We start from the raw sequence: 72089 nt of genomic DNA, 5'->3' as shown, positions 1-72089 counted from the left end.
CACTTTGATTCCTTCGAAATGAAACTAATTTCAATGAATTACGAGTTAAATTGAGTTAGTTATGGTCAATCAATCGGAGGGAGGTCAGTAAATTGCTAAACCAAAGCCCGAGTCTAACTATTTCCATCATAACTCTCAAAATACTTAGAGTTTTTCATCTCCGTTTCTTTCGTTTTAAACTACACTTCGATTCCTTCGAAATGAAACTAATTTAAATGAATTACGAGTTAAATTGAGAGAGTTATGGTCAATCAATCCGAGGGAGGTCAGTAAATTGCTAAACCAAAGCGCGAGTCTAACTATTTCAATCATAACTCTCAAAATAGTTAGAGTTTTTCATCTCCGTTTCTTTCGTTTTAAACTACACTTCGATTCCTTCGAAATTAAACTAATTTTAATGAATTACGAGTTAAATTGAGTGAGTTATGGTCAATCAATCGGAGGGAGGTCTGTAAATTGCTAAACCAAAGCGCGAGTCTAACTATTTCCATCATAACTCTCAAAATACTTAGAGTTTTTCATCTCCGTTTCTTTCGTTTTAAACTACACTTCGATTCCTTCGAAATGAAACTAATTTCAATGAATTAAGAGTTAAATTGAGAGAGTTATGGTCAATCAATCGGAGGTAGGTCAGTAAATTGCTAAACCAAAGCGCGAGTCTAACTATTTCCATCATAACTCTCAAAATACTTGGAGTTTTTCATCTCCGTTTCTTTTGTTTTAAACTACACTTCGATTCCTTCGAAATGAAACTAATTTCAATGAATTAAGAGTTAAATTGAGAGAGTTATGGTCAATCAATCGGAGGTAGGTCAGTAAATTGCTAAACCAAAGCGCGAGTCTAACTATTTCAATCATAACTCTCAAAATACTTGGAATTTTTCATCTCCGTTTCTTTCGTTTTAAACTACACTTCGATTCCTTCGAAATTAAACTAATTTCAATGAATTAAGAGTTAAATTGAGAGAGTTATGGTCAATCAATCCGAGGGAGGTCAGTAAATTGCTAAACCAAAGCGCGAGTCTAACTATTTCAATCATAACTCTCAAAATAGTTAGAGTTTTTCATCTCCGTTTCTTTCGTTTTAAACTACACTTCGATTCCTTCGAAATTAAACTAATTTTAATGAATTACGAGTTAAATTGAGTGAGTTATGGTCAATCAATCGGAGGGAGGTCTGTAAATTGCTAAACCAAAGCGCGAGTCTAACTATTTCAATCATAACTCTCAAAATACTTGGAGTTTTTCATCTCCGTTTCTTTCGTTTTAAACTACACTTCGATTCCTTCGAAATTAAACTAATTTCAATGAATTAAGAGTTAAATTGAGAGAGTTATGGTCAATCAATCCGAGGGAGGTCAGTAAATTGCTAAACCAAAGCGCGAGTCTAACTATTTCAATCATAACTCTCAAAATAGTTAGAGTTTTTCATCTCCGTTTCTTTCGTTTTAAACTACACTTCGATTCCTTCGAAATGAAACTAATTTAAATGAATTATGAGTTAAATTGAGAGAGTTATGGTCAATCAATCGGAGGTAGGTCAGTAAATTGCTAAACCACAGCGCGAGTCTAACTATTTCCATCATAACTCTCAAAATACTTGGAGTTTTTCATCTCCGTTTCTTTCGTTTTAAACTACACTTCGATTGCTTTGAAATGAAACTAATTTCAATGAATTAAGAGTTAAATTGAGAGAGTTATTGTCAATCAATCGGAGGTAGGTCAGTAAATTGCTAAACCAAAGCGCGAGTTTAACTATTTCCATCATAACTCTCAAAATACTTGGAGTTTTTCATCTCCGTTTCTTTTGTTTTAAACTACACTTTGATTCCTTCGAAATGAAACTAATTTCAATGAATTACGAGTTAAATTGAGTTAGTTATGGTCAATCAATCGGAGGGAGGTCAGTAAATTGCTAAACCAAAGCCCGAGTCTAACTATTTCCATCATAACTCTCAAAATACTTGGAGTTTTTCATCTCCGTTTCTTTCGTTTTAAACTACACTTCGATTCCTTCGAAATTAAACTAATTTTAATGAATTACGAGTTAAATTGAGAGAGTTATGGTCAATCAATCGGAGGTAGGTCAGTGAATTGCTAAACCAAAGCGCGAGTCTAACTATTTCCATCATAACTCTCAAAATACTTGGAGTTTTTCATCTCCGTTTCTTTCGTTTTAAACTACACTTCGATTCCTTCGAAATGAAACTAATTTCAAACAATCGGAGGTAGGTCAGTAAATTGCTAAACCAAAGCGAAGTGAAACTAATTTCAAACAATCGGAGTTATGGTCAATCAATTTACTAATTGGAGTTTTTCATCTCCGTTTCTTTCGTTTTAAACTACACTTCGATTCCTTCGAAATTAAACTAATTTTAATGAATTACGAGTTAAATTGAGAGAGTTATGGTCAATCAATCGGAGGTAGGTTAGTAAATTGCTAAACCAAAGCGCGAGTTTAACTATTTCCATCATAACTCTCAAAATACTTGGAGTTTTTCATCTCCGTTTCTTTCGTTTTAAACTACACTTTGATTCCTTCGAAATGAAACTAATTTCAATGAATTACGAGTTAAATTGAGTTAGTTATGGTCAATCAATCGGAGGGAGGTCAGTAAATTGCTAAACCAAAGCCCGAGTCTAACTATTTCCATCATAACTCTCAAAATACTTGGAGTTTTTCATCTCCGTTTCTTTCGTTTTAAACTACACTTCGATTCCTTCGAAATGAAACTAATTTAAATGAATTACGAGTTAAATTGAGAGAGTTATGGTCAATCAATCGGAGGTAGGTCAGTAAATTGCTAAACCACAGCGCGAGTCTAACTATTTCCATCATAACTCTCAAAATACTTGGAGTTTTTCATCTCCGTTTCTTTCGTTTTAAACTACACTTCGATTGCTTTGAAATAAAACTAATTTCAATGAATTAAGAGTTAAATTGAGAGAGTTATGGTCAATCAATCGGAGGTAGGTCAGTGAATTGCTAAACCAAAGCGCGAGTCTAACTATTTCCATCATAACTCTCAAAATACTTGGAGTTTTTCATCTCCGTTTCTTTCGTTTTAAACTACACTTCGATTCCTTCGAAATGAAACTAATTTCAAACAATTACGAGTTAAATTGAGTGAGTTATGGTCAATCAATCGTAGGTAGGTCAGTAAATTGCTAAACCAAAGCGCGAGTCTAACTATTTCCATCATAACTCTCAAAATACTTGGAGTTTATCATCTCTGTTTCTTTCGTGTTAAACTACACTTCGATTCCTTCGAAATTAAACTAATTTCAATGAATTAAGAGTTAAATTGAGAGAGTTATGGTCAATCAATCGGAGGTAGGTCAGTAAATTGCTAAACCAAAGCGCGAGTCTAACTATTTCCATCATAACTCTCAAAATACTTGGAGTTTTTCATCTCCGTTTCTTTCGTTTTAAACTACACTTCGATTCCTTCGAAATGAAACTAATTTCAATGAATTAAGAGTTAAATTGAGAGAGTTATGGTCAATCAATCGGAGGTAGGTCAGTAAATTGCTAAACCAAAGCGCGAGTCTAACTATTTCCTTCATAACTCTCAAAATACTTGGAATTTTTCATCTCCGTTTCTTTCGTTTTAAACTACACTTCGATTCCTTCGAAATGAAATTAATTTCAATGAATTAAGAGTTAAATTGAGAGAGTTATGGTCAATCAATCGGAGGTAGGTCAGTAAATTGCTAAACCAAAGCGCGAGTCTAACTATTTCCATCATAACTCTCAAAATACTTGGAGTTTTTCATCTCCGTTTCTTTCGTTTTAAACTACACTACGATTCCTTCGAAATGAAACTAATTTCAATGAATTAAGAGTTAAATTGAGAGAGTTATGGTCAATCAATCGGAGGTAGATCAGTAAATTGCTAAACCAAAGCGCGAGTCTAACTATTTCCTTCATAACTCTCAAAATACTTGGAATTTTTCATCTCCGTTTCTTTCGTTTTAAACTACACTTCGATTCCTTCGAAATGAAATTAATTTCAATGAATTAAGAGTTAAATTGAGAGAGTTATGGTCAATCAATCGAAGGTAGGTCAGTAAATTGCTAAACCAAAGCGCGAGTCTAACTATTTCCATCATAACTCTCAAAATACTTGGAGTTTATCATCTATGTTTCTTTCGTGTTAAACTACACTTCGATTCCTTTGAAATGAAACTAATTTCAATGAATTAAGAGTTAAATTGAGAGAGTTATGGTCAATCAATCGGAGGTAGATCAGTAAATTGCTAAACCACAGCGCGAGTCTAACTATTTCCATCATAACTCTCAAAATACTTGGAGTTTTTCATCTCCGTTTCTTTCGTTTTAAACTACACTTCGATTGCTTTGAAATGAAACTAATTTCAATGAATTAAGAGTTAAATTGAGAGAGTTATGGTCAATCAATCGGAGGTAGGTCAGTAAATTGCTAAACCAAAGCGCGAGTCTAACTTTTTTATCATAACTCTCAAAATACTTGGAGTTTTTCATCTCCGTTTCTTTCGTTTTAAACTACACTTCGATTCCTTCGAAATTAAACTAATTTTAATGAATTACGAGTTAAATTGAGAGAGTTATGGTCAATCAATCGGAGGTAGGTCAGTAAATTGCTAAACCAAAGCGCGAGTCTAACTATTTCCATCATAACTCTCAAAATACTTGGAGTTTTTCATCTCCGTTTATTTCGTTTTAAACTACACTTCGATTCCTTCGAAATAAAACTAATTTCAATGAATTACGAGTTAAATTTAGTGAGTTATGGTCAATCAATCGGAGGTAGGTTAGTAAATTGCTAAACCAAAGCCCGAGTCTAACTATTTCCATCATAACTCTCAAAATACTTGGAGTTTTTCATCTCCGTTTCTTTCGTTTTAAACTACACTTCTATTCCTTCGAAATGAAACCAATTTCAATGAATTAAGAGTTAAATTGAGAGAGTTATTGTCAATCAATCGGAGGTAGGTCAGTAAATTGCTAAACCAAAGCGCGAGTTTAACTATTTCCATCATAACTCTCAAAATACTTGGAGTTTTTCATATCCGTTTCTTTCGTTTTAAACTACACTTCGATTCCTTCGAAATTAAACTAATTTTAATGAATTACGAGTTAAATTGAGTGAGTTATGGTCAATCAATCGGAGGGAGGTCTGTAAATTGCTAAACCAAAGCGCGAGTCTAACTATTTCAATCGTAACTCTTAAAATACTTGGAGTTTTTCATCTCCGTTTCTTTCGTTTTAAACTACACTTCGATTCCTTCGAAATGAAACTAATTTAAATGAATTACGAGTTAAATTGAGAGAGTTATGGTCAATCAATCGGAGGTAGGTCAGTAAATTGCTAAACCACAGCGCGAGTCTAACTTTTTCCATCATAACTCTCAAAATACTTGGAGTTTTTCATCTCCGTTTCTTTCGTTTTAAACTACACTTCGATTCCTTCGAAATGAAACTAATTTCAATGAGTTAAGAGTTAAATTGAGAGAGTTATGGTCAATCAATCGGAGGTAGGTCAGTAAATTGCTAAACCAAAGCGCGAGTCTAACTATTTCCATCATAACTCTCAAAATACTTGGAGTTTTTCATCTCCGTTTCTTTCGTTTTAAACTACACTTCGATTCCTTCGAAATTAAACTAATTTTAATGAATTACGAGTTAAATTGAGTGAGTTATGGTCAATCAATCCGAGGGAGGTCAGTAAATTGCTAAACCAAAGCGCGAGTCTAACTATTTCAATCATAACTCTCAAAATAGTTAGAGTTTTTCATCTCCGTTTCTTTCGTTTTAAACTACACTTCGATTCCTTCGAAATGAAACTAATTTAAATGAATTATGAGTTAAATTGAGAGAGTTATGGTGAATCAATCGGAGGTAGGTCAGTAAATTGCTAAACCACAGCGCGAGTCTAACTATTTCCATCATAACTCTCAAAATACTTGGAGTTTTTCATCTCCGTTTCTTTCGTTTTAAACTACACTTCGATTGCTTCGAAATGAAACTAATTTCAATGAATTAAGAGTTAAATTTAGAGAGTTATTGTCAATCAATCGGAGGTAGGTCAGTAAATTGCTAAACCAAAGCGCGAGTCTAACTTTTCCATCATAACTCTCAAAATACTTGGAATTTTTCATCTCCGTTTCTTTCATTTTAAACTACACTTCGATTCCTTCGAAATGAAACTAATTTCAATGAATTACGAGTTAAATTGAGTTAGTTATGGTCAATCAATCGGAGGGAGGTCAGTAAATTGCTAAACCAAAGCCCGAGTCTAACTATTTCCATCATAACTCTCAAAATACTTGGAGTTTTTCATCTCCGTTTCTTTCGTTTTAAACTACACTTCGATTCCTTCGAAATGAAACTAATTTAAATGAATTACGAGTTAAATTGAGAGAGTTATGGTCAATCAATCGGAGGTAGGTCAGTAAATTGCTAAACCACAGCGCGAGTCTAACTATTTCCATCATAACTCTCAAAATACTTGGAGTTTTTCATCTCCGTTTCTTTCGTTTTAAACTACACTTCGATTGCTTTGAAATAAAACTAATTTCAATGAATTAAGAGTTAAATTTAGAGAGTTATGGTCAATCAATCGGAGGTAGGTCAGTGAATTGCTAAACCAAAGCGCGAGTCTAACTATTTCCATCATAACTCTCAAAATACTTGGAGTTTTTCATCTCCGTTTCTTTCGTTTTAAACTACACTTCGATTCCTTCGAAATGAAACTAATTTCAAACAATTACGAGTTAAATTGAGTGAGTTATGGTCAATCAATCGTAGGTAGGTCAGTAAATTGCTAAACCAAAGGGCGAGTCTAACTATTTCCATCATAACTCTCAAAATACTTGGAGTTTATCATCTCTGTTTCTTTCGTGTTAAACTACACTTCAATTCCTTCGAAATGAAACTAATTTCAATGAATTAAGAGTTAAATTTGGAGAGTTATGGTCAATCAATCGGAGGTAGGTCAGTGAATTGCTAAACCAAAGCGCGAGTCTAACTATTTCCATCATAACTCTCAAAATACTTGGAGTTTTTCATCTCCGTTTCTTTCGTTTTAAACTACACTTCGATTCCTTTGAAATGAAACTAATTTCAAACAATTACGAGTTAAATTGAGTGAGTTATGGTCAATCAATCGTAGGTAGGTCAGTAAATTGCTAAACCAAAGGGCGAGTCTAACTATTTCCATCATAACTCTCAAAATACTTGGAGTTTATCATCTCTGTTTCTTTCGTGTTAAACTACACTTCGATTCCTTCGAATTGAAACTAATTTCAATGAATTAAGAGTTAAATTGGGAGAGTTATGGTCAATCAATCGGAGGTAGGTCAGTAAATTGCTAAACCAAAGCGCGAGTCTAACTATTTCCATCATAACTATCAAAATACTTGGAGTTTTTCATCTTCGTTTCTTTCGTTTTAAACTACACTTCGATTCCTTCGAAATGAAACTAATTTCAATGAATTAAGAGTTAAATTGAGAGAGTTATGGTCAATCAATCGGAGGTAGGTCAGTAAATTGCTAAACCAAAGCGCGAGTCTAACTATTTCCTTCATAACTCTCAAAATACTTGGAATTTTTCATCTCCGTTTCTTTCGTTTTAAACTACACTTCGATTCCTTCGAAATGAAATTAATTTCAATGAATTAAGAGTTAAATTGAGAGAGTTATGGTCAATCAATCGGAGGTAGGTCAGTAAATTGCTAAACCAAAGCGCGAGTCTAACTATTTCCATCATAACTCTCAAAATACTTGGAGTTTTTCATCTCCGTTTCTTTCGTTTTAAACTACACTTCGATTCCTTCGAAATGAAACTAATTTCAATGAATTAAGAGTTAAATTGAGAGAGTTATGGTCAATCAATCGGAGGTAGGTCAGTAAATTGCTAAACCAAAGCGCGAGTCTAACTATTTCCTTCATAACTCTCAAAATACTTGGAATTTTTCATCTCCGTTTCTTTCGTTTTAAACTACACTTCGATTCCTTCGAAATGAAATTAATTTTAATGAATTAAGAGTTAAATTGAGAGAGTTATGGTGAATCAATCGGAGGTAGGTCAGTAAATTGCTAAACCAAAGCGCGAGTCTAACTATTTCCATCATAACTCTCAAAATACTTGGAGTTTATCATCTCTGTTTCTTTCGTGTTAAACTACACTTCGATTCCTTCGAAATGAAACTAATTTCAATGAATTAAGAGTTAAATTGAGAGAGTTATGGTCAATCAATCGGAGGTAGGTCAGTAAATTGCTAAACCAAAGCGCGAGTCTAACTATTTCCTTCATAACTCTCAAAATACTTGGAATTTTTCATCTCCGTTTCTTTCGTTTTAAACTACACTTCGATTCCTTCGAAATGAAATTAATTTCAATGAATTAAGAGTTAAATTGAGAGAGTTATGGTCAATCAATCGGAGGTAGGTCAGTAAATTGCTAAACCAAAGCGCGAGTCTAACTATTTCCATCATAACTCTCAAAATACTTGGAGTTTTTCATCTCCGTTTCTTTCGTTTTAAACTACACTTCGATTCTTTCGAAATGAAACTAATTTCAAACAATTACGAGTTAAATTGAGTGAGTTATGGTTAATCAATCGGAGGTAGGTCAGTAAATTGCTAAACCAAAGATGAGTCTAACTATTTCCATCATAACTCTCAAAATACTTGGAGTTTTTCAGCTCCGTTTCTTTCGTTTTAAACTACACTTTGATTCCTTCGAAATGAAACCAATTTCAATGAATTAAGAGTTAAATTGAGAGAGTTATGGTGAATCAATCGGAGGTAGGTCAGTAAATTGCTAAACCAAAGCGCGAGTCTAACTATTTCCATCATAACTCTCAAAATACTTGGAGTTTATCATCTCTGTTTCTTTCGTGTTAAACTACACTTCGATTCCTTCGAAATGAAACTAATTTCAATGAATTAAGAGTTAAATTGAGAGAGTTATGGTCAATCAATCGGAGGTAGGTCAGTAAATTGCTAAACCAAAGCGCGAGTCTAACTATTTCCATCATAACTCTCAAAATACTTGGAGTTTTTCATCTCCGTTTCTTTCGTTTTAAACTACACTTCGATTCCTTCGAAATGAAACTAATTTCAATGAATTAAGAGTTAAATTGAGAGAGTTATGGTCAATCAATCGGAGGTAGGTCAGTAAATTGCTAAACCAAAGCGCGAGTCTAACTATTTCCTTCATAACTCTCAAAATACTTGGAATTTTTCATCTCCGTTTCTTTCGTTTTAAACTACACTTCGATTCCTTCGAAATGAAATTAATTTCAATGAATTAAGAGTTAAATTGAGAGAGTTATGGTCAATCAATCGGAGGTAGGTCAGTAAATTGCTAAACCAAAGTGCGAGTCTAACTATTTCCATCATAACTCTCAAAATACTTGGAGTTTTTCATCTCCGTTTCTTTCGTTTTAAACTACACTTCGATTCTTTCGAAATGAAACTAATTTCAAACAATTACGAGTTAAATTGAGTGAGTTATGGTCAATCAATCGGAGGTAGGTCAGTAAATTGCTAAACCAAAGGGCGAGTCTAACTATTTCCATCATAACTCTCAAAATACTTGGAGTTTTTCAGCTCCGTTTCTTTCGTTTTAAACTACACTTTGATTCCTTCGAAATGAAACCAATTTCAATGAATTAAGAGTTAAATTGAGAGAGTTATTGTCAATCAATCGGAGGTAGGTCAGTAAATTGCTAAACCAAAGCGCGAGTTTAACTATTTCCATCATAACTCTCAAAATACTTGGAGTTTTTCATCTCCGTTTCTTTCGTTTTAAACTACACTTCGATTCCTTCGAAATGAAACTAATTTAAATGAATTATGAGTTAAATTGAGAGAGTTATGGTCAATCAATCGGAGGTAGGTCAGTAAATTGCTAAACCACAGCGCGAGTCTAACTATTTCCATCATAACTCTCAAAATACTTGGAGTTTTTCATCTCCGTTTCTTTCGTTTTAAACTACAATTCGATTGCTTTGAAATGAAACTAATTTCAATGAATTAAGAGTTAAATTGAGAGAGTTATTGTCAATCAATCGGAGGTAGGTTAGTAAATTGCTAAACCAAAGCGCGAGTTTAACTATTTCCATCATAACTCTCAAAATACTTGGAGTTTTTCATCTCCGTTTCTTTCGTTTTAAACTACACTTTGATTCCTTCGAAATGAAACTAATTTCAATGAATTACGAGTTAAATTGAGTTAGTTATGGTCAATCAATCGGAGGGAGGTCAGTAAATTGCTAAACCAAAGCCCGAGTCTAACTATTTCCATCATAACTCTCAAAATACTTGGAGTTTTTCATCTCCGTTTCTTTCGTTTTAAACTACACTTCGATTCCTTCGAAATGAAACTAATTTAAATGAATTACGAGTTAAATTGAGAGAGTTATGGTCAATCAATCGGAGGTAGGTCAGTAAATTGCTAAACCACAGCGCGAGTCTAACTATTTCCATCATAACTCTCAAAATACTTGGAGTTTTTCATCTCCGTTTCTTTCGTTTTAAACTACACTTCGATTGCTTTGAAATAAAACTAATTTCAATGAATTAAGAGTTAAATTGAGAGAGTTATGGTCAATCAATCGGAGGTAGGTCAGTGAATTGCTAAACCAAAGCGCGAGTCTAACTATTTCCATCATAACTCTCAAAATACTTGGAGTTTTTCATCTCCGTTTCTTTCGTTTTAAACTACACTTCGATTCCTTCGAAATGAAACTAATTTCAAACAATTACGAGTTAAATTGAGTGAGTTATGGTCAATCAATCGTAGGTAGGTCAGTAAATTGCTAAACCAAAGTGCGAGTCTAACTATTTCCATCATAACTCTCAAAATACTTGGAGTTTATCATCTCTGTTTCTTTCGTGTTAAACTACACTTCGATTCCTTCGAAATTAAACTAATTTCAATGAATTAAGAGTTAAATTGAGAGAGTTATGGTCAATCAATCGGAGGTAGGTCAGTAAATTGCTAAACCAAAGCGCGAGTCTAACTATTTCCATCATAACTCTCAAAATACTTGGAGTTTTTCATCTCCGTTTCTTTCGTTTTAAACTACACTTCGATTCCTTCGAAATGAAACTAATTTCAATGAATTAAGAGTTAAATTGAGAGAGTTATGGTCAATCAATCGGAGGTAGGTCAGTAAATTGCTAAACCAAAGCGCGAGTCTAACTATTTCCTTCATAACTCTCAAAATACTTGGAATTTTTCATCTCCGTTTCTTTCGTTTTAAACTACACTTCGATTCCTTCGAAATGAAATTAATTTCAATGAATTAAGAGTTAAATTGAGAGAGTTATGGTCAATCAATCGGAGGTAGGTCAGTAAATTGCTAAACCAAAGCGCGAGTCTAACTATTTCCATCATAACTCTCAAAATACTTGGAGTTTTTCATCTCCGTTTCTTTCGTTTTAAACTACACTACGATTCCTTCGAAATGAAACTAATTTCAATGAATTAAGAGTTAAATTGAGAGAGTTATGGTCAATCAATCGGAGGTAGATCAGTAAATTGCTAAACCAAAGCGCGAGTCTAACTATTTCCTTCATAACTCTCAAAATACTTGGAATTTTTCATCTCCGTTTCTTTCGTTTTAAACTACACTTCGATTCCTTCGAAATGAAATTAATTTCAATGAATTAAGAGTTAAATTGAGAGAGTTATGGTCAATCAATCGGAGGTAGGTCAGTAAATTGCTAAACCAAAGCGCGAGTCTAACTATTTCCATCATAACTCTCAAAATACTTGGAGTTTATCATCTATGTTTCTTTCGTGTTAAACTACACTTCGATTCTTTCGAAATGAAACTAATTTCAATGAATTAAGAGTTAAATTGAGAGAGTTATGGTCAATCAATCGGAGGTAGATCAGTAAATTGCTAAACCACAGCGCGAGTCTAACTATTTCCATCATAACTCTCAAAATACTTGGAGTTTTTCATCTCCGTTTCTTTCGTTTTAAACTACACTTCGATTGCTTTGAAATGAAACTAATTTCAATGAATTAAGAGTTAAATTGAGAGAGTTATGGTCAATCAATCGGAGGTAGGTCAGTAAATTGATAAACCAAAGCGCGAGTCTAACTTTTTTATCATAACTCTCAAAATACTTGGAGTTTTTCATCTCCGTTTCTTTCGTTTTAAACTACACTTCGATTCCTTCGAAATTAAACTAATTTTAATGAATTACGAGTTAAATTGAGAGAGTTATGGTCAATCAATCGGAGGTAGGTCAGTAAATTGCTAAACCAAAGCGCGAGTCTAACTATTTCCATCATAACTCTCAAAATACTTGGAGTTTTTCATCTCCGTTTATTTCGTTTTAAACTACACTTCGATTCCTTCGAAATAAAACTAATTTCAATGAATTACGAGTTAAATTTAGTGAGTTATGGTCAATCAATCGGAGGTAGGTTAGTAAATTGCTAAACCAAAGCCCGAGTCTAACTATTTCCATCATAACTCTCAAAATACTTGGAGTTTTTCATCTCCGTTTCTTTCGTTTTAAACTACACTTCTATTCCTTCGAAATGAAACCAATTTCAATGAATTAAGAGTTAAATTGAGAGAGTTATTGTCAATCAATCGGAGGTAGGTCAGTAAATTGCTAAACCAAAGCGCGAGTTTAACTATTTCCATCATAACTCTCAAAATACTTGGAGTTTTTCATATCCGTTTCTTTCGTTTTAAACTACACTTCGATTCCTTCGAAATTAAACTAATTTTAATGAATTACGAGTTAAATTGAGTGAGTTATGGTCAATCAATCGGAGGGAGGTCTGTAAATTGCTAAACCAAAGCGCGAGTCTAACTATTTCAATCGTAACTCTTAAAATACTTGGAGTTTTTCATCTCCGTTTCTTTCGTTTTAAACTACACTTCGATTCCTTCGAAATGAAACTAATTTAAATGAATTACGAGTTAAATTGAGAGAGTTATGGTCAATCAATCGGAGGTAGGTCAGTAAATTGCTAAACCACAGCGCGAGTCTAACTTTTTCCATCATAACTCTCAAAATACTTGGAGTTTTTCATCTCCGTTTCTTTCGTTTTAAACTACACTTCGATTCCTTCGAAATGAAACTAATTTCAATGAGTTAAGAGTTAAATTGAGAGAGTTATGGTCAATCAATCGGAGGTAGGTCAGTAAATTGCTAAACCAAAGCGCGAGTCTAACTATTTCCATCATAACTCTCAAAATACTTGGAGTTTTTCATCTCCGTTTCTTTCGTTTTAAACTACACTTCGATTCCTTCGAAATTAAACTAATTTCAATGAGTTAAGAGTTAAATTGAGAGAGTTATGGTCAATCAATCGGAGGTAGGTAAGTAAATTGCTAAACCAAAGCGCGAGTCTAACTATTTCCATCATAACTCTCAAAATACTTGGAGATTTTCATCTCCGTTTATTTCGTTTTAAACTACACTTCGATTCCTTCGAAATAAAACTAATTTCAATGAATTACGAGTTAAATTTAGTGAGTTATGGTCAATCAATCGGAGGTAGGTTAGTAAATTGCTAAACCAAAGCCCGAGTCTAACTATTTCCATCATAACTCTCAAAATACTTGGAGTTTTTCATCTCCGTTTCTTTCGTTTTAAACTACACTTCGATTCCTTCGAAATGAAACCAATTTCAATGAATTAAGAGTTAAATTGAGAGAGTTATTGTCAATCAATCGGAGGTAGGTCAGTAAATTGCTAAACCAAAGCGCGAGTTTAACTATTTCCATCATAACTCTCAAAATACTTGGAGTTTTTCATATCCGTTTCTTTCGTTTTAAACTACACTTCGATTCCTTCGAAATTAAACTAATTTTAATGAATTACGAGTTAAATTGAGTGAGTTATGGTCAATCAATCGGAGGGAGGTCTGTAAATTGCTAAACCAAAGCGCGAGTCTAACTATTTCAATCGTAACTCTTAAAATACTTGGAGTTTTTCATCTCCGTTTCTTTCGTTTTAAACTACACTTCGATTCCTTCGAAATGAAACTAATTTAAATGAATTACGAGTTAAATTGAGAGAGTTATGGTCAATCAATCGGAGGTAGGTCAGTAAATTGCTAAACCACAGCGCGAGTCTAACTTTTTCCATCATAACTCTCAAAATACTTAGAGTTTTTTTATCTACGTTTCTTTCGTTTTAAACTACACTTCGATTCCTTCGAAATGAAACTAATTTCAATGAGTTAAGAGTTAAATTGAGAGAGTTATTGTCAATCAATCGGAGGTAGGTCAGTAAATTGCTAAACCAAAGCGCGAGTTTAACTATTTCCATCATAACTCTCAAAATACTTGGAGTTTTTCATCTCCGTTTCTTTCGTTTTAAACTACACTTCGATTCCTTCGAAATTAAACTAATTTCAATAAATTAAGAGTTAAATTGAGAGAGTTATTGTCAATCAATCGGAGGTAGGTCAGTAAATTGCTAAACCAAAGCGCGAGTTTAACTATTTCCATCATAACTCTCAAAATACTTGGAGTTTTTCATCTCCGTTTCTTTCGTTTTAAACTACACTTCGATTCCTTCGAAATTAAACTAATTTTAATGAATTACGAGTTAAATTGAGTGAGTTATGGTCAATCAATCGGAGGGAGGTCTGTAAATTGCTAAACCAAAGCGCGAGTCTAACTATTTCAATCATAACTCTCAAAATACTTGGAGTTTTTCATCTCCGTTTCTTTCGTTTTAAACTACACTTCGATTCCTTCGAAATTAAACTAATTTTAATGAATTACGAGTTAAATTGAGTGAGTTATGGTCAATCAATCCGAGGAAGGTCAGTAAATTGCTAAACCAAAGCGCGAGTCTAACTATTTCAATCATAACTCTCAAAATACTTGGAGTTTTTCATCTCCGTTTCTTTCGTTTTAAACTACACTTCGATTCCTTCGAAATGAAACTAATTTCAATGAATTATGAGTTAAATTGAGAGAGTTATGGTCAATCAATCGGAGGTAAGTCAGTAAATTGCTAAACCAAAGCGCGAGTCTAACTATTTCCATCATAACTCTCAAAATACTTGGAGTTTATCATATCCGTTTCTTTCGTGTTAAACTACACTTCGATTCCTTCGAAATGAAACTAATTTCAATGAATTAAGAGTTAAATTTAGAGAGTTATGGTCAATCAATCGGAGGTAGGTCAGTAAATTGCTAAACCAAAGGGCGAGTCTAACTATTTCCATCATAACTCTCAAAATACTTGGAGATTATCATCTCCGTTTCTTTCGTGTTAAACTACACTTCGATTCCTTCGAAATGAAACTAATTTCAATGAATTACGAGTTAAATTGAGTGAGTTATGGTAAATCAATCGGAGGTATGTCAGTAAATTGCTAAACCAAAGCGCGAGTCTAACTATTTCCATCATAACTCTCAAAATACTTGGAGTTTTTCATCTCCGTTTCTTTTGTTTTAAAATACACTTCGATTCCTTCGAAATGAAATTAATTTCAATGAATTAAGAGTTAAATTGAGAGAGTTATGGTCAATCAATCGGAGGTAGGTCAGTAAATTGCTAAACCAAAGCGCGAGTCTAACTTTTCCATCATAACTCTCAAAATACTTGGAGTTTTTCATCTCCGTTTCTTTCGTTTTAAACTACACTTCGATTCCTTCGAAATTAAACTAATTTTAATGAATTACGAGTTAAATTGAGTGAGTTATGGTCAATCAATCGGAGGGAGGTCTGTAAATTGCTAAACCAAAGCGCGAGTCTAATTATTTCAATCATAACTCTCAAAATACTTGGAGTTTTTCATCTCCGTTTCTTTCGTTTTAAACTACACTTCGATTCCTTCGAAATTAAACTAATTTTAATGAATTACGAGTTAAATTGAGTGAGTTATGGTCAATCAATCCGAGGGAGGTCAGTAAATTGCTAAACCAAAGCGCGAGTCTAACTATTTCAATCATAACTCTCAAAATACTTGGAGTTTTTCATCTCCGTTTCTTTCGTTTTAAACTACACTTCGATTCCTTCGAAATTAAACTAATTTTAATGAATTACGAGTTAAATTGAGTGAGTTATGGTCAATCAATCGGAGGGAGGTCTGTAAATTGCTAAACCAAAGCGCGAGTCTAACTATTTCAATCATAACTCTCAAAATACTTGGAGTTTTTCATCTCCGTTTCTTTCGTTTTAAACTACACTTCGATTCCTTTGAAATTAAACTAATTTCAATGAATTAAGAGTTAAATTGAGAGTGTTATGGTCAATCAATCGGAGGTAGGTCAGTAAATTGCTAAACCAAAGCGCGAGTCTAACTATTTCCATCATAACTCTCAAAATACTTGGAGTTTTTCATCTCCGTTTATTTCGTTTTAAACTACACTTCGATTCCTTCGAAATAAAACTAATTTCAATGAATTACGAGTTAAATTTAGTGAGTTATGGTCAATCAATCGGAGGTAGGTTAGTAAATTGCTAAACCAAAGCCCGAGTCTAACTATTTCCATCATAACTCTCAAAATACTTGGAGTTTTTCATCTCCGTTTCTTTCGTTTTAAACTACACTTCTATTCCTTCGAAATGAAACCAATTTCAATGAATTAAGAGTTAAATTGAGAGAGTTATTGTCAATCAATCGGAGGTAGGTCAGTAAATTGCTAAACCAAAGCGCGAGTTTAACTATTTCCATCATAACTCTCAAAATACTTGGAGTTTTTCATATCCGTTTCTTTCGTTTTAAACTACACTTCGATTCCTTCGAAATTAAACTAATTTTAATGAATTACGAGTTAAATTGAGTGAGTTATGGTCAATCAATCGGAGGGAGGTCTGTAAATTGCTAAACCAAAGCGCGAGTCTAACTATTTCAATCGTAACTCTTAAAATACTTGGAGTTTTTCATCTCCGTTTCTTTCGTTTTAAACTACACTTCGATTCCTTCGAAATGAAACTAATTTCAATGAATTAAGAGTTAAATTGAGAGAGTTATGGTCAATCAATCGGAGGTAGATCAGTAAATTGCTAAACCAAAGCGCGAGTCTAACTATTTCCTTCATAACTCTCAAAATACTTGGAATTTTTCATCTCCGTTTCTTTCGTTTTAAACTACACTTCGATTCCTTCGAAATGAAATTAATTTCAATGAATTAAGAGTTAAATTGAGAGAGTTATGGTCAATCAATCGAAGGTAGGTCAGTAAATTGCTACACCAAAGCGCGAGTCTAACTATTTCCATCATAACTCTCAAAATACTTGGAGTTTTTCATCTCCGTTTCTTTCGTTTTAAACTACACTTCGATTCCTTCGAAATTAAACTAATTTCAATTAGTTAAGAGTTAAATTGAGAGAGTTATGGTCAATCAATCGGAGGTAGGTAAGTAAATTGCTAAACCAAAGCGCGAGTCTAACTATTTCCATCATAACTCTCAAAATACTTGGAGATTTTCATCTCCGTTTATTTCGTTTTAAACTACACTTCGATTCCTTCGAAATAAAACTAATTTCAATGAATTACGAGTTAAATTTAGTGAGTTATGGTCAATCAATCGGAGGTAGGTTAGTAAATTGCTAAACCAAAGCCCGAGTCTAACTATTTCCATCATAACTCTCAAAATACTTGGAGTTTTTCATCTCCGTTTCTTTCGTTTTAAACTACACTTCGATTCCTTCGAAATGAAACCAATTTCAATGAATTAAGAGTTAAATTGAGAGAGTTATTGTCAATCAATCGGAGGTAGGTCAGTAAATTGCTAAACCAAAGCGCGAGTTTAACTATTTCCATCATAACTCTCAAAATACTTGGAGTTTTTCATATCCGTTTCTTTCGTTTTAAACTACACTTCGATTCCTTCGAAATTAAACTAATTTTAATGAATTACGAGTTAAATTGAGTGAGTTATGGTCAATCAATCGGAGGGAGGTCTGTAAATTGCTAAACCAAAGCGCGAGTCTAACTATTTCAATCGTAACTCTTAAAATACTTGGAGTTTTTCATCTCCGTTTCTTTCGTTTTAAACTACACTTCGATTCCTTCGAAATGAAACTAATTTAAATGAATTACGAGTTAAATTGAGAGAGTTATGGTCAATCAATCGGAGGTAGGTCAGTAAATTGCTAAACCACAGCGCGAGTCTAACTTTTTCCATCATAACTCTCAAAATACTTGGAGTTTTTTATCTCCGTTTCTTTCGTTTTAAACTACACTTCGATTCCTTCGAAATGAAACTAATTTCAATGAGTTAAGAGTTAAATTGAGAGAGTTATTGTCAATCAATCGGAGGTAGGTCAGTAAATTGCTAAACCAAAGCGCGAGTTTAACTATTTCCATCATAACTCTCAAAATACTTGGAGTTTTTCATCTCCGTTTCTTTCGTTTTAAACTACACTTCGATTCCTTCGAAATTAAACTAATTTCAATAAATTAAGAGTTAAATTGAGAGAGTTATTGTCAATCAATCGGAGGTAGGTCAGTAAATTGCTAAACCAAAGCGCGAGTTTAACTATTTCCATCATAACTCTCAAAATACTTGGAGTTTTTCATCTCCGTTTCTTTCGTTTTAAACTACACTTCGATTCCTTCGAAATTAAACTAATTTTAATGAATTACGAGTTAAATTGAGTGAGTTATGGTCAATCAATCGGAGGGAGGTCTGTAAATTGCTAAACCAAAGCGCGAGTCTAACTATTTCAATCATAACTCTCAAAATACTTGGAGTTTTTCATCTCCGTTTCTTTCGTTTTAAACTACACTTCGATTCCTTCGAAATTAAACTAATTTTAATGAATTACGAGTTAAATTGAGTGAGTTATGGTCAATCAATCCGAGGAAGGTCAGTAAATTGCTAAACCAAAGCGCGAGTCTAACTATTTCAATCATAACTCTCAAAATACTTGGAGTTTTTCATCTCCGTTTCTTTCGTTTTAAACTACACTTCGATTCCTTCGAAATGAAACTAATTTCAATGAATTATGAGTTAAATTGAGAGAGTTATGGTCAATCAATCGGAGGTAAGTCAGTAAATTGCTAAACCAAAGCGCGAGTCTAACTATTTCCATCATAACTCTCAAAATACTTGGAGTTTATCATATCCGTTTCTTTCGTGTTAAACTACACTTCGATTCCTTCGAAATGAAACTAATTTCAATGAATTAAGAGTTAAATTTAGAGAGTTATGGTCAATCAATCGGAGGTAGGTCAGTAAATTGCTAAACCAAAGGGCGAGTCTAACTATTTCCATCATAACTCTCAAAATACTTGGAGATTATCATCTCCGTTTCTTTCGTGTTAAACTACACTTCGATTCCTTCGAAATGAAACTAATTTCAATGAATTACGAGTTAAATTGAGTGAGTTATGGTAAATCAATCGGAGGTATGTCAGTAAATTGCTAAACCAAAGCGCGAGTCTAACTATTTCCATCATAACTCTCAAAATACTTGGAGTTTTTCATCTCCGTTTCTTTTGTTTTAAAATACACTTCGATTCCTTCGAAATGAAATTAATTTCAATGAATTAAGAGTTAAATTGAGAGAGTTATGGTCAATCAATCGGAGGTAGGTCAGTAAATTGCTAAACCAAAGCGCGAGTCTAACTATTTCCATCATAACTCTCAAAATACTTGGAGTTTTTCATCTCCGTTTCTTTCGTTTTAAACTACACTTCGATTCCTTCGAAATGAAACTAATTTCAATTAATTAAGAGTTAAATTGAGAGAGTTATGGTCAATCAATCGGAGGTAGGTCAGTAAATTGCTAAACCAAAGCGCGAGTCTAACTTTTCCATCATAACTCTCAAAATACTTGGAGTTTTTCATCTCCGTTTCTTTCGTTTTAAACTACACTTCGATTCCTTCGAAATTAAACTAATTTTAATGAATTACGAGTTAAATTGAGTGAGTTATGGTCAATCAATCGGAGGGAGGTCTGTAAATTGCTAAACCAAAGCGCGAGTCTAATTATTTCAATCATAACTCTCAAAATACTTGGAGTTTTTCATCTCCGTTTCTTTCGTTTTAAACTACACTTCGATTCCTTCGAAATTAAACTAATTTTAATGAATTACGAGTTAAATTGAGTGAGTTATGGTCAATCAATCCGAGGGAGGTCAGTAAATTGCTAAACCAAAGCGCGAGTCTAACTATTTCAATCATAACTCTCAAAATACTTGGAGTTTTTCATCTCCGTTTCTTTCGTTTTAAACTACACTTCGATTCCTTCGAAATTAAACTAATTTTAATGAATTACGAGTTAAATTGAGTGAGTTATGGTCAATCAATCGGAGGGAGGTCTGTAAATTGCTAAACCAAAGCGCGAGTCTAACTATTTCAATCATAACTCTCAAAATACTTGGAGTTTTTCATCTCCGTTTCTTTCGTTTTAAACTACACTTCGATTCCTTCGAAATGAAACTAATTTCAATGAATTAAGAGTTAAATTGAGAGTGTTATGGTCAATCAATCGGAGGTAGGTCAGTAAATTGCTAAACCAAAGCGCGAGTCTAACTATTTCCATCATAACTCTCAAAATACTTGGAGTTTTTCATCTCCGTTTCTTTCGTTTTAAACTACACTTCGATTCCTTCGAAATGAAACTAATTTCAATTAATTAAGAGTTAAATTGAGAGAGTTATGGTCAATCAATCGGAGGTAGGTCAGTAAATTGCTAAACCAAAGCGCGAGTCTAACTTTTCCATCATAACTCTCAAAATACTTGGAGTTTTTCATCTCCGTTTCTTTCGTTTTAAACTACACTTCGATTCCTTCGAAATTAAACTAATTTTAATGAATTACGAGTTAAATTGAGAGAGTTATGGTCAATCAATCGGAGGTAGGTCAGTAAATTGCTAAACCAAAGCGCGAGTCTAACTATTTCCATCATAACTCTCAAAATACTTGGAGTTTTTCATCTCCGTTTATTTCGTTTTAAATTACACTTCGATTCCTTCGAAATAAAACTAATTTCAATGAATTACGAGTTAAATTTAGTGAGTTATGGTCAATCAATCGGAGGTAGGTTAGTAAATTGCTAAACCAAAGCCCGAGTCTAACTATTTCCATCATAACTCTCAAAATACTTGGAGTTTTTCATCTCCGTTTCTTTCGTTTTAAACTACACTTCGATTCCTTCGAAATGAAACCAATTTCAATGAATTAAGAGTTAAATTGAGAGAGTTATTGTCAATCAATCGGAGGTAGGTCAGTAAATTGCTAAACCAAAGCGCGAGTTTAACTATTTCCATCATAACTCTCAAAATACTTGGAGTTTTTCATCTCCGTTTCTTTCGTTTTAAACTACACTTCGATTCCTTCGAAATGAAACTAATTTCAATGAGTTAAGAGTTAAATTGAGAGAGTTATGGTCAATCAATCGGAGGTAGGTCAGTAAATTGCTAAACCAAAGCGCGAGTCTAACTATTTCCATCATAACTCTCAAAATACTTGGAGTTTTTCATCTCCGTTTCTTTTGTTTTAAACTACACTTCGATTCCTTCGAAATGAAACTAATTTCAATGAATTAAGAGTTAAATTGAGAGAGTTATGGTCAATCAATCGGAGGTAGGTCAGTAAATTGCTAAACCAAAGCGCGAGTCTAACTATTTCCATCATAACTCTCAAAATACTTGGAATTTTTCATCTCCGTTTCTTTCGTTTTAAACTACACTTCGATTCCTTCGAAATGAAACTAATTTCAATTAATTAAGAGTTAAATTGAGAGAGTTATGGTCAATCAATCGGAGGTAGGTCAGTAAATTGCTAAACCAAAGCGCGAGTCTAACTTTTCCATCATAACTCTCAAAATACTTGGAGTTTTTCATCTCTGTTTCTTTCGTTTTAAACTACACTTCGATTCCTTCGAAATTAAACTAATTTTAATGAATTACGAGTTAAATTGAGTGAGTTATGGTCAATCAATCGGAGGGAGGTCTGTAAATTGCTAAACCAAAGCGCGAGTCTAACTATTTCAATCATAACTCTCAAAATACTTGGAGTTTTTCATCTCCGTTTCTTTCGTTTTAAACAACACTTCGATTCCTTCGAAATTAAACTAATTTTAATGAATTACGAGTTAAATTGAGTGAGTTATGGTCAATCAATCCGAGGGAGGTCAGTAAATTGCTAAACCAAAGCGCGAGTCTAACTATTTCAATCATAACTCTCAAAATAGTTAGAGTTTTTCATCTCCGTTTCTTTCGTTTTAAACTACACTTCGATTCCTTCGAAATGAAACTAATTTAAATGAATTATGAGTTAAATTGAGAGAGTTATGGTCAATCAATCGGAGGTAGGTCAGTAAATTGCTAAACCACAGCGCGAGTCTAACTATTTCCATCATAACTCTCAAAATACTTGGAGTTTTTCATCTCCGTTTCTTTCGTTTTAAACTACACTTCGATTGCTTTGAAATGAAACTAATTTAAATGAATTACGAGTTAAATTGAGAGAGTTATGGTCAATCAATCGGAGGTAAGTCAGTAAATTGCTAAACCAAAGCGCGAGTCTAACTATTTCCATCATAACTCTCAAAATACTTGGAATTTTTCATCTCCGTTTCTTTCGTTTTAAACTACACTTCGATTCCTTCGAAATGAAACTAATTTCAATTAATTAAGAGTTAAATTGAGAGAGTTATGGTCAATCAATTGGAGGTAGGTCAGTAAATTGCTAAACCAAAGCGCGAGTCTAACTTTTCCATCATAACTCTCAAAATACTTGGAGTTTTTCATCTCTGTTTCTTTCGTTTTAAACTACACTTCGACTCCTTCGAAATTAAACTAATTTTAATGAATTACGAGTTAAATTGAGTGAGTTATGGTCAATCAATCGGAGGGAGGTCTGTAAATTGCTAAACCAAAGCGCGAGTCTAACTATTTCAATCATAACTCTCAAAATACTTGGAGTTTTTCATCTCCGTTTCTTTCGTTTTAAACAACACTTCGATTCCTTCGAAATTAAACTAATTTTAATGAATTACGAGTTAAATTGAGTGAGTTATGGTCAATCAATCCGAGGGAGGTCAGTAAATTGCTAAACCAAAGCGCGAGTCTAACTATTTCAATCATAACTCTCAAAATAGTTAGAGTTTTTCATCTCCGTTTCTTTCGTTTTAAACTACACTTCGATTCCTTCGAAATGAAACTAATTTAAATGAATTATGAGTTAAATTGAGAGAGTTATGGTCAATCAATCGGAGGTAGGTCAGTAAATTGCTAAACCACAGCGCGAGTCTAACTATTTCCATCATAACTCTCAAAATACTTGGAGTTTTTCATCTCCGTTTCTTTCGTTTTAAACTACACTTCGATTGCTTTGAAATGAAACTAATTTCAATGAATTAAGAGTTAAATTGAGAGAGTTATTGTCAATCAATCGGAGGTAGGTCAGTAAATTGCTAAACCAAAGCGCGAGTTTAACTATTTCCATCATAACTCTCAAAATACTTGGAGTTTTTCATCTCCGTTTCTTTTGTTTTAAACTACACTTTGATTCCTTCGAAATGAAACTAATTTCAATGAATTACGAGTTAAATTGAGTTAGTTATGGTCAATCAATCGGAGGGAGGTCAGTAAATTGCTAAACCAAAGCCCGAGTCTAACTATTTCCATCATAACTCTCAAAATACTTGGAGTTTTTCATCTCCGTTTCTTTCGTTTTAAACTACACTTCGATTCCTTCGAAATGAAACTAATTTAAATGAATTACGAGTTAAATTGAGAGAGTTATGGTCAATCAATCGGAGGTAGGTCAGTAAATTGCTAAACCACAGCGCGAGTCTAACTATTTCCATCATAACTCTCAAAATACTTGGAGTTTTTCATCTCCGTTTCTTTCGTTTTAAACTACACTTCGATTGCTTTGAAATAAAACTAATTTCAATGAATTAAGAGTTAAATTGAGAGAGTTATGGTCAATCAATCGGAGGTAGGTCAGTGAATTGCTAAACCAAAGCGCGAGTCTAACTATTTCCATCATAACTCTCAAAATACTTGGAGTTTTTCATCTCCGTTTCTTTCGTTTTAAACTACACTTCGATTCCTTCGAAATGAAACTAATTTCAAACAATTACGAGTTAAATTGAGTGAGTTATGGTCAATCAATCGTAGGTAGGTCAGTAAATTGCTAAACCAAAGCGCGAGTCTAACTATTTCCATCATAACTCTCAAAATACTTGGAGTTTATCATCTCTGTTTCTTTCGTGTTAAACTACACTTCGATTCCTTCGAAATTAAACTAATTTCAATGAATTAAGAGTTAAATTGAGAGAGTTATGGTCAATCAATCGGAGGTAGGTCAGTAAATTGCTAAACCAAAGCGCGAGTCTAACTATTTCCATCATAACTCTCAAAATACTTAGAGTTTTTCATCTCCGTTTCTTTCGTTTTAAACTACACTTCGATTCCTTCGAAATGAAACTAATTTCAATGAATTAAGAGTTAAATTGAGAGAGTTATGGTCAATCAATCGGAGGTAGGTCAGTAAATTGCTAAACCAAAGCGCGAGTCTAACTATTTCCTTCATAACTCTCAAAATACTTGGAATTTTTCATCTCCGTTTCTTTCGTTTTAAACTACACTTCGATTCCTTCGAAATGAAATTAATTTCAATGAATTAAGAGTTAAATTGAGAGAGTTATGGTCAATCAATTGGAGGTAGGTCAGTAAATTGCTAAACCAAAGCGCGAGTCTAACTATTTCCATCATAACTCTCAAAATACTTGGAGTTTTTCATCTCCGTTTCTTTCGTTTTAAACTACACTACGATTCCTTCGAAATGAAACTAATTTCAATGAATTAAGAGTTAAATTGAGAGAGTTATGGTCAATCAATCGGAGGTAGGTCAGTAAATTGCTAAACCAAAGCGCGAGTCTAACTATTTCCATCATAACTCTCAAAATACTTGGAGTTTATCATCTATGTTTCTTTCGTGTTAAACTACACTTCGATTCCTTCGAAATGAAACTAATTTCAATGAATTAAGAGTTAAATTGAGAGAGTTATGGTCAATCAATCGGAGGTAGGTCAGTAAATTGCTAAACCACAGCGCGAGTCTAACTATTTCCATCATAACTCTCAAAATACTTGGAGTTTTTCATCTCCGTTTCTTTCGTTTTAAACTACACTTCGATTGCTTTGAAATGAAACTAATTTCAATGAATTAAGAGTTAAATTGAGAGAGTTATGGTCAATCAATCGGAGGTAGGTCAGTAAATTGCTAAACCAAAGCGCGAGTCTAACTTTTTTATCATAACTCTCAAAATACTTGGAGTTTTTCATCTCCGTTTCTTTCGTTTTAAACTACACTTCGATTCCTTCGAAATTAAACTAATTTTAATGAATTACGAGTTAAATTGAGAGAGTTATGGTCAATCAATCGGAGGTAGGTCAGTAAATTGCTAAACCAAAGCGCGAGTCTAACTATTTCCATCATAACTCTCAAAATACTTGGAGTTTTTCATCTCCGTTTATTTCGTTTTAAACTACACTTCGATTCCTTCGAAATAAAACTAATTTCAATGAATTACGAGTTAAATTTAGTGAGTTATGGTCAATCAATCGGAGGTAGGTTAGTAAATTGCTAAACCAAAGCCCGAGTCTAACTATTTCCATCATAACTCTCAAAATACTTGGAGTTTTTCATCTCCGTTTCTTTCGTTTTAAACTACACTTCTATTCCTTCGAAATGAAACCAATTTCAATGAATTAAGAGTTAAATTGAGAGAGTTATTGTCAATCAATCGGAGGTAGGTCAGTAAATTGCTAAACCAAAGCGCGAGTTTAACTATTTCCATCATAACTCTCAAAATACTTGGAGTTTTTCATATCCGTTTCTTTCGTTTTAAACTACACTTCGATTCCTTCGAAATTAAACTAATTTTAATGAATTACGAGTTAAATTGAGTGAGTTATGGTCAATCAATCGGAGGGAGGTCTATAAATTGCTAAACCAAAGCGCGAGTCTAACTATTTCAATCGTAACTCTTAAAATACTTGGAGTTTTTCATCTCCGTTTCTTTCGTTTTAAACTACACTTCGATTCCTTCGAAATGAAACTAATTTAAATGAATTACGAGTTAAATTGAGAGAGTTATGGTCAATCAATCGGAGGTAGGTCAGTAAATTGCTAAACCACAGCGCGAGTCTAACTTTTTCCATCATAACTCTCAAAATACTTGGAGTTTTTCATCTCCGTTTCTTTCGTTTTAAACTACACTTCGATTCCTTCGAAATGAAACTAATTTCAATGAGTTAAGAGTTAAATTGAGAGAGTTATGGTCAATCAATCGGAGGTAGGTCAGTAAATTGCTAAACCAAAGCGCGAGTCTAACTATTTCCATCATAACTCTCAAAATACTTGGAGTTTTTCATCTCCGTTTCTTTCGTTTTAAACTACACTTCGATTCCTTCGAAATTAAACTAATTTCAATGAGTTAAGAGTTAAATTGAGAGAGTTATGGTCAATCAATCGGAGGTAAGTAAGTAAATTGCTAAACCAAAGCGCGAGTCTAACTATTTCCATCATAACTCTCAAAATACTTGGAGATTTTCATCTCCGTTTATTTCGTTTTAAACTACACTTCGATTCCTTCGAAATAAAACTAATTTCAATGAATTACGAGTTAAATTTAGTGAGTTATGGTCAATCAATCGGAGGTAGGTTAGTAAATTGCTAAACCAAAGCCCGAGTCTAACTATTTCCATCATAACTCTCAAAATACTTGGAGTTTTTCATCTCCGTTTCTTTCGTTTTAAACTACACTTCGATTCCTTCGAAATGAAACCAATTTCAATGAATTAAGAGTTAAATTGAGAGAGTTATTGTCAATCAATCGGAGGTAGGTCAGTAAATTGCTAAACCAAAGCGCGAGTTTAACTATTTCCATCATAACTCTCAAAATACTTGGAGTTTTTCATATCCGTTTCTTTCGTTTTAAACTACACTTCGATTCCTTCGAAATTAAACTAATTTTAATGAATTACGAGTTAAATTGAGTGAGTTATGGTCAATCAATCGGAGGGAGGTCTGTAAATTGCTAAACCAAAGCGCGAGTCTAACTATTTCAATCGTAACTCTTAAAATACTTGGAGTTTTTCATCTCCGTTTCTTTCGTTTTAAACTACACTTCGATTCCTTCGAAATGAAACTAATTTAAATGAATTACGAGTTAAATTGAGAGAGTTATGGTCAATCAATCGGAGGTAGGTCAGTAAATTGCTAAACCACAGCGCGAGTCTAACTTTTTCCATCATAACTCTCAAAATACTTGGAGTTTTTCATCTCCGTTTCTTTCGTTTTAAACTACACTTCGATTCCTTCGAAATGAAACTAATTTCAATGAGTTAAGAGTTAAATTGAGAGAGTTATGGTCAATCAATCGGAGGTAGGTCAGTAAATTGCTAAACCAAAGCGCGAGTCTAACTATTTCCATCATAACTCTCAAAATACTTGGAGTTTTTCATCTCCGTTTCTTTCGTTTTAAACTACACTTCGATTCCTTCGAAATTAAACTAATTTCAATAAATTAAGAGTTAAATTGAGAGAGTTATTGTCAATCAATCGGAGGTAGGTCAGTAAATTGCTAAACCAAAGCGCGAGTTTAACTATTTCCATCATAACTCTCAAAATACTTGGAGTTTTTCATCTCCGTTTCTTTCGTTTTAAACTACACTTCGATTCCTTCGAAATTAAACTAATTTTAATGAATTACGAGTTAAATTGAGTGAGTTATGGTCAATCAATCGGAGGGAGGTCTGTAAATTGCTAAACCAAAGCGCGAGTCTAACTATTTCAATCATAACTCTCAAAATACTTGGAGTTTTTCATCTCCGTTTCTTTCGTTTTAAACTACACTTCGATTCCTTCGAAATTAAACTAATTTTAATGAATTACGAGTTAAATTGAGTGAGTTATGGTCAATCAATCCGAGGAAGGTTAGTAAATTGCTAAACCAAAGCGCGAGTCTAACTATTTCAATCATAACTCTCAAAATACTTGGAGTTTTTCATCTCCGTTTCTTTCGTTTTAAACTACACTTCGATTCCTTCGAAATGAAACTAATTTCAATGAATTATGAGTTAAATTGAGAGAGTTATGGTCAATCAATCGGAGGTAGGTCAGTAAATTGCTAAACCAAAGCGCGAGTCTAACTATTTCCATCATAACTCTCAAAATACTTGGAGTTTATCATATCCGTTTCTTTCGTGTTAAACTACACTTCGATTCCTTCGAAATGAAACTAATTTCAATGAATTAAGAGTTAAATTTAGAGAGTTATGGTCAATCAATCGCAGGTAGGTCAGTAAATTGCTAAACCAAAGGGCGAGTCTAACTATTTCCATCATAACTCTCAAAATACTTGGAGATTATCATCTCCGTTTCTTTCGTGTTAAACTACACTTCGATTCCTTCGAAATGAAACTAATTTCAATGAATTACGAGTTAAATTGAGTGAGTTATGGTCAATCAATCGGAGGTAGGTCAGTAAATTGCTAAACCAAAGCGCGAGTCTAACTTTTCCATCATAACTCTCAAAATACTTGGAGTTTTTCATCTCTGTTTCTTTCGTTTTAAACTACACTTCGATTCCTTCGAAATTAAACTAATTTTAATGAATTACGAGTTAAATTGAGTGAGTTATGGTCAATCAATCGGAGGGAGGTCTGTAAATTGCTAAACCAAAGCGCGAGTCTAACTATTTCAATCATAACTCTCAAAATACTTGGAGTTTTTCATCTCCGTTTCTTTCGTTTTAAACAACACTTCGATTCCTTCGAAATTAAACTAATTTTAATGAATTACGAGTTAAATTGAGTGAGTTATGGTCAATCAATCCGAGGGAGGTCAGTAAATTGCTAAACCAAAGCGCGAGTCTAACTATTTCAATCATAACTCTCAAAATAGTTAGAGTTTTTCATCTCCGTTTCTTTCGTTTTAAACTACACTTCGATTCCTTCGAAATGAAACTAATTTAAATGAATTATGAGTTAAATTGAGAGAGTTATGGTCAATCAATCGGAGGTAGGTCAGTAAATTGCTAAACCACAGCGCGAGTCTAACTATTTCCATCATAACTCTCAAAATACTTGGAGTTTTTCATCTCCATTTCTTTCGTTTTAAACTACACTTCGATTGCTTTGAAATGAAACTAATTTCAATGAATTAAGAGTTAAATTTAGAGAGTTATTGTCAATCAATCGGAGGTAGGTCAGTAAATTGCTAAACCAAAGCGCGAGTTTAACTATTTCCATCATAACTCTCAAAATACTTGGAGTTTTTCATCTCCGTTTCTTTTGTTTTAAACTACACTTTGATTCCTTCGAAATGAAACTAATTTCAATGAATTACGAGTTAAATTGAGTTAGTTATGGTCAATCAATCGGAGGGAGGTCAGTAAATTGCTAAACCAAAGCCCGAGTCTAACTATTTCCATCATAACTCTCAAAATACTTGGAGTTTTTCATCTCCGTTTCTTTCGTTTTAAACTACACTTCGATTCCTTCGAAATGAAACTAATTTAAATGAATTACGAGTTAAATTGAGAGAGTTATGGTCAATCAATCGGAGGTAGGTCAGTAAATTGCTAAACCACAGCGCGAGTCTAACTATTTCCATCATAACTCTCAAAATACTTGGAGTTTTTCATCTCCGTTTCTTTCGTTTTAAACTACACTTCGATTGCTTTGAAATAAAACTAATTTCAATGAATTAAGAGTTAAATTGAGAGAGTTATGGTCAATCAATCGGAGGTAGGTCAGTGAATTGCTAAACCAAAGCGCGAGTCTAACTATTTCCATCATAACTCTCAAAATACTTGGAGTTTTTCATCTCCGTTTCTTTCGTTTTAAACTACACTTCGATTCCTTCGAAATGAAACTAATTTCAAACAATTACGAGTTAAATTGAGTGAGTTATGGTCAATCAATCGTAGGTAGGTCAGTAAATTGCTAAACCAAAGCGCGAGTCTAACTATTTCCATCATAACTCTCAAAATACTTGGAGTTTATCATCTCTGTTTCTTTCGTGTTAAACTACACTTCGATTCCTTCGAAATTAAACTAATTTCAATGAATTAAGAGTTAAATTGAGAGAGTTATGGTCAATCAATCGGAGGTAGGTCAGTAAATTGCTAAACCAAAGCGCGAGTCTAACTATTTCCATCATAACTCTCAAAATACTTAGAGTTTTTCATCTCCGTTTCTTTCGTTTTAAACTACACTTCGATTCCTTCGAAATGAAACTAATTTCAATGAATTAAGAGTTAAATTGAGAGAGTTATGGTCAATCAATCGGAGGTAAGTCAGTAAATTGCTAAACCAAAGCGCGAGTCTAACTATTTCCTTCATAACTCTCAAAATACTTGGAATTTTTCATCTCCGTTTCTTTTGTTTTAAACTACACTTCGATTCCTTCGAAATGAAATTAATTTCAATGAATTAAGAGTTAAATTGAGAGAGTTATGGTCAATCAATCGGAGGTAGGTCAGTAAATTGCTAAACCAAAGCGCGAGTCTAACTATTTCCATCATAACTCTCAAAATACTTGGAGTTTTTCATCTCCGTTTCTTTCGTTTTAAACTACACTTCGATTCCTTCGAAATGAAACCAATTTCAATGAATTAAGAGTTAAATTGAGAGAGTTATTGTCAATCAATCGGAGGTAGGTCAGTAAATTGCTAAACCAAAGCGCGAGTTTAACTATTTTCATCATAACTCTCAAAATACTTGGAGTTTTTCATCTCCGTTTCTTTCGTTTTAAACTACACTTTGATTCCTTCAAAATGAAACTAATTTCAATGAATTACGAGTTAAATTGAGTGAGTTATGGTCAATCAATCGGAGGGAGGTCAGTAAATTGCTAAACCAAAGCGCAAGTCTAACTATTTCCATCATAACTCTCAAAATACTTGGAGTTTTTCATCTCCGTTTCTTTCGTTTTAAACTATACTTCGATTCCTTCGAAATGAAACTAATTTAAATGAATTACGAGTTAAATTGAGAGAGTTATGGTCAATCAATCGGAGGTAATTCAGTAAATTGCTAAACCACAGCGCGAGTCTAACTATTTCCATCATAACTCTCAAAATACTTTGAGTTTTTCATCTCCGTTTCTTTCGTTTTAAACTACACTTCGATTCCTTCGAAATGAAACCAATTTCAATGAATTAAGAGTTAAATTGAGAGAGTTATTGTCAATCAATCGGATGTAGGTTAGTAAATTGCTAAACCAAAGCCCGAGTCTAACTATTTCCATCATAACTCTCAAAATACTTGGAGTTTTTCATCTCCGTTTCTTTCGTTTTAAACTACACTTCGATTCCTTCGAAATGAAACCAATTTCAATGAATTAAGAGTTAAATTGAGAGAGTTATTGTCAATAAATCGGAGGTAGGTCAGTAAATTGCTAAACCAAAGCGCGAGTTTAACTATTTCCATCATAACTCTCAAAATACTTAGAGTTTTTCATATCCGTTTCTTTCGTTTTAAACTACACTTTGATTCCTTCGAAATGAAACTAATTTCAATGAATTACGAGTTAAATTGAGTGAGTTATGGTCAATCAATCCGAGGGAGGTCAGTAAATTGCTAAACCAAAGCGCGAGTCTAACCATTTCCATCATAACTCTCAAAATACTTGGAGTTTTTCATCTCCGTTTCTTTCGTTTTAAACTACACTTTGATTCCTTCAAAATGAAACTAATTTCAATGAATTACGAGTTAAATTGAGTGAGTTATGGTCAATCAATCGGAGGGAGGTCAGTAAATTGCTAAACCAAAGCGCGAGTCTAACTATTTCCATCATAACTCTCAAAATACTTGGAGTTTTTCATCTCCGTTTCTTTCGTTTTAAACTATACTTCGATTCCTTCGAAATGAAACTAATTTAAATGAATTACGAGTTAAATTGAGAGAGTTATGGTCAATCAATCGGAGGTAGGTCAGTAAATTGCTAAACCACAGCGCGAGTCTAACTATTTCCATCATAACTCTCAAAATACTTGGAGTTTTTCATCTCCGTTTCTTTCGTTTTAAACTACACTTCGATTCCTTCGAAATTAAACTAATTTTAATGAATTATGAGTTAAATTGAGTGAGTTATGGTCAATCAATCCGAGGGAGGTCAGTAAATTGCTAAACCAAAGCGCGAGTCTAATTATTTCAATCATAACTCTCAAAATACTTGGAGTTTTTCATCTCCGTTTCTTTCGTTTTAAACTACACTTCGATTCCTTCGAAATGAAACTAATTTAAATGAATTATGAGTTAAATTGAGAGAGTTATGGTCAATCAATCGGAGGTAGGTCAGTAAATTGCTAAACCACAGCGCGAGTCTAACTATTTCCATCATAACTCTCAAAATACTTGGAGTTTTTCATCTCCGTTTCTTTCGTTTTAAACTACACTTCGATTCCTTCGAAATGAAACTAATTTCAATGAATTAAGAGTTAAATTGAGAGAGTTATGGTCAATCAATCGGAGGTAGGTCAGTAAATTGCTAAACCAAAGCGCGAGTCTAACTATTTCCTTCATAACTCTCAAAATACTTGGAATTTTTCATCTCCGTTTCTTTCGTTTTAAACTACAATTCGATTCTTTCGAAATGAAATTAATTTCAATGAATTAAGAGTTAAATTGAGAGAGTTATTGTCAATCAATCGGAGGTAGGTCAGTAAATTGCTAAACCAAAGCGCGAGTCTAACTATTTCCATCATAACTCTCAAAATACTTGGAGTTTTTCATCTCCGTTTCTTTCGTTTTAAACTACACTTCGATTCCTTCGAAATGAAACCAATTTCAATGAATTAAGAGTTAAATTGAGAGAGTTATTGTCAATCAATCGGAGGTAGGTCAGTAAATTGCTAAACCAAAGCGCGAGTTTAACTATTTCCATCATAACTCTCAAAATACTTGGAGTTTTTCATCTCCGTTTCTTTCGTTTTAAACTACACTTTGATTCCTTCAAAATGAAACTAATTTCAATGAATTACGAGTTAAATTGAGTGAGTTATGGTCAATCAATCGGAGGGAGGTCAGTAAATTGCTAAACCAAAGCGCGAGTCTAACTATTTCCATCATAACTCTCAAAATACTTGTAGTTTTTCATCTCCGTTTCTTTCGTTTTAAACTATACTTCGATTCCTTCGAAATGAAACTAATTTAAATGAATTACGAGTTAAATTGAGAGAGTTATGGTCAATCAATCGGAGGTAGGTCAGTAAATTGCTAAACCACAGCGCGAGTCTAACTATTTCCATCATAACTCTCAAAATACTTGGAGTTTATCATATCCGTTTCTTTCGTGTTAAACTACACTTCGATTCCTTCGAAATGAAACTAATTTCAATGAATTAAGAGTTAAATTTAGAGAGTTATGGTCAATCAATCGCAGGTAGGTCAGTAAATTGCTAAACCAAAGGGCGAGTCTAACTATTTCCATCATAACTCTCAAAATACTTGGAGATTATCATCTCCGTTTCTTTCGTGTTAAACTACACTTCGATTCCTTCGAAATGAAACTAATTTCAATGAATTACGAGTTAAATTGAGTGAGTTATGGTCAATCAATCGGAGGTAGGTCAGTAAATTGCTAAACCAAAGCGCGAGTCTAACTTTTCCATCATAACTCTCAAAATACTTGGAGTTTTTCATCTCTGTTTCTTTCGTTTTAAACTACACTTCGATTCCTTCGAAATTAAACTAATTTTAATGAATTACGAGTTAAATTGAGTGAGTTATGGTCAATCAATCGGAGGGAGGTCTGTAAATTGCTAAACCAAAGCGCGAGTCTAACTATTTCAATCATAACTCTCAAAATACTTGGAGTTTTTCATCTCCGTTTCTTTCGTTTTAAACAACACTTCGATTCCTTCGAAATTAAACTAATTTTAATGAATTACGAGTTAAATTGAGTGAGTTATGGTCAATCAATCCGAGGGAGGTCAGTAAATTGCTAAACCAAAGCGCGAGTCTAACTATTTCAATCATAACTCTCAAAATAGTTAGAGTTTTTCATCTCCGTTTCTTTCGTTTTAAACTACACTTCGATTCCTTCGAAATGAAACTAATTTAAATGAATTATGAGTTAAATTGAGAGAGTTATGGTCAATCAATCGGAGGTAGGTCAGTAAATTGCTAAACCACAGCGCGAGTCTAACTATTTCCATCATAACTCTCAAAATACTTGGAGTTTTTCATCTCCGTTTCTTTCGTTTTAAACTACACTTCGATTGCTTTGAAATGAAACTAATTTCAATGAATTAAGAGTTAAATTTAGAGAGTTATTGTCAATCAATCGGAGGTAGGTCAGTAAATTGCTAAACCAAAGCGCGAGTTTAACTATTTCCATCATAACTCTCAAAATACTTGGAGTTTTTCATCTCCGTTTCTTTTGTTTTAAACTACACTTTGATTCCTTCGAAATGAAACTAATTTCAATGAATTACGAGTTAAATTGAGTTAGTTATGGTCAATCAATCGGAGGGAGGTCAGTAAATTGCTAAACCAAAGCCCGAGTCTAACTATTTCCATCATAACTCTCAAAATACTTGGAGTTTTTCATCTCCGTTTCTTTCGTTTTAAACTACACTTCGATTCCTTCGAAATGAAACTAATTTAAATGAATTACGAGTTAAATTGAGAGAGTTATGGTCAATCAATCGGAGGTAGGTCAGTAAATTGCTAAACCACAGCGCGAGTCTAACTATTTCCATCATAACTCTCAAAATACTTGGAGTTTTTCATCTCCGTTTCTTTCGTTTTAAACTACACTTCGATTGCTTTGAAATAAAACTAATTTCAATGAATTAAGAGTTAAATTGAGAGAGTTATGGTCAATCAATCGGAGGTAGGTCAGTGAATTGCTAAACCAAAGCGCGAGTCTAACTATTTCCATCATAACTCTCAAAATACTTGGAGTTTTTCATCTCCGTTTCTTTCGTTTTAAACTACACTTCGATTCCTTCGAAATGAAACTAATTTCAAACAATTACGAGTTAAATTGAGTGAGTTATGGTCAATCAATCGTAGGTAGGTCAGTAAATTGCTAAACCAAAGCGCGAGTCTAACTATTTCCATCATAACTCTCAAAATACTTGGAGTTTATCATCTCTGTTTCTTTCGTGTTAAACTACACTTCGATTCCTTCGAAATTAAACTAATTTCAATGAATTAAGAGTTAAATTGAGAGAGTTATGGTCAATCAATCGGAGGTAGGTCAGTAAATTGCTAAACCAAAGCGCGAGTCTAACTATTTCCATCATAACTCTCAAAATACTTAGAGTTTTTCATCTCCGTTTCTTTCGTTTTAAACTACACTTCGATTCCTTCGAAATGAAACTAATTTCAATGAATTAAGAGTTAAATTGAGAGAGTTATGGTCAATCAATCGGAGGTAGGTCAGTAAATTGCTAAACCAAAGCGCGAGTCTAACTATTTCCTTCATAACTCTCAAAATACTTGGAATTTTTCATCTCCGTTTCTTTTGTTTTAAACTACACTTCGATTCCTTCGAAATGAAATTAATTTCAATGAATTAAGAGTTAAATTGAGAGAGTTATGGTCAATCAATCGGAGGTAGGTCAGTAAATTGCTAAACCAAAGCGCGAGTCTAACTATTTCCATCATAACTCTCAAAATACTTGGAGTTTTTCATCTCCGTTTCTTTCGTTTTAAACTACACTTCGATTCCTTCGAAATGAAACCAATTTCAATGAATTAAGAGTTAAATTGAGAGAGTTATTGTCAATCAATCGGAGGTAGGTCAGTAAATTGCTAAACCAAAGCGCGAGTTTAACTATTTTCATCATAACTCTCAAAATACTTGGAGTTTTTCATCTCCGTTTCTTTCGTTTTAAACTACACTTTGATTCCTTCAAAATGAAACTAATTTCAATGAATTACGAGTTAAATTGAGTGAGTTATGGTCAATCAATCGGAGGGAGGTCAGTAAATTGCTAAACCAAAGCGCAAGTCTAACTATTTCCATCATAACTCTCAAAATACTTGGAGTTTTTCATCTCCGTTTCTTTCGTTTTAAACTATACTTCGATTCCTTCGAAATGAAACTAATTTAAATGAATTACGAGTTAAATTGAGAGAGTTATGGTCAATCAATCGGAGGTAATTCAGTAAATTGCTAAACCACAGCGCGAGTCTAACTATTTCCATCATAACTCTCAAAATACTTTGAGTTTTTCATCTCCGTTTCTTTCGTTTTAAACTACACTTCGATTCCTTCGAAATGAAACCAATTTCAATGAATTAAGAGTTAAATTGAGAGAGTTATTGTCAATCAATCGGATGTAGGTTAGTAAATTGCTAAACCAAAGCCCGAGTCTAACTATTTCCATCATAACTCTCAAAATACTTGGAGTTTTTCATCTCCGTTTCTTTCGTTTTAAACTACACTTCGATTCCTTCGAAATGAAACCAATTTCAATGAATTAAGAGTTAAATTGAGAGAGTTATTGTCAATAAATCGGAGGTAGGTCAGTAAATTGCTAAACCAAAGCGCGAGTTTAACTATTTCCATCATAACTCTCAAAATACTTAGAGTTTTTCATATCCGTTTCTTTCGTTTTAAACTACACTTTGATTCCTTCGAAATGAAACTAATTTCAATGAATTACGAGTTAAATTGAGTGAGTTATGGTCAATCAATCCGAGGGAGGTCAGTAAATTGCTAAACCAAAGCGCGAGTCTAACCATTTCCATCATAACTCTCAAAATACTTGGAGTTTTTCATCTCCGTTTCTTTCGTTTTAAACTACACTTTGATTCCTTCAAAATGAAACTAATTTCAATGAATTACGAGTTAAATTGAGTGAGTTATGGTCAATCAATCGGAGGGAGGTCAGTAAATTGCTAAACCAAAGCGCGAGTCTAACTATTTCCATCATAACTCTCAAAATACTTGGAGTTTTTCATCTCCGTTTCTTTCGTTTTAAACTATACTTCGATTCCTTCGAAATGAAACTAATTTAAATGAATTACGAGTTAAATTGAGAGAGTTATGGTCAATCAATCGGAGGTAGGTCAGTAAATTGCTAAACCACAGCGCGAGTCTAACTATTTCCATCATAACTCTCAAAATACTTGGAGTTTTTCATCTCCGTTTCTTTCGTTTTAAACTACACTTCGATTCCTTCGAAATTAAACTAATTTTAATGAATTATGAGTTAAATTGAGTGAGTTATGGTCAATCAATCCGAGGGAGGTCAGTAAATTGCTAAACCAAAGCGCGAGTCTAATTATTTCAATCATAACTCTCAAAATACTTGGAGTTTTTCATCTCCGTTTCTTTCGTTTTAAACTACACTTCGATTCCTTCGAAATGAAACTAATTTAAATGAATTATGAGTTAAATTGAGAGAGTTATGGTCAATCAATCGGAGGTAGGTCAGTAAATTGCTAAACCACAGCGCGAGTCTAACTATTTCCATCATAACTCTCAAAATACTTGGAGTTTTTCATCTCCGTTTCTTTCGTTTTAAACTACACTTCGATTCCTTCGAAATGAAACTAATTTCAATGAATTAAGAGTTAAATTGAGAGAGTTATGGTCAATCAATCGGAGGTAGGTCAGTAAATTGCTAAACCAAAGCGCGAGTCTAACTATTTCCTTCATAACTCTCAAAATACTTGGAATTTTTCATCTCCGTTTCTTTCGTTTTAAACTACAATTCGATTCTTTCGAAATGAAATTAATTTCAATGAATTAAGAGTTAAATTGAGAGAGTTATTGTCAATCAATCGGAGGTAGGTCAGTAAATTGCTAAACCAAAGCGCGAGTCTAACTATTTCCATCATAACTCTCAAAATACTTGGAGTTTTTCATCTCCGTTTCTTTCGTTTTAAACTACACTTCGATTCCTTCGAAATGAAACCAATTTCAATGAATTAAGAGTTAAATTGAGAGAGTTATTGTCAATCAATCGGAGGTAGGTCAGTAAATTGCTAAACCAAAGCGCGAGTTTAACTATTTCCATCATAACTCTCAAAATACTTGGAGTTTTTCATCTCCGTTTCTTTCGTTTTAAACTACACTTTGATTCCTTCAAAATGAAACTAATTTCAATGAATTACGAGTTAAATTGAGTGAGTTATGGTCAATCAATCGGAGGGAGGTCAGTAAATTGCTAAACCAAAGCGCGAGTCTAACTATTTCCATCATAACTCTCAAAATACTTGTAGTTTTTCATCTCCGTTTCTTTCGTTTTAAACTATACTTCGATTCCTTCGAAATGAAACTAATTTAAATGAATTACGAGTTAAATTTAGAGAGTTATGGTCAATCAATCGGAGGTAGGTCAGTAAATTGCTAAACCACAGCGCGAGTCTAACTATTTCCATCATAACTCTCAAAATACTTGGAGTTTTTCATCTCCGTTTCTTTCGTTTTAAACTACACTTCGATTCCTTCGAAATTAAACTAATTTTAATGAATTATGAGTTAAATTGAGTGAGTTATGGTCAATCAATCCGAGGGAGGTCAGTAAATTGCTAAACCAAAGCGCGAGTCTAACTATTTCCATCATAACTCTCAAAATACTTGGAGTTTTTCATCTCCGTTTCTTTCGTTTTAAACTACACTTCGATTCCTTCGAAATGAAACTAATTTCAATTAATTAAGAGTTAAATTGAGAGAGTTATGGTCAATCAATCGGAGGTAGGTCAGTAAATTGCTAAACCAAAGCGCGAGTCTAACTTTTCCATCATAACTCTCAAAATACTTGGAGTTTTTCATCTCCGTTTCTTTCGTTTTAAACTACACTTCGATTCCTTCGAAATTAAACTAATTTTAATGAATTACGAGTTAAATTGAGAGAGTTATGGTCAATCAATCGGAGGGAGGTCTGTAAATTGCTAAACCAAAGCGCGAGTCTAACTATTTCAATCATAACTCTCAAAATACTTGGAGTTTTTCATCTCCGTTTCTTTCGTTTTAAACTACACTTCGATTCCTTCGAAATTAAACTAATTTTAATGAATTACGAGTTAAATTGAGTGAGTTATGGTCAATCAATCCGAGGGAGGTCAGTAAATTGCTAAACCAAAGCGCGAGTCTAACTATTTCAATCATAACTCTCAAAATACTTGGAGTTTTTCATCTCCGTTTCTTTCGTTTTAAACTACACTTCGATTCCTTCGAAATTAAACTAATTTTAATGAATTACGAGTTAAATTGAGTGAGTTATGGTCAATCAATCGGAGGGAGGTCTGTAAATTGCTAAACCAAAGCGCGAGTCTAACTATTTCAATCATAACTCTCAAAATACTTGGAGTTTTTCATCTCCGTTTCTTTCGTTTTAAACTACACTTCGATTCCTTTGAAATTAAACTAATTTCAATGAATTAAGAGTTAAATTGAGAGTGTTATGGTCAATCAATCGGAGGTAGGTCAGTAAATTGCTAAACCAAAGCGCGAGTCTAACTATTTCCATCATAACTCTCAAAATACTTGGAGTTTTTCATCTCCGTTTCTTTCGTTTTAAACTACACTTCGATTCCTTCGAAATGAAACTAATTTCAATTAATTAAGAGTTAAATTGAGAGAGTTATGGTCAATCAATCGGAGGTAGGTCAGTAAATTGCTAAACCAAAGCGCGAGTCTAACTTTTCCATCATAACTCTCAAAATACTTGGAGTTTTTCATCTCCGTTTCTTTCGTTTTAAATTACACTTCGATTCCTTCGAAATAAAACTAATTTCAATGAATTACGAGTTAAATTTAGTGAGTTATGGTCAATCAATCGGAGGTAGGTTAGTAAATTGCTAAACCAAAGCCCGAGTCTAACTATTTCCATCATAACTCTCAAAATACTTGGAGTTTTTCATCTCCGTTTCTTTTGTTTTAAACTACACTTCGATTCCTTCGAAATGAAACCAATTTCAATGAATTAAGAGTTAAATTGAGAGAGTTATTGTCAATCAATCGGAGGTAGGTCAGTAAATTGCTAAACCAAAGCGCGAGTTTAACTATTTCCATCATAACTCTCAAAATACTTGGAGTTTTTCATATCCGTTTCTTTCGTTTTAAACTACACTTCGATTCCTTCGAAATTAAACTAATTTTAATGAATTACGAGTTAAATTGAGTGAGTTATGGTCAATCAATCGGAGGGAGGTCTGTAAATTGCTAAACCAAAGCGCGAGTCTAACTATTTCAATCGTAACTCTTAAAATACTTGGAGTTTTTCATCTCCGTTTCTTTCGTTTTAAACTACACTTCGATTCCTTCGAAATGAAACTAATTTAAATGAATTACGAGTTAAATTGAGAGAGTTATGGTCAATCAATCGGAGGTAAGTCAGTAAATTGCTAAACCACAGCGCGAGTCTAACTTTTTCCATCATAACTCTCAAAATACTTGGAGTTTTTCATCTCCGTTTCTTACGTTTTAAACTACACTTCGATTCCTTCGAAATGAAACTAATTTCAATGAGTTAAGAGTTAAATTGAGAGAGTTATGGTCAATCAATCGGAGGTAGGTCAGTAAATTGCTAAACCAAAGCGCGAGTCTAATTATTTCCTTCATAACTCTCAAAATACTTGGAATTTTTCATCTCCGTTTCTTTCGTTTTAAACTACACTTCGATTCCTTCGAAATGAAATTAATTTCAATGAATTAAGAGTTAAATTGAGAGAGTTATGGTCAATCAATCGGAGGTAGGTCAGTAAATTGCTAAACCAAAGCGCGAGTCTAACTATTTCCATCATAACTCTCAAAATACTTGGAGTTTATCATCTCTGTTTCTTTCGTGTTAAACTACACTTCGATTCCTTCGAAATGAAACTAATTTCAATGAATTAAGAGTTAAATTGAGAGAGTTATGGTCAATCAATCAGAGGTAGGTCAGTAAATTGCTAAAGCAAAGCGCGAGTTTAACTATTTCCATCATAACTCTCAAAATACTTGGAGTTTTTCATCTCCGTTTCTTTCGTTTTAAACTACACTTCGATTCCTTCGAAATGAAACTAATTTCAATGAATTAAGAGTTAAATTGAGAGAGTTATGGTCAATCAATCGGAGGTAGGTCAGTAAATTGCTAAACCAAAGCGCGAGTCTAACTATTTCCTTCATAACTCTCAAAATACATGGAATTTTTCATCTCCGTTTCTTTTGTTTTAAACTACACTTCGATTCCTTCGAAATGAAATTAATTTCAATGAATTAAGAGTTAAATTGAGAGAGTTATGGTCAATCAATCGGAGGTAGGTCAGTAAATTGCTAAACCAAAGCGCGAGTCTAACTATTTCCATCATAACTCTCAAAATACTTGGAGTTTTTCATCTCCGTTTCTTTCGTTTTAAACTACACTTCGATTCCTTCGAAATGAAACCAATTTCGATGAATTAAGAGTTAAATTGAGAGAGTTATTGTCAATCAATCGGAGGTAGGTCAGTAAATTGCTAAACCAAAGCGCGAGTTTAACTATTTCCATCATAACTCTCAAAATACTTGGAGTTTTTCATCTCCGTTTCTTTCGTTTTAAACTACACTTTGATTCCTTCAAAATGAAACTAATTTCAATGAATTACGAGTTAAATTGAGTGAGTTATGGTCAATCAATCGGAGGGAGGTCTGTAAATTGCTAAACCAAAGCGCGAGTCTAACTATTTCAATCATAACTCTCAAAATACTTGGAGTTTTTCATCTCCGTTTCTTTCGTTTTAAACAACACTTCGATTCCTTCGAAATTAAACTAATTTTAATGAATTACGAGTTAAATTGAGTGAGTTATGGTCAATCAATCGGAGGGAGGTCAGTAAATTGCTAAACCAAAGCGCGAGTCTAACTATTTCCATCATAACTCTCAAAATACTTGTAGTTTTTCATCTCCGTTTCTTTCGTTTTAAACTATACTTCGATTCCTTCGAAATGAAACTAATTTAAATGAATTACGAGTTAAATTTAGAGAGTTATGGTCAATCAATCGGAGGTAGGTCAGTAAATTGCTAAACCACAGCGCGAGTCTAACTATTTCCATCATAACTCTCAAAATACTTGGAGTTTTTCATCTCCGTTTCTTTCGTTTTAAACTACACTTCGATTCCTTCGAAATTAAACTAATTTTAATGAATTATGAGTTAAATTGAGTGAGTTATGGTCAATCAATCCGAGGGAGGTCAGTAAATTGCTAAACCAAAGCGCGAGTCTAACTATTTCCATCATAACTCTCAAAATACTTGGAGTTTTTCATCTCCGTTTCTTTCGTTTTAAACTACACTTCGATTCCTTCGAAATGAAACTAATTTCAATTAATTAAGAGTTAAATTGAGAGAGTTATGGTCAATCAATCGGAGGTAGGTCAGTAAATTGCTAAACCAAAGCGCGAGTCTAACTTTTCCATCATAACTCTCAAAATACTTGGAGTTTTTCATCTCCGTTTCTTTCGTTTTAAACTACACTTCGATTCCTTCGAAATTAAACTAATTTTAATGAATTACGAGTTAAATTGAGAGAGTTATGGTCAATCAATCGGAGGGAGGTCTGTAAATTGCTAAACCAAAGCGCGAGTCTAACTATTTCAATCATAACTCTCAAAATACTTGGAGTTTTTCATCTCCGTTTCTTTCGTTTTAAACTACACTTCGATTCCTTCGAAATTAAACTAATTTTAATGAATTACGAGTTAAATTGAGTGAGTTATGGTCAATCAATCCGAGGGAGGTCAGTAAATTGCTAAACCAAAGCGCGAGTCTAACTATTTCAATCATAACTCTCAAAATACTTGGAGTTTTTCATCTCCGTTTCTTTCGTTTTAAACTACACTTCGATTCCTTCGAAATTAAACTAATTTTAATGAATTACGAGTTAAATTGAGTGAGTTATGGTCAATCAATCGGAGGGAGGTCTGTAAATTGCTAAACCAAAGCGCGAGTCTAACTATTTCAATCATAACTCTCAAAATACTTGGAGTTTTTCATCTCCGTTTCTTTCGTTTTAAACTACACTTCGATTCCTTTGAAATTAAACTAATTTCAATGAATTAAGAGTTAAATTGAGAGTGTTATGGTCAATCAATCGGAGGTAGGTCAGTAAATTGCTAAACCAAAGCGCGAGTCTAACTATTTCCATCATAACTCTCAAAATACTTGGAGTTTTTCATCTCCGTTTCTTTCGTTTTAAACTACACTTCGATTCCTTCGAAATGAAACTAATTTCAATTAATTAAGAGTTAAATTGAGAGAGTTATGGTCAATCAATCGGAGGTAGGTCAGTAAATTGCTAAACCAAAGCGCGAGTCTAACTTTTCCATCATAACTCTCAAAATACTTGGAGTTTTTCATCTCCGTTTCTTTCGTTTTAAATTACACTTCGATTCCTTCGAAATAAAACTAATTTCAATGAATTACGAGTTAAATTTAGTGAGTTATGGTCAATCAATCGGAGGTAGGTTAGTAAATTGCTAAACCAAAGCCCGAGTCTAACTATTTCCATCATAACTCTCAAAATACTTGGAGTTTTTCATCTCCGTTTCTTTTGTTTTAAACTACACTTCGATTCCTTCGAAATGAAACCAATTTCAATGAATTAAGAGTTAAATTGAGAGAGTTATTGTCAATCAATCGGAGGTAGGTCAGTAAATTGCTAAACCAAAGCGCGAGTTTAACTATTTCCATCATAACTCTCAAAATACTTGGAGTTTTTCATATCCGTTTCTTTCGTTTTAAACTACACTTCGATTCCTTCGAAATTAAACTAATTTTAATGAATTACGAGTTAAATTGAGTGAGTTATGGTCAATCAATCGGAGGGAGGTCTGTAAATTGCTAAACCAAAGCGCGAGTCTAACTATTTCAATCGTAACTCTTAAAATACTTGGAGTTTTTCATCTCCGTTTCTTTCGTTTTAAACTACACTTCGATTCCTTCGAAATGAAACTAATTTAAATGAATTACGAGTTAAATTGAGAGAGTTATGGTCAATCAATCGGAGGTAGGTCAGTAAATTGCTAAACCACAGCGCGAGTCTAACTTTTTCCATCATAACTCTCAAAATACTTGGAGTTTTTCATCTCCGTTTCTTACGTTTTAAACTACACTTCGATTCCTTCGAAATGAAACTAATTTCAATGAGTTAAGAGTTAAATTGAGAGAGTTATGGTCAATCAATCGGAGGTAGGTCAGTAAATTGCTAAACCAAAGCGCGAGTCTAACTATTTCCTTCATAACTCTCAAAATACTTGGAATTTTTCATCTCCGTTTCTTTCGTTTTAAACTACACTTCGATTCCTTCGAAATGAAATTAATTTCAATGAATTAAGAGTTAAATTGAGAGAGTTATGGTCAATCAATCGGAGGTAGGTCAGTAAATTGCTAAACCAAAGCGCGAGTCTAACTATTTCCATCATAACTCTCAAAATACTTGGAGTTTATCATCTCTGTTTCTTTCGTGTTAAACTACACTTCGATTCCTTCGAAATGAAACTAATTTCAATGAATTAAGAGTTAAATTGAGAGAGTTATGGTCAATCAATCAGAGGTAGGTCAGTAAATTGCTAAACCAAAGCGCGAGTTTAACTATTTCCATCATAACTCTCAAAATACTTGGAGTTTTTCATCTCCGTTTCTTTCGTTTTAAACTACACTTCGATTCCTTCGAAATGAAACTAATTTCAATGAATTAAGAGTTAAATTGAGAGAGTTATGGTCAATCAATCGGAGGTAGGTCAGTAAATTGCTAAACCAAAGCGCGAGTCTAACTATTTCCTTCATAACTCTCAAAATACATGGAATTTTTCATCTCCGTTTCTTTTGTTTTAAACTACACTTCGATTCCTTCGAAATGAAATTAATGTCAATGAATTAAGAGTTAAATTGAGAGAGTTATGGTCAATCAATCGGAGGTAGGTCAGTAAATTGCTAAACCAAAGCGCGAGTCTAACTATTTCCATCATAACTCTCAAAATACTTGGAGTTTTTCATCTCCGTTTCTTTCGTTTTAAACTACACTTCGATTCCTTCGAAATGAAACCAATTTCGATGAATTAAGAGTTAAATTGAGAGAGTTATTGTCAATCAATCGGAGGTAGGTCAGTAAATTGCTAAACCAAAGCGCGAGTTTAACTATTTCCATCATAACTCTCAAAATACTTGGAGTTTTTCATCTCCGTTTCTTTCGTTTTAAACTACACTTTGATTCCTTCAAAATGAAACTAATTTCAATGAATTACGAGTTAAATTGAGTGAGTTATGGTCAATCAATCGGAGGGAGGTCAGTAAATTGCTAAACCAAAGCGCGAGTCTAACTATTTCCATCATAACTCTCAAAATACTTGGAGTTTTTCATCTCCGTTTCTTTCGTTTTAAACTATACTTCGATTCCTTCGAAATGAAACTAATTTAAATGAATTACGAGTTAAATTGAGAGAGTTATGGTCAATCAATCGGAGGTAGGTCAGTAAATTGCTAAACCACAGCGCGAGTCTAACTATTTCCATCATAACTCTCAAAATACTTGGAGTTTTTCATCTCCGTTTCTTTCGTTTTAAACTACACTTCGATTCCTTCGAAATGAAACCAATTTCAATGAATTAAGAGTTAAATTGAGAGAGTTATTGTCAATCAATCGGATGTAGGTTAGTAAATTGCTAAACCAAAGCCCGAGTCTAACTATTTCCATCATAACTCTCAAAATACTTGGAGTTTTTCATCTCCGTTTCTTTCGTTTTAAACTACACTTCGATTCCTTCGAAATGAAACCAATTTCAATGAATTAAGAGTTAAATTGAGAGAGTTATTGTCAATCAATCGGAGGTAGGTCAGTAAATTGCTAAACCAAAGCGCGAGTTTAACTATTTCCATCATAACTCTCAAAATACTTGGAGTTTTTCATATCCGTTTCTTTCGTTTTAAACTACACTTTGATTCCTTCGAAATGAAACTAATTTCAATGAATTACGAGTTAAATTGAGTGAGTTATGGTCAATCAATCCGAGGGAGGTCAGTAAATTGCTAAACCAAAGCGCGAGTCTAACTATTTCCATCATAACTCTCAAAATACTTGGAGTTTTTCATCTCCGTTTCTTTCGTTTTAAACTACACTTTGATTCCTTCAAAATGAAACTAATTTCAATGAATTACGAGTTAAATTGAGTGAGTTATGGTCAATCAATCGGAGGGAGGTCAGTAAATTGCTAAACCAAAGCGCGAGTCTAACTATTTCCATCATAACTCTCAAAATACTTGGAGTTTTTCATCTCCGTTTCTTTCGTTTTAAACTATACTTCGATTCCTTCGAAATGAAACTAATTTAAATGAATTACGAGTTAAATTGAGAGAGTTATGGTCAATCAATCGGAGGTAGGTCAGTAAATTGCTAAACCACAGCGCGAGTCTAACTATTTCCATCATAACTCTCAAAATACTTGGAGTTTTTCATCTCCGTTTCTTTCGTTTTAAACTACACTTCGATTCCTTCGAAATTAAACTAATTTTAATGAATTATGAGTTAAATTGAGTGAGTTATGGTCAATCAATCCGAGGGAGGTCAGTAAATTGCTAAACCAAAGCGCGAGTCTAATTATTTCAATCATAACTCTCAAAATACTTGGAGTTTTTCATCTCCGTTTCTTTCGTTTTAAACTACACTTCGATTCCTTCGAAATTAAACTAATTTAAATGAATTATGAGTTAAATTGAGAGAGTTATGGTCAATCAATCGGAGGTAGGTCAGTAAATCGCTAAACCACAGCGCGAGTCTAACTATTTCCATCATAACTCTCAAAATACTTGGAGTTTTTCATCTCCGTTTCTTTCGTTTTAAACTACACTTCGATTCCTTCGAAATGAAACTAATTTCAATGAATTAAGAGTTAAATTGAGAGAGTTATGGTCAATCAATCGGAGGTAGGTCAGTAAATTGCTAAACCAAAGCGCGAGTCTAACTATTTCCTTCATAACTCTCAAAATACTTGGAATTTTTCATCTCCGTTTCTTTCGTTTTAAACTACAATTCGATTCCTTCGAAATGAAATTAATTTCAATGAATTAAGAGTTAAATTGAGAGAGTTATGGTCAATCAATCGGAGGTAGGTCAGTAAATTGCTAAACCAAAGCGCGAGTCTAACTATTTCCATCATAACTCTCAAAATACTTGGAGTTTATCATCTCTGTTTCTTTCGTGTTAAACTACACTTCGATTCCTTCGAAATGAAACTAATTTCAATGAATTAAGAGTTAAATTGAGAGAGTTATGGTCAATCAATCAGAGGTAGGTCAGTAAATTGCTAAACCAAAGCGCGAGTGTAACTATTTCCATCATAACTCTCAAAATACTTGGAGTTTTTCATCTCCGTTTCTTTCGTTTTAAACTACACTTCGATTCCTTCGAAATGAAACTAATTTCAATGAATTAAGAGTTAAATTGAGAGAGTTATGGTCAATCAATCGGAGGTAGGTCAGTAAATTGCTAAACCAAAGCGCGAGTCTAACTATTTCCTTCATAACTCTCAAAATACTTGGAATTTTTCATCTCCGTTTCTTTTGTTTTAAACTACACTTCGATTCCTTCGAAATGAAATTAATTTCAATGAATTAAGAGTTAAATTGAGAGAGTTATGGTCAATCAATCGGAGGTAGGTCAGTAAATTGCTAAACCAAAGCGCGAGTCTAACTATTTCCATCATAACTCTCAAAATACTTGGAGTTTTTCATCTTCGTTTCTTTCGTTTTAAACTACACTTCGATTCCTTCGAAATGAAACCAATTTCAATGAATTAAGAGTTAAATTGAGAGAGTTATTGTCAATCAATCGGAGGTAGGTCAGTAAATTGCTAAACCAAAGCGCGAGTGTAACTATTTCCATCATAACTCTCAAAATACTTGGAGTTTTTCATCTCCGTTTCTTTCGTTTTAAACTACACTTCGATTCCTTCGAAATGAAACTAATTTCAATGAATTAAGAGTTAAATTGAGAGAGTTATGGTCAATCAATCGGAGGTAGTTCAGTAAATTGCTAAACCAAAGCGCGAGTCTAACTATTTCCTTCATAACTCTCAAAATACTTGGAATTTTTCATCTCCGTTTCTTTTGTTTTAAACTACACTTCGATTCCTTCGAAATGAAATTAATTTCAATGAATTAAGAGTTAAATTGAGAGAGTTATGGTCAATCAATCGGAGGTAGGTCAGTAAATTGCTAAACCAAAGCGCGAGTCTAACTATTTCCATCATAACTCTCAAAATACTTGGAGTTTTTCATCTCCGTTTCTTTCGTTTTAAACTACACTTCGATTCCTTCGAAATGAAACCAATTTCAATGAATTAAGAGTTAAATTGAGAGAGTTATTGTCAATCAATCGGAGGTAGGTCAGTAAATTGCTAAACCAAAGCGCGAGTTTAACTATTTCCATCATAACTCTCAAAATACTTGGAGTTTTTCATCTCCGTTTCTTTCGTTTTAAACTACACTTTGATTCCTTCAAAATGAAACTAATTTCAATGAATTACGAGTTAAATTGAGTGAGTTATGGTCAATCAATCGGAGGGAGGTCAGTAAATTGCTAAACCAAAGCGCAAGTCTAACTATTTCCATCATAACTCTCAAAATACTTGGAGTTTTTCATCTCCGTTTCTTTCGTTTTAAACTATACTTCGATTCCTTCGAAATGAAACTAATTTAAATGAATTACGAGTTAAATTGAGAGAGTTATGGTCAATCAATCGGAGGTAGGTCAGTAAATTGCTAAACCACAGCGCGAGTCTAACTATTTCCATCATAACTCTCAAAATACTTTGAGTTTTTCATCTCCGTTTCTTTCGTTTTAAACTACACTTCGATTCCTTCGAAATGAAACCAATTTCAATGAATTAAGAGTTAAATTGAGAGAGTTATTGTCAATCAATCGGATGTAGGTTAGTAAATTGCTAAACCAAAGCCCGAGTCTAACTATTTCCATCATAACTCTCAAAATACTTGGAGTTTTTCATCTCCGTTTCTTTCGTTTTAAACTACACTTCGATTCCTTCGAAATGAAACAATTTCAATGAATTAAGAGTTAAATTGAGAGAGTTATTGTCAATCAATCGGAGGTAGGTCAGTAAATTGCTAAACCAAAGTGCGAGTTTAACTATTTCCATCATAACTCTCAAAATACTTAGAGTTTTTCATATCCGTTTCTTTCGTTTTAAACTACACTTTGATTCCTTCGAAATGAAACTAATTTCAATGAATTACGAGTTAAATTGAGTGAGTTATGGTCAATCAATCCGAGGGAGGTCAGTAAATTGCTAAACCAAAGCGCGAGTCTAACCATTTCCATCATAACTCTCAAAATACTTGGAGTTTTTCATCTCCGTTTCTTTCGTTTTAAACTACACTTTGATTCCTTCAAAATGAAACTAATTTCAATGAATTACGAGTTAAATTGAGTGAGTTATGGTCAATCAATCGGAGGGAGGTCAGTAAATTGCTAAACCAAAGCGCGAGTCTAACTATTTCCATCATAACTCTCAAAATACTTGGAGTTTTTCATCTCCGTTTCTTTCGTTTTAAACTATACTTCGATTCCTTCGAAATGAAACTAATTTAAATGAATTACGAGTTAAATTGAGAGAGTTATGGTCAATCAATCGGAGGTAGGTCAGTAAATTGCTAAACCACAGCGCGAGTCTAACTATTTCCATCATAACTCTCAAAATACTTGGAGTTTTTCATCTCCGTTTCTTTCGTTTTAAACTACACTTCGATTCCTTCGAAATTAAACTTATTTTAATGAATTATGAGTTAAATTGAGTGAGTTATGGTCAATCAATCCGAGGGAGGTCAGTAAATTGCTAAACCAAAGCGCGAGTCTAATTATTTCAATCATAACTCTCAAAATACTTGGAGTTTTTCATCTCCGTTTCTTTCGTTTTAAACTACACTTCGATTCCTTCGAAATGAAACTAATTTAAATGAATTATGAGTTAAATTGAGAGAGTTATGGTCAATCAATCGGAGGTAGGTCAGTAAATTGCTAAACCACAGCGCGAGTCTAACTATTTCCATCATAACTCTCAAAATACTTGGAGTTTTTCATCTCCGTTTCTTTCGTTTTAAACTACACTTCGATTCCTTCGAAATGAAACTAATTTCAATGAATTAAGAGTTAAATTGAGAGAGTTATGGTCAATCAATCGGAGGTAGGTCAGTAAATTGCTAAACCAAAGCGCGAGTCTAACTATTTCCTTCATAACTCTCAAAATACTTGGAATTTTTCATCTCCGTTTCTTTCGTTTTAAACTACAATTCGATTCTTTCGAAATGAAATTAATTTCAATGAATTAAGAGTTAAATTGAGAGAGTTATTGTCAATCAATCGGAGGTAGGTCAGTAAATTGCTAAACCAAAGCGCGAGTCTAACTATTTCCATCATAACTCTCAAAATACTTGGAGTTTTTCATCTCCGTTTCTTTCGTTTTAAACTACACTTCGATTCCTTCGAAATGAAACCAATTTCAATGAATTAAGAGTTAAATTGAGAGAGTTATTGTCAATCAATCGGAGGTAGGTCAGTAAATTGCTAAACCAAAGCGCGAGTTTAACTATTTCCATCATAACTCTCAAAATACTTGGAGTTTTTCATCTCCGTTTCTTTCGTTTTAAACTACACTTTGATTCCTTCAAAATGAAACTAATTTCAATGAATTACGAGTTAAATTGAGTGAGTTATGGTCAATCAATCGGAGGGAGGTCAGTAAATTGCTAAACCAAAGCGCGAGTCTAACTATTTCCATCATAACTCTCAAAATACTTGGAGTTTTTCATCTCCGTTTCTTTCGTTTTAAACTACACTTCGATTCCTTCGAAATGAAACTAATTTAAATGAATTACGAGTTAAATTTAGAGAGTTATGGTCAATCAATCGGAGGTAGGTCAGTAAATTGCTAAACCACAGCGCGAGTCTAACTATTTCCATCATAACTCTCAAAATACTTGGAGTTTTTCATCTCCGTTTCTTTCGTTTTAAACTATACTTCGATTCCTTCGAAATGAAACCAATTTCAATGAATTAAGAGTTAAATTGAGAGAGTTATTGTCAATCAATCGGATGTAGGTTAGTAAATTGCTAAACCAAAGCCCGAGTCTAACTATTTCCATCATAACTCTCAAAATACTTGGAGTTTATCATCTCTGTTTCTTTCGTGTTAAACTATACTTCGATTCCTTCGAAATTAAACTAATTTCAATGAATTAAGAGTTAAATTTAGAGAGTTATGGTCAATCAATCGGAGGTAGGTCAGTAAATTGCTAAACCAAAGCGCGAGTCTAACTATTTCCATCATAACTCTCAAAATACTTGGAGTTTTTCATCTCCGTTTCTTTCGTTTTAAACAACACTTCGATTCCTTCGAAATGAAACTAATTTCAATGAATTAAGAGTTAAATTGAGAGAGTTAGGGTCAATCAATCGGAGGTAGGTCAGTAAATTGCTAAACCAAAGCGCGAGTCTAACTATTTCCTTCATAACTCTCAAAATACTTGGAATTTTTCATCTCCGTTTCTTTCGTTTTAAACTATACTTCGATTCCTTCGAAATGAAACTAATTTAAATGAATTACGAGTTAAATTGAGAGAGTTATTGTCAATCAATCGGAGGTAGGTCAGTAAATTGCTAAACCAAAGCGCGAGTTTAACTATTTCCATCATAACTCTCAAAATACTTGGAATTTTTCATCTCCGTTTCTTTCATTTTAAACTACACTTTGATTCCTTCGAAATGAAACTAATTTCAATGAATTACGAGTTAAATTGAGTTAGTTATGGTTAATCAATCGGAGGGAGGTCAGTAAATTGCTAAACCAAAGCCCGAGTCTAACTATTTCCATCATAACTCTCAAAATACTTGGAGTTTATCATCTCTGTTTCTTTCGTGTTAAACTACACTTCGATTCCTTCGAAATTAAACTAATTTCAATGAATTAAGAGTTAAATTGAGAGAGTTATGGTCAATCAATCGGAGGTAGGTCAGTAAATTGCTAAACCAAAGCGCGAGTCTAACTATTTCCATCATAACTCTCAAAATACTTGGAGTTTTTCATCTCCGTTTCTTTCGTTTTAAACTACACTTTGATTCCTTCAAAATGAAACTAATTTCAATGAATTACGAGTTAAATTGAGTGAGTTATGGTCAATCAATCGGAGGGAGGTCAGTAAATTGCTAAACCAAAGCGCGAGTCTAACTATTTCCATCATAACTCTCAAAATACTTGGAGTTTTTCATCTCCGTTTCTTTCGTTTTAAACTATACTTCGATTCCTTCGAAATGAAACTAATTTAAATGAATTACGAGTTAAATTGAGAGAGTTATGGTCAATCAATCGGAGGTAGGTCAGTAAATTGCTAAACCACAGCGCGAGTCTAACTATTTCCATCATAACTCTCAAAATACTTGGAGTTTTTCATCTCCGTTTCTTTCGTTTTAAACTACACTTCGATTCCTTCGAAATTAAACTAATTTTAATGAATTATGAGTTAAATTGAGTGAGTTATGGTCAATCAATCCGAGGGAGGTCAGTAAATTGCTAAACCAAAGCGCGAGTCTAATTATTTCAATCATAACTCTCAAAATACTTCGAGTTTTTCATCTCCGTTTCTTTCGTTTTAAACTACACTTCGATTCCTTCGAAATTAAACTAATTTAAATGAATTATGAGTTAAATTGAGAGAGTTATGGTCAATCAATCGGAGGTAGGTCAGTAAATTGCTAAACCACAGCGCGAGTCTAACTATTTCCATCATAACTCTCAAAATACTTGGAGTTTTTCATCTCCGTTTCTTTCGTTTTAAACTACACTTCGATTCCTTCGAAATGAAACTAATTTCAATGAATTAAGAGTTAAATTGAGAGAGTTATGGTCAATCAATCGGAGGTAGGTCAGTAAATTGCTAAACCAAAGCGCGAGTCTAACTATTTCCTTCATAACTCTCAAAATACTTGGAATTTTTCATCTCTGTTTCTTTCGTTTTAAACTACAATTCGATTCCTTCGAAATGAAATTAATTTCAATGAATTAAGAGTTAAATTGAGAGAGTTATGGTCAATCAATCGAAGGTAGGTCAGTAAATTGCTAAACCAAAGCGCGAGTCTAACTATTTCCATCATAACTCTCAAAATACTTGGAGTTTTTCATCTCCGTTTCTTTCGTTTTAAACTACACTTCGATTCCTTCGAAATGAAACCAATTTCAATGAATTAAGAGTTAAATTGAGAGAGTTATTGTCAATCAATCGGAGGTAGGTCAGTAAATTGCTAAACCAAAGCGCGAGTTTAACTATTTCCATCATAACTCTCAAAATACTTGGAGTTTTTCATCTCCGTTTCTTTCGTTTTAAACTACACTTTGATTCCTTCAAAATGAAACTAATTTCAATGAATTACGAGTTAAATTGAGAGAGTTATGGTCAATCAATCGGAGGTAGGTCAGTAAATTGCTAAACCAAAGCGCGAGTCTAACTATTTCCTTCATAACTCTCAAAATACTTGGAATTTTTCATCTCCGTTTCTTTCGTTTTAAACTACACTTCGATTCCTTCGAAATGAAATTAATTTCAATGAATTAAGAGTTAAATTGAGAGAGTTATAGTCAATCAATCGGAGGTAGGTCAGTAAATTGCTAAACCAAAGCGCGAGTCTAACTATTTCCATCATAACTCTCAAAATACTTGGAGTTTATCATCTCTGTTTCTTTCGTGTTAAACTACACTTCGATTCCTTCGAAATGAAACTAATTTCAATGAATTAAGAGTTAAATTGAGAGAGTTATGGTCAATCAATCGGAGGTAGGTCAGTAAATTGCTAAACCAAAGCGCGAGTCTAACTATTTCCATCCTAACTCTCAAAATACTTGGAGTTTTTCATCTCCGTTTCTTTCGTTTTAAACTACACTTCGATTCCTTCGAAATGAAACTAATTTCAATGAATTAAGAGTTAAATTGAGAGAGTTATGGTCAATCAATCGGAGGTAGGTCAGTAAATTGCTAAACCAAAGCGCGAGTCTAACTATTTCCTTCATAACTCTCAAAATACTTGGAATTTTTCATCTCCGTTTCTTTTGTTTTAAACTACACTTCGATTCTTTCGAAATGAAATTAATTTCAATGAATTAAGAGTTAAATTGAGAGAGTTATGGTCAATCAATCGGAGGTAGGTCAGTAAATTGCTAAACCACAGCGCGAGTCTAACTATTTCCATCATAACTCTCAAAATACTTGGAGTTTTTCATCTCCGTTTCTTTCGTTTTAAACTACACTTCGATTCCTTCGAAATTAAACTAATTTTAATGAATTATGAGTTAAATTGAGTGAGTTATGGTCAATCAATCGGAGGTAGGTCAGTAAATTGCTAAACCACAGCGCGAGTCTAACTATTTCCATCATAACTCTCAAAATACTTGGAGTTTTTCATCTCCGTTTCTTTCGTTTTAAACTACACTTCGATTCCTTCGAAATTAAACTAATTTTAATGAATTATGAGTTAAATTGAGTGAGTTATGGTCAATCAATCCGAGGGAGGTCAGTAAATTGCTAAACCAAAGCGCGAGTCTAATTATTTCAATCATAACTCTCAAAATACTTCGAGTTTTTCATCTCCGTTTCTTTCGTTTTAAACTACACTTCGATTCCTTCGAAATTAAACTAATTTAAATGAATTATGAGTTAAATTGAGAGAGTTATGGTCAATCAATCGGAGGTAGGTCAGTAAATTGCTAAACCACAGCGCGAGTCTAACTATTTCCATCATAACTCTCAAAATACTTGGAGTTTTTCATCTCCGTTTCTTTCGTTTTAAACTACACTTCGATTCCTTCGAAATGAAACTAATTTCAATGAATTAAGAGTTAAATTGAGAGAGTTATGGTCAATCAATCGGAGGTAGGTCAGTAAATTGCTAAACCAAAGCGCGAGTCTAACTATTTCCTTCATAACTCTCAAAATACTTGGAATTTTTCATCTCCGTTTCTTTCGTTTTAAACTACAATTCGATTCCTTCGAAATGAAATTAATTTCAATGAATTAAGAGTTAAATTGAGAGAGTTATGGTCAATCAATCGGAGGTAGGTCAGTAAATTGCTAAACCAAAGCGCGAGTCTAACTATTTCCTTCATAACTCTCAAAATACTTGGAGTTTTTCATCTCCGTTTCTTTCGTTTTAAACTACACTTCGATTCCTTCGAAATTAAACTAATTTTAATGAATTATGAGTTAAATTGAGTGAGTTATGGTCAATCAATCCGAGGGAGGTCAGTAAATTGCTAAACCAAAGCGCGAGTCTAATTATTTCAATCATAACTCTCAAAATACTTCGAGTTTTTCATCTCCGTTTCTTTCGTTTTAAACTACACTTCGATTCCTTCGAAATTAAACTAATTTAAATGAATTATGAGTTAAATTGAGAGAGTTATGGTCAATCAATCGGAGGTAGGTCAGTAAATTGCTAAACCACAGCGCGAGTCTAACTATTTCCATCATAACTCTCAAAATACTTGGAGTTTTTCATCTCCGTTTCTTTCGTTTTAAACTACACTTCGATTCCTTCGAAATGAAACTAATTTCAATGAATTAAGAGTTAAATTGAGAGAGTTATGGTCAATCAATCGGAGGTAGGTCAGTAAATTGCTAAACCAAAGCGCGAGTCTAACTATTTCCTTCATAACTCTCAAAATACTTGGAATTTTTCATCTCCGTTTCTTTCGTTTTAAACTACAATTCGATTCCTTCGAAATGAAATTAATTTCAATGAATTAAGAGTTAAATTGAGAGAGTTATGGTCAATCAATCGGAGGTAGGTCAGTAAATTGCTAAACCAAAGCGTGAGTCTAACTATTTCCATCATAACTCTCAAAATACTTGGAGTTTTTCATCTCCGTTTCTTTCGTTTTAAACTACACTTCGATTCCTTCGAAATGAAACCAATTTCAATGAATTAAGAGTTAAATTGAGAGAGTTATTGTCAATCAATCGGAGGTAGGTCAGTAAATTGCTAAACCAAAGCGCGAGTTTAACTATTTCCATCATAACTCTCAAAATACTTGGAGTTTTTCATCTCCGTTTCTTTCGTTTTAAACTACACTTTGATTCCTTCAAAATGAAACTAATTTCAATGAATTACGAGTTAAATTGAGTGAGTTATGGTCAATCAATCGGAGGGAGGTCAGTAAATTGCTAAACCAAAGCGCGAGTCTAACTATTTCCATCATAACTCTCAAAATACTTGGAGTTTTTCATCTCCGTTTCTTTCGTTTTAAACTATACTTCGATTCCTTCGAAATGAAACTAATTTAAATGAATTACGAGTTAAATTGAGAGAGTTATGGTCAATCAATCGGAGGTAGGTCAGTAAATTGCTAAACCACAGCGCGAGTCTAACTATTTCCATCATAACTCTCAAAATACTTGGAGTTTTTCATCTCCGTTTCTTTCGTTTTAAACTACACTTCGATTCCTTCGAAATTAAACTAATTTTAATGAATTATGAGTTAAATTGAGTGAGTTATGGTCAATCAATCCGAGGGAGGTCAGTAAATTGCTAAACCAAAGCGCGAGTCTAATTATTTCAATCATAACTCTCAAAATACTTGGAGTTTTTCATCTCCGTTTCTTTCGTTTTAAACTACACTTCGATTCCTTCGAAATGAAACTAATTTAAATGAATTATGAGTTAAATTGAGAGAGTTATGGTCAATCAATCGGAGGTAGGTCAGTAAATTGCTAAACCACAGCGCGAGTCTAACTATTTCCATCATAACTCTCAAAATACTTGGAGTTTTTCATCTCCGTTTCTTTCGTTTTAAACTACACTTCGATTGCTTTGAAATGAAACTAATTTCAATAAATTAAGAGTTAAATTGAGAGAGTTATGGTCAATCAATCGGAGGTAGGTCAGTAAATTGCTAAACCAAAGCGCGAGTCTAACTATTTCCTTCATAACTCTCAAAATACTTGGAATTTTTCATCTCCGTTTCTTTCGTTTTAAACTACACTTCGATTCCTTCGAAATGAAATTAATTTCAATGAATTAAGAGTTAAATTGAGAGAGTTATGGTCAATCAATCGGAGGTAGGTCAGTAAATTGCTAAACCAAAGCGCGAGTCTAACTATTTCCATCATAACTCTCAAAATACTTGGAGTTTATCATCTCTGTTTCTTTCGTGTTAAACTACACTTCGATTCCTTCGAAATGAAACTAATTTCAATGAATTAAGAGTTAAATTGAGAGAGTTATGGTCAATCAATCCGAGGTAGGTCAGTAAATTGCTAAACCAAAGCGCGAGTTTAACTATTTCCATCATAACTCTCAAAATACTTGGAGTTTTTCATCTCCGTTTCTTTCGTTTTAAACTACACTTCGATTCCTTCGAAATGAAACTAATTTCAATTAATTAAGAGTTAAATTGAGAGAGTTATGGTCAATCAATCGGAGGTAGGTCAGTAAATTGCTAAACCAAAGCGCGAGTCTAACTATTTCCTTCATAACTCTCAAAATACTTGGAATTTTTCATCTCCGTTTCTTTTGTTTTAAACTACACTTCGATTCCTTCGAAATGAAATTAATTTCAATGAATTAAGAGTTAAATTGAGAGAGTTATGGTCAATCAATCGGAGGTAGGTCAGTAAATTGCTAAACCAAAGCGCGAGTCTAACTATTTCCTTCATAACTCTCAAAATACTTGGAATTTTTCATCTCCGTTTCTTTTGTTTTAAACTACACTTCGATTCCTTCGAAATGAAACCAATTTCAATGAATTAAGAGTTAAATTGAGAGAGTTATTGTCAATCAATCGGAGGTAGGTCAGTAAATTGCTAAACCAAAGCGCGAGTTTAACTATTTCCATCATAACTCTCAAAATACTTAGAGTTTTTCATATCCGTTTCTTTCGTTTTAAACTACACTTTGATTCCTTCGAAATGAAACTAATTTCAATGAATTACGAGTTAAATTGAGTGAGTTATGGTCAATCAATCCGAGGGAGGTCAGTAAATTGCTAAACCAAAGCGCGAGTCTAACCATTTCCATCATAACTCTCAAAATACTTGGAGTTTTTCATCTCCGTTTCTTTCGTTTTAAACTACACTTTGATTCCTTCAAAATGAAACTAATTTCAATGAATTACGAGTTAAATTGAGTGAGTTATGGTCAATCAATCGGAGGGAGGTCAGTAAATTGCTAAACCAAAGCGCGAGTCTAACTATTTCCATCATAACTCTCAAAATACTTGGAGTTTTTCATCTCCGTTTCTTTCGTTTTAAACTATACTTCGATTCCTTCGAAATGAAACTAATTTAAATGAATTACGAGTTAAATTGAGAGAGTTATGGTCAATCAATCGGAGGTAGGTCAGTAAATTGCTAAACCACAGCGCGAGTCTAACTATTTCCATCATAACTCTCAAAATACTTGGAGTTTTTCATCTCCGTTTCTTTCGTTTTAAACTACACTTCGATTCCTTCGAAATTAAACTAATTTTAATGAATTATGAGTTAAATTGAGTGAGTTATGGTCAATCAATCCGAGGGAGGTCAGTAAATTGCTAAACCAAAGCGCGAGTCTAATTATTTCAATCATAACTCTCAAAATACTTGGAGTTTTTCATCTCCGTTTCTTTCGTTTTAAACTACACTTCGATTCCTTCGAAATGAAACTTATTTAAATGAATTATGAGTTAAATTGAGAGAGTTTTGGTCAATCAATCGGAGGTAGGTCAGTAAATTGCTAAACCACGGCGCGAGTCTAACTATTTCCATCATAACTCTCAAAATACTTGGAGTTTTTCATCTCCGTTTCTTTCGTTTTAAACTACACTTCGATTCCTTCGAAATGAAACTAATTTCAATGAATTCAGAGTTAAATTGAGAGAGTTATGGTCAATCAATCGGAGGTAGGTCAGTAAATTGCTAAACCAAAGCGCGAGTCTAACTATTTCCTTCATAACTCTCAAAATACTTGGAATTTTTCATCTCCGTTTCTTTCGTTTTAAACTACAATTCGATTCCTTCGAAATGAAATTAATTTCAATGAATTAAGAGTTAAATTGAGAGAGTTATGGTCAATCAATCGGAGGTAGGTCAGTAAATTGCTAAACCAAAGCGCGAGTCTAACTATTTCCATCATAACTCTCAAAATACTTGGAGTTTTTCATCTCTGTTTCTTTCGTTTTAAACTACACTTCGATTCCTTCGAAATGAAACCAATTTCAATGAATTAAGAGTTAAATTGAGAGAGTTATTGTCAATCAATCGGAGGTAGGTCAGTAAATTGCTAAACCAAAGCGCGAGTTTAACTATTTCCATCATAACTCTCAAAATACTTGGAGTTTTTCATCTCCGTTTCTTTCGTTTTAAACTACACTTTGATTCCTTCAAAATGAAACTAATTTCAATGAATTACGAGTTAAATTGAGTGAGTTATGGTCAATCAATCGGAGGGAGGTCAGTAAATTGCTAAACCAAAGCGCGAGTCTAACTATTTCCATCATAACTCTCAAAATACTTGGAGTTTTTCATCTCCGTTTCTTTCGTTTTAAACTATACTTCGATTCCTTCGAAATGAAACTAATTTAAATGAATTACGAGTTAAATTTAGAGAGTTATGGTCAATCAATCGGAGGTAGGTCAGTAAATTGCTAAACCACAGCGCGAGTCTAACTATTTCCATCATAACTCTCAAAATACTTGGAGTTTTTCATCTCCGTTTCTTTCGTTTTAAACTACACTTCGATTCCTTCGAAATTAAACTAATTTTAATGAATTATGAGTTAAATTGAGTGAGTTATGGTCAATCAATCCGAGGGAGGTCAGTAAATTGCTAAACCAAAGCGCGAGTCTAATTATTTCAATCATAACTCTCAAAATACTTGGAGTTTTTCATCTCCGTTTCTTTCGTTTTAAACTACACTTCGATTCCTTCGAAATGAAACTAATTTAAATGAATTATGAGTTAAATTGAGAGAGTTATGGTCAATCAATCGGAGGTAGGTCAGTAAATTGCTAAACCACAGCGCGAGTCTAACTATTTCCATCATAACACTCAAAATACTTGGAGTTTTTCATCTCCGTTTCTTTCGTTTTAAACTACACTTCGATTGCTTTGAAATGAAACTAATTTCAATAAATTAAGAGTTAAATTGAGAGAGTTATTGTCAATCAATCGGAGGTAGGTCAGTAAATTCCTAAACCAAAGCGCGAGTTTAACAATTTCCATCATAACTCTCAAAATACTTGGAATTTTTCATCTCCGTTTCTTTCATTATAAACTACACTTTGATTCCTTCGAAATGAAACTAATTTCAATGAATTACGAGTTAAATTGAGTTAGTTATGGTCAATCAATCGGAGGGAGGTCAGTAAATTGCTAAACCAAAGCCCGAGTCTAACTATTTCCATCATAACTCTCAAAATACTTGGAGTTTATCATCTCTGTTTCTTTCGTGTTAAACTACACTTCGATTCCTTCGAAATTAAACTAATTTCAATGAATTAAGAGTTAAATTGAGAGAGTTATGGTCAATCAATCGGAGGTAGGTCAGTAAATTGCTAAACCAAAGCGCGAGTCTAACTATTTCCATCATAACTCTCAAAATACTTGGCGTTTTTTATCTCCGTTTCTTTCGTTTTAAACAACACTTCGATTCCTTCGAAATGAAACTAATTTCAATGAATTAAGAGTTAAATTGAGAGAGTTAGGGTCAATCAATCGGAGGTAGGTCAGTAAATTGCTAAACCAAAGCGCGAGTCTAACTATTTCCTTCATAACTCTCAAAATACTTGGAATTTTTCATCTCCGTTTCTTTCGTTTTAAACTACACTTCGATTCCTTCGAAATGAAATTAATTTCAATGAATTAAGAGTTAAATTGAGAGAGTTATGGTCAATCAATCGGAGGTAAGTCGGTAAATTGCTAAACCAAAGCGCGAGTCTAACTATTTCCATCATAACTCTCAAAATACTTGGAGTTTTTCATCTCCGTTTCTTTCGTTTTAAACTACACTTCGATTCCTTCGAAATGAAACTAATTTCAATGAATTAAGAGTTAAATTGAGAGAGTTATGGTCAATCAATCGGAGGTAGGTCAGTAAATTGCTAAACCAAAGCGCGAGTCTAACTATTTCCTTCATAACTCTCAAAATACTTGGAATTTTTCATCTCCGTTTCTTTCGTTTTAAACTACACTTCGATTCCTTCGAAATGAAATTAATTTCAATGAATTAAGAGTTAAATTGAGAGAGTTATGGTCAATCAATCGGAGGTAGGTCAGTAAATTGCTAAACCAAAGCGCGAGTCTAACTATTTCCATCATAACTCTCAAAATACTTGGAGTTTATCATCTCTGTTTCTTTCGTGTTAAACTACACTTCGATTCCTTCGAAATGAAACTAATTTCAACGAATTAAGAGTTAAATTGAGAGAGTTATGGTCAATCAATCGGAGGTAGGTCAGTAAATTGCTAAACCAAAGCGCGAGTCTAACTATTTCCATCCTAACTCTCAAAATACTTGGAGTTTTTCATCTCCGTTTCTTTCGTTTTAAACTACACTTCGATTCCTTCGAAATGAAACTAATTTCAATGAATTAAGAGTTAAATTGAGAGAGTTATGGTCAATCAATCGGAGGTAGGTCAGTAAATTGCTAAACCAAAGCGCGAGTCTAACTATTTCCTTCATAACTCTCAAAATACTTGGAATTTTTCATCTCCGTTTCTTTTGTTTTAAACTACACTTCGATTCCTTCGAAATGAAATTAATTTCAATGAATTAAGAGTTAAATTGAGAGAGTTATGGTCAATCAATCGGAGGTAGGTCAGTAAATTGCTAAACCAAAGCGCGAGTCTAACTATTTCCATCATAACTCTCAAAATACTTGGAGTTTTTCATCTCCGTTTCTTTCGTTTTAAACTACACTTCGATTCCTTCGAAATGAAACCAATTTCAATGAATTAAGAGTTAAATTGAGAGAGTTATTGTCAATCAATCGGAGGTAGGTCAGTAAATTGCTAAACCAAAGCGCGAGTTTAACTATTTCCATCATAACTCTCAAAATACTTGGAGTTTTTCATCTCCGTTTCTTTCGTTTTAAACTACACTTTGATTCCTTCAAAATGAAACTAATTTCAATGAATTACGAGTTAAATTGAGTGAGTTATGGTCAATCAATCGGAGGGAGGTCAGTAAATTGCTAAACCAAAGCGCGAGTCTAACTATTTCCATCATAACTCTCAAAATACTTGGAGTTTTTCATCTCCGTTTCTTTCGTTTTAAACTATACTTCGATTCCTTCGAAATGAAACTAATTTAAATGAATTACGAGTTAAATTGAGAGAGTTATGGTCAATCAATCGGAGGTAGGTCAGTAAATTGCTAAACCACAGCGCGAGTCTAACTATTTCCATCATAACTCTCAAAATACTTGGAGTTTTTCATCTCCGTTTCTTTCGTTTTAAACTACACTTCGATTCCTTCGAAATGAAACCAATTTCAATGAATTAAGAGTTAAATTGAGAGAGTTATTGTCAATCAATCGGATGTAGGTTAGTAAATTGCTAAACCAAAGCCCGAGTCTAACTATTTCCATCATAACTCTCAAAATACTTGGAGTTTTTCATCTCCGTTTCTTTCGTTTTAAACTACACTTCGATTCCTTCGAAATGAAACCAATTTCAATGAATTAAGAGTTAAATTGAGAGAGTTATTGTCAATCAATCGGAGGTAGGTCAGTAAATTGCTAAACCAAAGCGCGAGTTTAACTATTTCCATCATAACTCTCAAAATACTTGGAGTTTTTCATATCCGTTTCTTTCGTTTTAAACTACACTTTGATTCCTTCGAAATGAAACTAATTTCAATGAATTACGAGTTAAATTGAGTGAGTTATGGTCAATCAATCCGAGGGAGGTCGGTAAATTGCTAAACCAAAGCGCGAGTCTAACTATTTCCATCTTAACTCTCAAAATACTTGGAGTTTTTCATCTCCATTTCTTTCGTTTTAAACTACACTTCGATTCCTTCGAAATTAAACTAATTTTAATGAATTATGAGTTAAATTGAGTGAGTTATGGTCAATCAATCCGAGGGAGGTCAGTAAATTGCTAAACCAAAGCGCGAGTCTAATTATTTCAATCATAACTCTCAAAATACTTGGAGTTTTTCATCTCCGTTTCTTTCGTTTTAAACTACACTTCGATTCCTTCGAAATGAAACTAATTTAAATGAATTATGAGTTAAATTGAGAGAGTTATGGTCAATCAATCGGAGGTAGGTCAGTAAATTGCTAAACCACAGCGCGAGTCTAACTACTTCCATCATAACTCTCAAAATACTTGGAGTTTTTAATCTCCGTTTCTTTCGTTTTAAACTACACTTCGATTGCTTTGAAATGAAACTAATTTCAATGAATTAAGAGTTAAATTGAGAGATTTATGGTCAATCAATCGGAGGTAGGTCAGTAAATTGCTAAACCAAAGCGCGAGTCTAACTTTTTTATCATAACTCTCAAAATACTTGGAGTTTTTCATCTCCGTTTCTTTCGTTTTAAACTACACTTCGATTCCTTCGAAATTAAACTAATTTTAATGAATTACGAGTTAAATTAAGTGAGTTATGGTCAATCAATCGGAGGTAGGTCAGTAAATTGCTAAACCAAAGCGCGAGTCTAACTATTTCCATCATAACTCTCAAAATACTTGGAGTTTTTCATCTCCGTTTATTTCGTTTTAAACTACACTTCGATTCCTTCGAAATTAAACTAATTTTAATGAATTACGAGTTAAATTAAGTGAGTTATGGTCAATCAATCGGAGGTAGGTCAGTAAATTGCTAAACCAAAGCGCGAGTCTAACTATTTCCATCATAACTCTCAAAATACTTGGAGTTTTTCATCTCCGTTTCTTTCGTTTTAAACTACACTTCGATTCCTTCGAAATTAAACTAATTTTAATGAATTATGAGTTAAATTGAGTGAGTTATGGTCAATCAATCCGAGGGAGGTCAGTAAATTGCTAAACCAAAGCGCGAGTCTAATTATTTCAATCATAACTCTCAAAATACTTGGAGTTTTTCATCTCCGTTTCTTTCGTTTTAAACTACACTTCGATTCCTTCGAAATGAAACTAATTTAAATGAATTATGAGTTAAATTGAGAGAGTTATGGTCAATCAATCGGAGGTAGGTCAGTAAATTGCTAAACCACAGCGCGAGTCTAACTATTTCCATCATAACTCTCAAAATACTTGGAGTTTTTCATCTCCGTTTCTTTCGTTTTAAACTACACTTCGATTGCTTTGAAATGAAACTAATTTAAATAAATTAAGAGTTAAATTGAGAGAGTTATTGTCAATCAATCGGAGGTAGGTCAGTAAATTGCTAAACCAAAGCGCGAGTTTAACTATTTCCATCATAACTCTCAAAATACTTGGAATTATTCATCTCCGTTTCTTTCATTTTAAACTACACTTTGATTCCTTCGAAATGAAACTAATTTCAATGAATTACGAGTTAAATTGAGTTAGTTATGGTCAATCAATCGGAGGGAGGTCAGTAAATTGCTAAACCAAAGCCCGAGTCTAACTATTTCCATCATAACTCTCAAAATACTTGGAGTTTATCATCTCTGTTTCTTTCGTGTTAAACTACACTTCGATTCCTTCGAAATTAAACTAATTTCAATGAATTAAGAGTTAAATTGAGAGAGTTATGGTCAATCAATCGGAGGTATGTCAGTAAATTGCTAAACCAAAGCGCGAGTCTAACTATTTCCATCATAACTCTCAAAATACTTGGAGTTTTTCATCTCCGTTTCTTTCGTTTTAAACAACACTTCGATTCCTTCGAAATGAAACTAATTTCAATGAATTAAGAGTTAAATTGAGAGAGTTATGGTCAATCAATCGGAGGTAGGTCAGTAAATTGCTAAACCAAAGCGCGAGTCTAACTATTTCCTTCATAACTCTCAAAATACTTGGAATTTTTCATCTCCGTTTCTTTCGTTTTAAACTACACTTCGATTCCTTCGAAATGAAATTAATTTCAATGAATTAAGAGTTAAATTGAGAGAGTTATGGTCAATCAATCGGAGGTAAGTCAGTAAATTGCTAAACCAAAGCGCGAGTCTAACTATTTCCATCATAACTCTCAAAATACTTGGAGTTTTTCATCTCCGTTTCTTTCGTTTTAAACTACACTTCGATTCCTTCGAAATGAAACTAATTTCAATGAATTAAGAGTTAAATTGAGAGAGTTATGGTCAATCAATCGGAGGTAGGTCAGTAAATTGCTAAACCAAAGCGCGAGTCTAACTATTTCCATCATAACTCTCAAAATACTTGGAGTTTTTCATCTCCGTTTCTTTCGTTTTAAACAACACTTCGATTCCTTCGAAATGAAACTAATTTCAATGAATTAAGAGTTAAATTGAGAGAGTTATGGTCAATCAATCGGAGGTAGGTCAGTAAATTGCTAAACCAAAGCGCGAGTTTAACTATTTCCATCATAACTCTCAAAATACTTGGAATTTTTCATCTCCGTTTCTTTCATTTTAAACTACACTTTGATTCCTTCGAAATGAAACTAATTTCAATGAATTACGAGTTAAATTGAGTTAGTTATGGTCAATCAATCGGAGGGAGGTCAGTAAATTGCTAAACCAAAGCCCGAGTCTAACTATTTCCATCATAACTCTCAAAATACTTGGAGTTTATCATCTCTGTTTCTTTCGTGTTAAACTACACTTCGATTCCTTCGAAATTAAACTAATTTCAATGAATTAAGAGTTAAATTGAGAGAGTTATGGTCAATCAATCGGAGGTAGGTCAGTAAATTGCTAAACCAAAGCGCGAGTCTAACTATTTCCATCATAACTCTCAAAATACTTGGAGTTTTTCATCTCCGTTTCTTTCGTTTTAAACAACACTTCGATTCCTTCGAAATGAAACTAATTTCAATGAATTAAGAGTTAAATTGAGAGAGTTATGGTCAATCAATCGGAGGTAGGTCAGTAAATTGCTAAACCAAAGCGCGAGTCTAACTATTTCCTTCATAACTCTCAAAATACTTGAAATTTTTCATCTCCGTTTCTTTCATTTTAAACTACACTTTGATTCCTTCGAAATGAAACTAATTTCAATGAATTACGAGTTAAATTGAGTTAGTTATGGTCAATCAATCGGAGGGAGGTCAGTAAATTGCTAAACCAAAGCCCGAGTCTAACTATTTCCATCATAACTCTCAAAATACTTGGAGTTTATCATCTCTGTTTCTTTCGTGTTAAACTACACTTCGATTCCTTCGAAATTAAACTAATTTCAATGAATTAAGAGTTAAATTGAGAGAGTTATGGTCAATCAATCGGAGGTAGGTCAGTAAATTGCTAAACCAAAGCGCGAGTCTAACTATTTCCATCATAACTCTCAAAATACTTGGAGTTTTTCATCTCCGTTTCTTTCGTTTTAAACAACACTTCGATTCCTTCGAAATGAAACTAATTTCAATGAATTAAGAGTTAAATTGAGAGAGTTATGGTCAATCAATCGGAGGTAGGTCAGTAAATTGCTAAACCAAAGCGCGAGTCTAACTATTTCCTTCATAACTCTCAAAATACTTGGAATTTTTCATCTCCGTTTCTTTCGTTTTAAACTACACTTCGATTCCTTCGAAATGAAATTAATTTCAATGAATTAAGAGTTAAATTGAGAGAGTTATGGTCAATCAATCGGAGGTAAGTCAGTAAATTGCTAAACCAAAGCGCGAGTCTAACTATTTCCATCATAACTCTCAAAATACTTGGAGTTTTTCATCTCCGTTTCTTTCGTTTTAAACTACACTTCGATTCCTTCGAAATGAAACTAATTTCAATGAATTAAGAGTTAAATTGAGAGAGTTATGGTCAATCAATCGGAGGTAGGTTAGTAAATTGCTAAACCAAAGCGCGAGTCTAACTATTTCCTTCATAACTCTCAAAATACTTGGAATTTTTCATCTCCGTTTCTTTCGTTTTAAACTACACTTCGATTCCTTCGAAATGAAATTAATTTCAATGAATTAAGAGTTAAATTGAGAGAGTTATGGTCAATCAATCGGAGGTAGGTCAGTAAATTGCTAAACCAAAGCGCGAGTCTAACTATTTCCATCATAACTCTCAAAATACTTGGAGTTTTTCATCTCCGTTTCTTTCGTTTTAAACTACACTTCGATTCCTTCGAAATGAAACCAATTTCAATGAATTAAGAGTTAAATTGAGAGAGTTATTGTCAATCAATCGGAGGTAGGTCAGTAAATTGCTAAACCAAAGCGCGAGTTTAACTATTTCCATCATAACTCTCAAAATACTTGGAGTTTTTCATCTCCGTTTCTTTCGTTTTAAACTACACTTTGATTCCTTCAAAATGAAACTAATTTCAATGAATTACGAGTTAAATTGAGTGAGTTATGGTCAATCAATCGGAGGGAGGTCAGTAAATTGCTAAACCAAAGCGCGAGTCTAACTATTTCCATCATAACTCTCAAAATACTTGGAGTTTTTCATCTCCGTTTCTTTCGTTTTAAACTATACTTCGATTCCTTCGAAATGAAACTAATTTAAATGAATTACGAGTTAAATTGAGAGAGTTATGGTCAATCAATCGGAGGTAGGTCAGTAAATTGCTAAACCACAGCGCGAGTCTAACTATTTCCATCATAACTCTCAAAATACTTGGAGTTTTTCATCTCCGTTTCTTTCGTTTTAAACTACACTTTGATTCCTTCGAAATGAAACCAATTTCAATGAATTAAGAGTTAAATTGAGAGAGTTATTGTCAATCAATCGGATGTAGGTTAGTAAATTGCTAAACCAAAGCCCGAGTCTAACTATTTCCATCATAACTCTCAAAATACTTGGAGTTTTTCATCTCCGTTTCTTTCGTTTTAAACTACACTTCGATTCCTTCGAAATGAAACCAATTTCAATGAATTAAGAGTTAAATTGAGAGAGTTATTGTCAATCAATTGGAGGTAGGTCAGTAAATTGCTAAACCAAAGCGCGAGTTTAACTATTTCCACCATATCTCTCAAAATACTTGGAGTTTTTCATATCCGTTTCTTTCGTTTTAAACTACACTTTGATTCCTTCGAAATGAAACTAATTTCAATGAATTACGAGTTAAATTGAGTGAGTTATGGTCAATCAATCCGAGGGAGGTCGGTAAATTGCTAAACCAAAGCGCGAGTCTAACTATTTCCATCATAACTCTCAAAATACTTGGAGTTTTTCATCTCCGTTTCTTTCGTTTTAAACTACACTTCGATTCCTTCGAAATTAAACTAATTTTAATGAATTATGAGTTAAATTGAGTGAGTTATGGTCAATCAATCCGAGGGAGGTCAGTAAATTGCTAAACCAAAGCACGAGTCTAATTATTTCAATCATAACTCTCAAAATACTTGGAGTTTTTCATCTCCGTTTCTTTCGTTTTAAACTAAACTTCGATTCCTTCGAAATGAAACTAATTTAAATGAATTATGAGTTAAATTGAGAGAGTTATGGTCAATCAATCGGAGGTAGGTCAGTAAATTGCTAAACCACAGCGCGAGTCTAACTACTTCCATCATAACTCTCAAAATACTTGGAGGTTTTAATCTCCGTTTCTTTCGTTTTAAACTACACTTCGATTGCTTTGAAATGAAACTAATTTCAATGAATTAAGAGTTAAATTGAGAGATTTATGGTCAATCAATCGGAGGTAGGTCAGTAAATTGCTAAACCAAAGCGCGAGTCTAACTTTTTTATCATAACTCTCAAAATACTTGGAGTTTTTCATCTCCGTTTCTTTCGTTTTAAACTACACTTCGATTCCTTCGAAATTAAACTAATTTTAATGAATTACGAGTTAAATTAAGTGAGTTATGGTCAATCAATCGGAGGTAGGTCAGTAAATTGCTAAACCAAAGCGCGAGTCTAACTATTTCCATCATAACTCTCAAAATACTTGGAGTTTTTCATCTCCGTTTATTTCGTTTTAAACTACACTTCGATTCCTTCGAAATTAAACTAATTTTAATGAATTACGAGTTAAATTAAGTGAGTTATGGTCAATCAATCGGAGGTAGGTCAGTAAATTGCTAAACCAAAGCGCGAGTCTAACTATTTCCATCATAACTCTCAAAATACTTGGAGTTTTTCATCTCCGTTTCTTTCGTTTTAAACTACACTTCGATTCCTTCGAAATTAAACTAATTTTAATGAATTATGAGTTAAATTGAGTGAGTTATGGTCAATCAATCCGAGGGAGGTCAGTAAATTGCTAAACCAAAGCGCGAGTCTAATTATTTCAATCATAACTCTCAAAATACTTGGAGTTTTTCATCTCCGTTTCTTTCGTTTTAAACTACACTTCGATTCCTTCGAAATGAAACTAATTTAAATGAATTATGAGTTAAATTGAGAGAGTTATGGTCAATCAATCGGAGGTAGGTCAGTAAATTGCTAAACCACAGCGCGAGTCTAACTATTTCCATCATAACTCTCAAAATACTTGGAGTTTTTCATCTCCGTTTCTTTCGTTTTAAACTACACTTCGATTGCTTTGAAATGAAACTAATTTCAATAAATTAAGAGTTAAATTGAGAGAGTTATTGTCAATCAATCGGAGGTAGGTCAGTAAATTGCTAAACCAAAGCGCGAGTTTAACTATTTCCATAATAACTCTCAAAATACTTGGAATTTTTCATCTCCGTTTCTTTCATTTTAAACTACACTTTGATTCCTTCGAAATGAAACTAATTTCAATGAATTACGAGTTAAATTGAGTTACTTATGGTCAATCAATCGGAGGGAGGTCAGTAAATTGCTAAACCAAAGCCCGAGTCTAACTATTTCCATCATAACTCTCAAAATACTTGGAGTTTATCATCTCTGTTTCTTTCGTGTTAAACTACACTTCGATTCCTTCGAAATTAAACTAATTTCAATGAATTAAGAGTTAAATTGAGAGAGTTATGGTCAATCAATCGGAGGTAGGTCAGTAAATTGCTAAACCAAAGCGCGAGTCTAACTATTTCCATCATAACTCTCAAAATACTTGGAGTTTTTCATCTCCGTTTCTTTCGTTTTAAACAACACTTCGATTCCTTCGAAATGAAACTAATTTCAATGAATTAAGAGTTAAATTGAGAGAGTTATGGTCAATCAATCGGAGGTAGGTCAGTAAATTGCTAAACCAAAGCGCGAGTCTAACTATTTCCTTCATAACTCTCAAAATACTTGGAATTTTTCATCTCCGTTTCTTTCGTTTTAAACTACACTTCGATTCCTTCGAAATGAAATTAATTTCAATGAATTAAGAGTTAAATTGAGAGAGTTATGGTCAATCAATCGGAGGTAAGTCAGTAAATTGCTAAACCAAAGCGCGAGTCTAACTATTTCCATCATAACTCTCAAAATACTTGGAGTTTTTCATCTCCGTTTCTTTCGTTTTAAACTACACTTTGATTCCTTCGAAATGAAACTAATTTCAATGAATTAAGAGTTAAATTGAGAGAGTTATGGTCAATCAATCGGAGGTAGGTCAGTAAATTGCTAAACCAAAGCGCGAGTCTAACTATTTCCTTCATAACTCTCAAAATACTTGGAATTTTTCATCTCCGTTTCTTTCGTTTTAAACTACACTTCGATTCCTTCGAAATGAAATTAATTTCAATGAATTAAGAGTTAAATTGAGAGAGTTATGGTCAATCAATCGGAGGTAGGTCAGTAAATTGCTAAACCAAAGCGCGAGTCTAACTATTTCCATCATAACTCTCAAAATACTTGGAGTTTATCATCTCTGTTTCTTTCGTGTTAAACTACACTTCGATTCCTTCGAAATAAAACTAATTTCAATGAATTAAGAGTTAAATTGAGAGAGTTATGGTCAATCAATCGGAGGTAGGTCAGTAAATTGCTAAACCAAAGCGCGAGTTTAACTATTTCCATCATAACTCTCAAAATACTTGGAGTTTTTCATCTCCGTTTCTTTCGTTTTAAACTACACTTCGATTCTTTCGAAATGAAATCAATTTCAATGAATTAATAGTTAAATTGAGAGAGTTATGGTCAATCAATCGGAGGTAGGTCAGTAAATTGCTAAACCAAAGCGCGAGTCTAACTATTTCCATCATAACTCTCAAAATACTTGGAGTTTTTCATCTCCGTTTCTTTCGTTTTAAACAACACTTCGATTCCTTCGAAATGAAACTAATTTCAATGAATTAAGAGTTAAATTGAGAGAGTTATGGTCAATCAATCGGAGGTAGGTCAGTAAATTGCTAAACCAAAGCGCGAGTCTAACTATTTCCTTCATAACTCTCAAAGTACTTGGAATTTTTCATCTCCGTTTCTTTCGTTTTAAACTACACTTCGATTCCTTCGAAATGAAATTAATTTCAATGAATTAAGAGTTAAATTGAGAGAGTTATGGTCAATCAATCGGAGGTAAGTCAGTAAATTGCTAAACCAAAGCGCGAGTCTAACTATTTCCATCATAACTCTCAAAATACTTGGAGTTTATCATATCCGTTTCTTTCGTGTTAAACTACACTTCGATTCCTTCGAAATGAAACTAATTTCAATGAATTAAGAGTTAAATTTAGAGAGTTATGGTCAATCAATCGGAGGTATGTCAGTAAATTGCTAAACTAAAGGGCGAGTCTAACTATTTCCATCATAACTCTCAAAATACTTGGAGATTATCATCTCCGTTTCTTTCGTGTTAAACTACACTTCGATTCCTTCGAAATGAAACTAATTTCAATGAATTTCGAGTTAAATTGAGTGAGTTATGGTAAATCAATCGGAGGTAGGTCAGTAAATTGCTAAACCAAAGCGCGAGTCTAACTATTTCCATCATAACTCTCAAAATAATTGGAGTTTTTCATCTCCGTTTCTTTTGTTTTAAACTACACTTCGATTCCTTCGAAATGAAACTAATTTCAATGAATTAAGAGTTAAATTGAGAGAGTTATGGTCAATCAATCGGAGGTAGGTCAGTAAATTGCTAAACCAAAGCGCGAGTCTAACTATTTCCATCATAACTCTCAAAATACTTGGAGTTTTTCATCTCCGTTTCTTTCGTTTTAAACTACACTTCGATTCCTTCGAAATGAAACTAATTTCAATGAATTAAGAGTTAAATTGAGA

Source organism: Tasmannia lanceolata, unplaced genomic scaffold (genome assembly GCF_043159265.1).
Source record: "Tasmannia lanceolata isolate RefF3 unplaced genomic scaffold, GAP_Taslan_0.1 ptg000044l, whole genome shotgun sequence".
NCBI lineage: Eukaryota > Viridiplantae > Streptophyta > Magnoliopsida > Canellales > Winteraceae > Tasmannia > Tasmannia lanceolata.
Note: the sequence above shows the minus strand (reverse complement) of the source record.